Source organism: Rhea pennata, chromosome 2 (assembly GCF_028389875.1).
Source record: "Rhea pennata isolate bPtePen1 chromosome 2, bPtePen1.pri, whole genome shotgun sequence".
NCBI classification, from domain to species: Eukaryota; Metazoa; Chordata; class Aves; order Rheiformes; family Rheidae; genus Rhea; species Rhea pennata.
Genome location: NC_084664.1, coordinates 104,651,477 through 104,723,565, shown reverse-complemented (window position 1 = coordinate 104,723,565; position 72,089 = coordinate 104,651,477). Strand labels below are relative to the sequence as shown.

General features: G+C 36.4%; 1 protein-coding gene across 4 annotated transcripts; it reads left to right on the top strand.

Annotated features, from left to right (window-relative positions):
- Positions 1-26,455: 26,455 nt before the first annotated feature.
- Positions 26,456-52,687, top strand: SOCS6 (suppressor of cytokine signaling 6). Of its 4 annotated transcripts, XM_062568099.1 has the most exons (4): positions 42,114-42,161; positions 43,563-43,725; positions 46,214-46,314; positions 48,567-52,687. In XM_062568099.1, exon 4 carries the CDS (start codon positions 48,692-48,694, stop codon positions 50,294-50,296), a length of 1,605 nt encoding a protein of 534 aa, XP_062424083.1. In that variant the 5' UTR covers positions 42,114-42,161; positions 43,563-43,725; positions 46,214-46,314; positions 48,567-48,691; the 3' UTR covers positions 50,297-52,687. The 4 variants fall into 4 exon arrangements, with proteins under 4 accessions (XP_062424082.1, XP_062424085.1, XP_062424084.1 ...); XM_062568098.1 differs by lacking the exons at positions 42,114-42,161; positions 43,563-43,725; positions 46,214-46,314 and adding an exon at positions 26,456-26,555; XM_062568101.1 differs by lacking the exons at positions 42,114-42,161; positions 43,563-43,725; positions 46,214-46,314 and adding an exon at positions 27,376-27,423.
- The last annotated feature ends 19,402 nt before the right edge of the window (positions 52,688-72,089 follow it).

Here is a 72,089-nt window from a genome sequence, read left to right as displayed (position 1 = left end):
TTTACAATATTTTCTGATCATAATTTGGTTAGCATACTAAATATAAAACACAGAAGCTTCAGTCACACTCAGTGAAGAAGAGGGTATGTGTTAAAATACTGAAACTGTCAGCACTACTGATGTCAGCACTGCTTTAAAAAAAAAAACAAACCAAAACAAAAACGTGTGTTTTACCAGCACTGTGGGTTTATATATATGTGTAAGTAACACAAGGACAAGATTACCACAAAGCCTGTCTTCACCAGTCTCTGATTTCCACCTACTTTTGCCAGGGTTGCCTAAAGGTGTGAATTATCTGGTGACATGCGTTATCTGTTACTTTATTTTCAAATGTGGGCACTTTTAAGGGATATGAATACCCTGAGGTATGGATAAGCCTGGAAATATGGTAAGCGTTGTGTTGTTATTGATGAGTCTGTTTTGATTGGTTGATTTTCAAAGTATAAATGACATCAAAATTTTGTCATCATCGAAAATTCTGGCAATGTCCTTTTCTAGTTTCATATAGGAAAGCTTTACTGATAATGTCCTAAAGATACCAGATATATGACACATTTTATGCCAAAAATATTTTATTTTATTCATTACTGAATTCTTTAAGAACTTGGTTCCCACATTCCTCTTAATCTACCTACTAGCAAATTTTTTCTTACAGAATATGCATATATGGATTAAACTGTGATATAATTAGAAGATACTTTAATCTTCTTTTTATCATAGAAAACTCATTCTCTTTACAGACAATATTTGAACCCTATACTTAGCGAAGAAAAATACACTGTTTATTCTATGAATGATGTAATGGTGGCTGTTAGGAGAACTGCCACTGTTCTGTTGGACAACGCTGCTATTCTTCTGTTTTCAGGACAGAAATCTATGTTTCCTAACATAATGATACTTCTTTTTCTTTCTTCTTCTTTTTTTTTTTTTTTTTTTTTAAGTTGAGTACTTTTCAATTTAAACTCTGTGTATTGGATGTAGGTCATAGGAAAAGAGCGCCAGCTAACCATGTATACCTTCCAATTCTTAATATTTAGGGCAGAGGAAAGAGTACTTCACTATCTGTCTATTGCTGTGTTCACTGCCTGAAGGTAGCAGATTTATACTTATCTATAAGAAAGCAATTGATTATGGAAATACTCCGTAAAATTTGTCTCAGTTTGCACTAAGGAAATTTTCAGAACTCATATTGAAGGAAACTTGGATTAGACAGCTATAGCAGAGGTCCTGCCAACCTAAAGTAGTTAAACAGCTCTTTCAGCTAGTAAGAAAGCTCTAGCTAAAGGACATAAAGGTCCTCTCCAGTGCCTGCAGGTTTCTTGTTACAATTTTATTTGCCTCACAATTATAAAATAACTAATTTCATTAACAGTCCATTTGAGCTGTGTGACCCTTCAAAGAGCAGGATGTAAATTCTTTGTTTCTAATACTACACAATCATTTGTTTGATATGCAGCACAAATCACTTCATTAGATCTAAATCTTTTCATTTGCTCAACTCAGAGGTCTGTTACTGACTCACAGTTTAGTAAAAAGATGACTGAGGGCTCATATCACTTCACTGTGTATGGATTAAGGAGCATTTAGCTGGTGATGTTTCAAAATGAGACATTCAGTCCTAGACTGTGCCTGCCTAGATCTCTCTTTTAGCTCCAAGCCACCCATTTAACCATCAGACAGCTCTATCACTACATAGACATCTCAGTGAAATGACAAGCTGTTGGATAGCATTTTTCCTTAAGTGCATGCGTGAGAATGAGGATAAAGATCCTATCTTTCTGTTTCCTTAGACTGTTTCTTTATTTTGCTCTTTTCAGAAATTAATATATTTCATCAGGACCAGACTAAAGTGATTACCGAAACCTCATTAGCAGTAGGCAGTAGCTTTGATGCAATGATGCACAGACACGCAGATACCAGCAGAGCTGAACTGGCACAGGAGCGGGTGTACCCAGCCCTCTGCAGAGGGAGCAGCAGCAGCTGTCGTGTAAACCTTCCCAGCACAACAGGGAGCATCTCTGGGAACTGTTATTAGAGTACAGCTCATCTTCCTTGCTGCTCGTGTGGGCTTAGAACTACAATCCATCCCCAAATTACTGCATGATAGTTTGTACACTGTAAAATGGCACGATCCCGCTCTGCTTCAACTGCAATATATTCCTGTCGGAAGAAGACCAGCTGCAGCCTCGCTGCTCTGTGTTTACAGACACCCACTACATGACATGCTGTTCATAGTGCATGAGAATTAATGAAAAGGGGGTTAATTAAATCTTTTGAACTTTTTTTTTTGTCCTTTTGAACCTTTTTTTTTTTTGTGTCTCTTCTGTTTTTACAGGAAGTATTTTAAAAATGGCAGAGAAGTAGGCCACCCTCTGGGCAACTTGAACCACTATAGATGGGACCAGTGATGAAGATTTTTTTTTCTTTGCCCCAAGGACTGAAGTACAACAGAAGCAGAACCTAGGAAAATGGAAAACTGAGATATACAGTAGATAGAAGCAGGATTTAGCAGTGACCCTAGGAGACATTCAGAAGCAGAAGAATCTCCCACCACAGTCAGGTCTGGCAAGGTCTGTTATTACAACATAGTGCTTTCAATCAGGAGCAAAAGAATGCTGGTCATTATCCTTTAAAGACGCAACCTTTCCAAATAGCATTTCAGATTTTTTTCAATGAATATTCTGGAGCTTGCTAGGTTTCTTCTCTTCTTTCTATATCAAGCTGTTGCTGGTTCAGATAGGAAAGTCTGGGACACTTGGTAAAAAGCAGAATAGAATTCACTCACAGTCTGTAGGCAGTCAGAAGGAAAGCTGATTTCTTGCACGTCCTCTTGAGCAATATTAAGGGCAGATTTAATGAGGTAAATGACTGCATTGGTATAGTAGCTATTTCAAGACAAAATGCTAAAGAAAACAATTTGTGAACCTGTATCATTAACAAAAGAGAGGATAGAACTTTAGCTCCTCAAAAGCAGTAGATTATTTACAAAATATCTTTTCAAACACAAAATGGATTAGATCTATTTTTCTTAAGCAGCTGAGCTATCTAGATATCCCAGTCTTATTAACAGTCATGGAAACTGAGCTAGGCAGCTCTGCAACATCCACATCTAGAAATTATAAATGAAAAAAGTCTAGTAAGGCTTCCTGTTCATTTTTTGCACTATATTCAGTTTAATATTTATGAAGGCACTATTCAGCCTATTTTGACTATGTCTAATGATTTATTTCTTTTGACCTGTGTAATTATTCTGAACTCCTTTTCTTTTGTTTTACTTTATATATTTTTGAGTAAGGATTAATCTTGTTTTTCTGTATTTGATTTTGCATGTTTACATTTTCATTCCTGACAGACAAATAGACTATTTCTTTCCCTCTTTGATTCTAACATCCTTTATACATTCATATATTGGTAGCATGTCATTTATCTTAAAGTTTCTTTCCCATGCAATTTCTATACATACTTATTTTTTATTAATCTTTCTTAATATATAATTTCTTTAAGCTATTCCTTCTTTGAACAGATTCAGTATTTATCAGTGTAATTTAAAAACAGCAATACATAAAAATGCAGTGCCACTGACACCATTGCTAATTGCGTACAGAGGTTGAAACCTTGGTCCATTTAAGTCACTGGACAGTTTTGCTGACTTAGTATTTAATCAGGTCAGAGGGTTAATTTAGATTGTTGACATATCACCAGCCTAAAGTGTATATGTTGGTTATGTTTCACAGAGAACTTAGGCCCTTTACTCTTAAGAATTTAGGTTCTCTCTTGAGCATTTTCCTAGGAAAGAAGAATTGTCAAATCCTAATACCAAAACGTTAGGACTCAAGACAGAAGGAGAAACATGTTTAATATTGTTTATTATTTCCATTTCATATTTTATTCAGAGCAAGCTAGGGATGATTTAAATAATACTTTACAGTTGATTTTTAAAGTGTTTTCCAGATCTGAGGCCGTACTGCTGCTTCTTAGATAAAATTATATATTGCAGTAAAATATACAGTTACACTTGAAATTCTTTCTGAGAAAATGAGCTGTAATTCACAACTAAAGGAATTCCACTGATATCATAAGCTGTGAAAGTGTGAATATTGTCTGAAAGATTGCCAATGGAAATCCAAGAAGACTCTGCTACTTAAATATTTCATCAGAAGTTACGTGTTATTAATGTGATCTTTTTCATACTTAGCATAGCAAAAGTATGAAAAGAGCAAGTATCTCATCCAACAGCAATAAAATGTCCTTTTCTAGAAGAAAAATGTCCTTCTCTCCTCATCTATGAAGGATATTTCAGCAAAGCATCCAAGCATGAGGGTACATGAGCATATCAAATCAAAGGCATTTTGAATAGCAACTCTACCCTCATCCTCCAGTCTTAAGTCAGGATTGTCTTTACACTGTCTCTATTATTCAGCCTTTTTAAGCAATTATTTTTATAGTACTCATTGGTTTAAGTGAATTGAGAAGAGTCAAATACAGCTGTAGACTGTATTCGACGTGGAGGAAGTAGGGGAGGATGCCGGGGAGCCAGTCGCCACATGCTGATTATGGTCTCATGCAGAGTCCTGTGAATTAAAGGAGCCTGCTAAGTTCTCAACTGTATTATATAATTATCGTGGTATTTGAGGAATAAGGAGACTTCTTTACATGAAACATCCCACACTGGGCAAAGCTTTAAATAGATTACCCTGTTTAGATAGGATGTTAATTAAGATGTTGATCAGGTATTATAAATTCTGTGTTTGTATTTTTCGATGACATGAGTAAAGATAATGTGTCTGACATTTTTTCTCTGCTTTGTTTAAACTGAGATGTTAACATTGCAAAATTTTGACTTTGAAAGATTTTTAACAGTTTTGAAGTTTCAGGCTCCAGTTGTAAAGTACAGTTTTCTAAAGACACTCATTCTTTTGATAACAGATGAGTCAGAGAAAAAATGTAGACACAGACTTCTTGCCTGTAACTTGTATTAATAGAACTTCCTTGCTTGAGAAAATTCAAAAAGAGATACTGGCCCAGTTAAAGTAAACACTCTTAAGTGCCAGGATATGACTAGGTTTGAAAAGAAGTATTGATCTTAGAGATAATTTTGTTCAGCGATGTATTAGAAGAGCTGCAATGAACAGTGCAGCATTTCAAGATGTTGAAATGCACTTTAGTGCTTATTCCTGGCAAATGACATGGAAACATTTTTTGCAAAAAGTGGAAAGATACAGTAAGGTACTTTGGATTGCCAGATAAATGATCTTCATGGACTGTAACTTTTAGTTTGACTAGAACATTATGACAATTAAACAAAAATAATACACTGTCTTAAGAAATAATGAGCTATCTAATCATAACTAAAACAGATGGAAAATCTTAAGTTCTTTATTCATATGCAAAGGAACAAGTTAAGTTTTAAAAGATCTGACCCTTCTCTGGGGTAAATTTCTTCACTGAAGGCAAAAGCACTTTTATGGATTTATATCTCACTAATGCACTGAAATAGCTTTGTAATTGCATGGAGGTATTTATCCCTATCCATCACTGAAGTCGATGGACCATGATTTATAGCAGGTGAAGAAGGGCTAGCCCTTTATGTTGCCCCATGGACACCACCTGTTAGAAGAAGCAGGCAAATGAGGTCAGTTGTACTTAGAATTATACACTTTCTTATATTATTATGTGTATAACATTCAAAATTGAGCACCCCAGTACTAGTGCTTCCTTTCCATTTCTTTTCCTTTTTTTTTTTTTTTTTTTTTTTTGAAATGAATTATTACTCTCTTCTTTAGCATTCTACAGGATTTCATGGCTGGTAAAATCTCTGTTGGAAATCCTAAACATATGGAAAGGTTCTAAATAGAAAGTCCTAATGACTATATTTGACTACATTTATATAACTGATACAAGAAAATGTTCCTACTGGTTTTCAAACCAAATTTTTCAAGCCAAGGAAAAAACAAGCAAAAAACAGTGTTACATAGGAAGCTAGGTATACATCTTTCAGTAGAAACTTTTTGCCTGTAATTCCCCCAAACATATAGTGAAAATACAGTAAAATACAAGAATGGGAAGAGCTATCTTCATTCATTATCTTACAGATTATGCAACTCATTTGTTGTGCCCAAGTTCAACATGTTCCACATCAATTTACCATAAAATTTTGGAAATATTTTCATTATTAACAACACACAACAAACTATTCTTTTATGTAAAGGACATGTCCTTAATAGAAAGTCAAATTCCAGGGGATGATCGCTACAAAGAAGTTCAGCTGATTATTTGAAAGGACTGCAGAAACTATGTTCCTAACATCATGTTTGTATAAGGCAAACCTATTCTGTGAACAACTGCTGAGTCACATAAAATTATGTAAATTACAGACAGAATGAATTTATAAGATCAAACAGCCCATCTCTTGGCTGTTACAGGATTGTTTTTTGTACTCTCCAGTATAGTCCACTTCATTATCATCAAAAAGAGAGATTAATGTATTCTGAATTCCCAGTACTAGAGATTTTGCATTTAAATGGATCTAACTGGCATGCCTAAATATTTTACTATTTTTGGTCAATTCCAAAGTGACTAGTGCCCTCCTCCCTGCTCCCTTCCAATTTAATATAGCTTAAAGAGGACAATCTCGTTGGGGGGTGGGGGGAGATAACACATACACTTTCTCAGAATTTTGACATTTGTTTGCAGCTCTCTGCACCTAAAATATTCTGTAGAATATACCACACTGAAATCAATAAATGCTTTTAGTGCAATTGTATTTAATGCCCTTTAAATATGCCTTGTGAGAAAACAAAACATGAAAGATGCATCTAAGAAAATCTACAGATTGAAATGAACTTGCTTTCAATGTAAAACTCAAAATGACTGTTTTTTTTTTTCTTGGATTTTGTAATTGTGAACCTTCTAATAAATTGGATTTGCACCTTTGCTTCCTTTTTCTTTCTAGGCATCTCTCTATTGTTTCTTGCGTGTGTGACCCACATTCCTCCACTAAGGGTTGGAGGCTAAAGAAGGCTTTTTTTTTTTTTTTTTTTTTAAAGATACTCTTGTTATTAAAGCCAACGGATGTGGACGAGTGGGGAAAATTAATGTTCCCTTCTTGTTTCGGTCTTTACATCGCAGTCAAATGAGTATTTGCAGGCATTGTCATGTCGCTTGCCTTGCCACGACGGCCGTCCTGAGCAGCACATCGCGCCGATTTGCATGAGCCGCACCGACAAGCAGCAGCGAGGGCTCGCAACTGGGTTTGTTTGCTAATTCGCAGTGAGGAGGTCGGATATGAAGGAATCTGACCTCTGAGGGTAAGAGGAATTGCCCATATGCTGTTCCCAGATCCAGAAACAAAGGCTCTACACACAGAGTGAAACTATTGTTAAACTGCTGTTTCGTGGAGAACACTTGATTCTTTATTGCTTTGTTTATTCTGTAAGCCATTTTCTCAAAACTTGGTTACGCTGGTGCAAATTGTAAGATCTGCTCTAATTTAGCAAACTCTGTCCCAGTCGAGATAAAAGAAAAAAATGACAAATTTGTTACAGGAAATTTTGATTATTTTTTCAGAAGCTAAAAGTCAGCAATGCAAAAAGTAATTTATCCAAGAAAAAATAAAAGTACTAACAAGGTATTAATGTTTTATTTGTTTTCCTCATGGAATGTAGCTTAGTACTGATTTACTAGACAAGTACACTTTTATTGGAAAAAATTTATTATCGGAGAAAAGGTAAGATTGCCCATTAAAAGAAGTAATAAATTAGATAACAGTACAGCTGCATAGCTTTCCACAGACAGGTTTTATGAAAATATTTTTTTAGTTTGAGATCATATCAAGTTTGCAGTTCCAGAAATTTGGCTTTCAACCCTGAAGCTCAAAACAGATTATATCCAGCCAGTAGCAGTTTATAGAGTTGTGGATTTGAACAACAGAGAATATTATGGTCAGTGAAATAATTATACTCATCAAACTCTGTCAGTACTGAGGAAAAGACTTTCAAATGTTTTATAAGGCTAACTATAACTTTTTCAGTTATCACCAAACTTGACTGATACTTAAAATTCACTTAAAATTAAGGACAAACCTAATAAAGACTTGAGTTGCAAAATATTTGTCAGCTTATTAGTAAAGTACACATAAGTTATAAGTCTTGATTTTGTGGAGCAGCTAAGCAGTTGCTTAATTTTATTTGTTACTTTGCCTTTCAGTTATCCTGAATTAGGTCAAAATTGCTGTTTTCAAATATCACAGTTGAATACGTCTAAACGTTAGACAGGCTATTATTTTGGTTGTTAGGAAGGAATCACTGGTTATAAAAACTGGATTTTGAATGTGAAGACTTATAAAACCATGTATTTTAACATGGTTGATTTAGTATTTTTTCTTATTTTTTTTCTGAATAAGTGAAACCATTTAGATTATTACCTGTCTTATTAAATAGATTAGATGTTGTTTATAGTTTAATAAATTCAGACCTGTCTGTGGCATATGATTAGTGTTGAACTTTATTTTGTACATTACTAATACAGAGATTTTCCCATGATCTTTGTCTTACATTTTCATATTATGCATATTGGGGTATGTAGGTGTTCCTTTCCAGTATAGATGGCTATACTGCAACAATTGCATTAGTATATTTTCTGCAGGGAATACAGTTTGGACAAATTTAGAGAAAACTGTCGTTTCTGTCCAGAATTTGAATTCTTTAAAATGAGAACTCTTTTTTCCAAGAAGCTTTTATATTTACTTTACATCAGTGGAGGATAATAATAAGGAAGTCCTACCCTAGACTAATGTGCTAAATTTGACAAGTAGGCAATCACAAGCCTACTTGGTACTGACATAAAATAAATCAGTGTTTGATAATGGAAATAATACTTGGACCGTAGATAATGATTCTCTTGGAGAAAGTTCCTTACAGATGCCAGACCAGTTGGATAATAGTCAATGAAATTACACACAGGATGAATTTTCTGCCATTTCTAATTAAGTTTCACAACAGTCCTGAGAGGTAGGTAAGGAATATGAATTATTTTATGTATGTGGAATGGCAAGCAGACTGGTTAAAGGCGAAGGCAGATTAGGACTCAGCCTGAAAGAGGAGGATAGCACAGTCTCCTGGCTGCTTCTCTGCAACATCAAGTGGGCATGCATTCAGCATGGCAGATGGGAACATTAGAGCTACAGCCTCCCTTGTGTTGCTCTTTTGTACCTCTCTAAACACAACATTTTAAAGAGTACCTTCAAAAGAGTATTCATGTGATAATCCTTGCTTTTCCCAGGTCTGGTTTTCAGATGTTGAATATCTGTCATGCTCTTAAACTATTTACCTGTGTGCATTTTAATGAACCAAGAATTCCTTTTGCATCAGGTCCCAGCTAATGCTCAGCTTCATTCATGATAATGGACCTCTGATACAGTAAAAGAAGGCTGTGTCAAGAGGAGCTCATTTGATTAACTTCTATTTAAGAATATTTCTTGCAGGAGTGCTGGTTTTGCCATTGCAGGTTTCTTCCGGAAACGCCCCAGTGATCAGGAAGATCTTATATAATCAGCTCCCACAGATACATGAACAGATTACGATTTCTGGACATAAGGTACCTTCTGCACTACTCCCAGGAAATTTGCAATTTTATAGCTGCATATATTTCTTTTTTTCTTTTTTAAGAATTCCATGAAATTTGTGTTTATTTACAAAATATGAACTTTATTTCAATGATTTGCTACATTCATAATGTTTTAGAATGTCTTAATATAATCCTAAGATGCCAGCTAAAATAGCAAGCAGAGCTCAGCTTGTATTTCAGATATCTAAAAATTCAGAAAACTCTTTTGACTGACTTTCAAACAATACCATTATCACAAGAGTGGTTGAATGTAATTATAGGCTTTCTGAATGTGGAGTGTGGCAAATACTCTTTTGTTAAAGAGCTATCTTCCATGCATACATGAGCTTAAAAAAACAAGTGAATCACTATATTTAGTTGGGTTTTGCTTCATTGTTTATTCTCACCCCACTTAGATAAAGAGAATCAGGGCTGAAGGACATTTAACCTATCAGCTTGTGGCAGTAATTGTCAGTAAAATGCATGATAATCTGAGTAGAATCTTTAAACATTTGGATAGTATCTCTGATAAAGGATAAACATAGATAAATAAGGTCAATACCAATCTTTAGAGGAAAAGAAACATGGTATTGTATTCCAAATACTGTTCAGAGCTACAGGATTTCTCTTGATGGCTTTACGGCTCTTCTGTTAGGATCGCTCCAAAACTGTATCCTCAGTTTTTGTCTCAGGCACCTCATCAGTGTGGTAAACAAGTACTTAAGAAAGCTTTTGGAAGCCAAATATCCTGACAGAGATAATTTTTCAAGTGTTTTCCAAAGACAGAGCAGAAAAAATAGATACCTAACTGTCTGAAGCTTCCACTTTCTGGTAGCAATCAGCCCTCAAAACCTCCAGATCTGGTGGCCAAACATCAGACTGTACCAAATGATTGTTCAATACCCTACTAAATATTATGCTTTCGCAAGATAAGGCTAGTAGAAGATGTGATAGCTGTTTACTCATGACTGGAATTCACCAGAGTGATGACATGTAGTTTTGTTTTGCAAGATCTTATTCATCTTCTTATATCACATTAGGTGATATGGCCAGAATTGACTTTGAAAACACAGAGGCAAATGTTTCTGCCATTTTCTATATCTAGCAAAAGCTTTTAGATATCCAATTAAAGATCTAATTCTTTAAATATTGACTGCCAGATAATATGTCAGTTCAACAGAACAACTTTGTCTGGTAATTTGAAGAAGCCTTTGGTTAAGAAAAAAAAAAAAGCTAAGATATGTTCTGCTGCTGAGAAGAGACGGCAGCCAGTACCTGAGTAACTGAAAATTTTCAGGTCACATAGGATTTCCTTCCTGTCCTTTGATATTGCCAATTTTATCTGAATGCCTAATATTGTTTCTAGCGTTCCTCCTGACTTTTCTCTTTATAGTGATGTCCTTACTCCAAATACCACTCCTCACAGTGTTTAATGCAAAGGGATCATTTCTGAAGTGAAAGGTTTTGTGGTGATCATTGCCATGCAATGACAAGATCCTGTTACAAACTCCACAGAGAGTGAACAGAGCAACTTACTCTATAACATTGTGTCATCTAACTGGAAGTGACCTCTGGCAGAAAGCAGGTTGAGGATGTTGGTTTCTCTTCGTATTCTGACTACCTTGACAGCAAGTGGAAGAGAGGATATGTATGATTTGAACTAAAAATATGATTGTGAACCAAAGGCCTACACAGATAACAAAGCACTTATTTCCTAATATTAACAGTTTAGCAATGCAGTTAGCATACTTTTCAAATGGAGAGCATACTGCACAATTTTGCGAAAAGTTTTCTGCCTAAAAAATTTTGCAATAATATTCTTCACAATTTTGCACAATCTGCTTTCTTTTGTTGTAAATTTCCTCAGGATGGATGATATAAATTAATTGGGAACACGAAGTAGACCTAGTGTAAGCTATAAGACCTCCTTGCCTCCCCAAAACCCAGCTGCTTACTTTCTCCACCTGCCTTAGAGCTAACTGCAACTCTTGAAAAAATCTGTTGTGCGGAAGGCAGATTTAGCTATTTAGAGACTAAAAAGCTGAGTAGCTTGTATCTATATTTGATTCTGTGCTTCTAGACAGTTAAAAAAATCCAAACCTGATGCTTACACTGTTAAAATTTCCCACAGCTTTACAAGAATTGACAAGGTCACAGCCTGAGGTAGTATGGTTGCCAGATGTCACACCATTACTTACAGTCTTAGACAGAACAGGATAAGGTGTAAGTAGGGAGAAGCAAGACTTAAAATAACTGTTCATGTAACACTTTTCCTGCTAATGTTCTAGCAATGTAAATACTGTTTCTTATTTCATAGTAATATTAGGAGGAACTTACTGACACTATTATTTAGCTCAAATTAAAATTAAGTAGAAATAGTTGTACCTATTTCTCCTGTACACATTATGTTTTTAATTATCAAGCTTTTCATAGGAAAAATATCCTTGGAAACATCAGATCCTGTCAGTAACCTGTGATTCCTTTGAACTGAACATTTGCGCAATCAGATATATTTGTTACCCATTTCACCTTAATATACTGTGTTCAACAGGAAGCATGTTGGTTTTATTTTCAAGCAGAGGCAGTATTTTTTCAAAACACCTCTCTTAGCTTTGAAAGTCACTTTCTCATCCTAGGATGCACATAAATAAATCATTGCCTCACTTCATTGGCTTTTGATGCTAGTTTTCTGCACTCCATTCTTCACTGAATGAAAGCAATATATCTTTAGTAGCTAGCTTGGTAATGTCAAGCTGATGGTCATTAGTTGTTCTCAAACTTCCAGACAGAAGCTGGAAAATTCCAAGTCATTTTCTCTACTTTTGCTTTTGTCCAGCCTGGACTGTGTATTCTTATTTCTCAAGTAAGATTTAGTATGGAGAACTATGTTACCTGATGAAGATTTTCTAGAAGTTCCACTTATCATAAAACAAAATTTTACTTGTTAAAACAAGTAGCTTAGATTTTCTTACTTCTATAAGAAAATTAGTGACTTAGAAAGAATAACTGATTAGAAGTTATAAAAAGAAAAGAATATACATGGAAAATATTCTATTTGCAAAAGTGCTTGTCTTCATAGCATTGTAGGCCCCTGAATGGATGTGTAAAGGGATAAAAAACATTTAATAATATCCTACCATGCAGCTACGATTTCCGTCTATTTTGCAGCAGAATGGTAGAGGCCACAGCCTGACACATTTCACAACATGGCTTGTGTTGTTATGCCAATAGGCTCTGGAAGGAATATTCTGCATGGTATGGAATCAGACACAGCTGAAAATGCAAGACTGGAAAGTAAGTCTACCTGTCATTGAATCCATTCTCCAAATTATCCAAACATATGATAGATGTTTAATCTAACGAGAGTCTATAAGAATATGCATTCCCCTTCCAACGTGCTCTCCAAATCATACCTAAGCAGTCAAAAGAAACTTCAAGCATAGGGAACAATAAAAATTGTGTTACTGTTGAACAATAAATCTGAACTTTGAAATGAGGAAATGAGAAAGACTGATTTAGTAATATTTAAACCTATTAAATATTATTGTTCTTTGATGTGTTTAAGTCTGGTAAACTGTATATAACAATATTTTTCACCCTCACACAGAGCACCATTGTTAAAACTTCAGTTCAAAATAATATATAAATTATCTCATTGCATAAATAAATAAATAAATAGGAACATCCTGTAAATAGATTGGCCAATGTTACATCATCGGCATGTGTTTGTTGGTATGGCAAAAGAAGTGGCTCATATATGAGGATCTAGTAGATCACTACATGTGAGTAAATAGTTGTTCTATGGCTATTTTCATATGGTGTTCATTAGAAACAAAAGAAGTGCTGCTGGCAGTTTTTCCTTAGAAGCAGACAATGCAGCTTTTGTCTTTTGAATCTGTATAAGAGAATCACAGGCTGGAGTATAAGTTTCCCATGAGATTTAATCATATCTAAAAATAACATGAGTGAAATATGTTTTGATTATCAGATGAATGTTAAAGTGTAAGTATTGCTCTGTTAAATTTCATTCTTAGAGAAAAATGACCCTTCAGATGCATTGCCTATTTGCTTAGGGCAATCTTGCAAAGACATGTAACAGTAAATTATCATATACAAATTAAGCTTTGATATGAAGGGATCCTTAGAGAGCTGGAGAGAACTACTTGCATATAAATAGTCACAATATGGTGTGATGAAGCTAGTGACTTAGAGGGCAGTGATAGGGAAAACAATATAAATAACTATAAAGAAACAAAGTCACCATAGTGATTATCGTACGTGCTAGCAACCTGAAAGTTTTCACTGCACAGCTCACATTCACTTTCTACTGCACCAACGAATGATTGGCTAAAACAGACTTGCCTGTAGTCTTCCCCTAGGATCTTTGTAGTAAAACCAGGATTTTTCTATAAGTGCTTTTATTTATATTGATCATTTCATGCTGTACTCCTAAGTCTTGGGCCTTATACCTGTTAAGAAAGATAGATTCATAAACCAGAAGAGCAATATCCAGATGAAAATAAAAAAATACTATGGAAGGCTCTGTGCTTCTTATTGTTAAGAATTGTTCTTATTGTGGTTTAACCTTGGTCAAAATACATCATTTCCCACACATCCTTTAGCTGCCTTACTATTCATAGTGTAAAGTCTTTAAATCAGAGCCTGTCTCTTCCTATGTGTGAGACCCAAGAGGGTGAGATCTTAATCGCTGGTAGAGCCCCTAGAAGCTAATTGCAGCACAGGAATGGCAGCACAGGTACAAGGGCAGAAATGCTCCAAACTGGTGGAGTCACTCCCTTGACTCACCCTCTGCAGGCAGGAGGTCCCTATGACTCACTCACTCTGACCGTAACAATCCTCCAGAACCGATGTCTAGAAAAAACAGCACTACGCACCCGGCTTACTCCAGTGCTAACTGTAGACAAACTATGGTGAGTTTATGGGTTGGTCAAAAATATGTTCCTGTTTTATGAAGGATCTAGCAAAAATAAGGGTGTTTAGGTTCCATCAACGTGCTTCATTAAAAGTATATTTTTGCATTTTTGTGGGTGTGCTTTGGCAAAGGAAATTCCACTTCAAAGACTTAGAGAACAAGTAGGATCTTCTTCCCACTTTATAAAGTGATATTTTACTAAGCAATTTATAAAGTGATTTTAAAGTGCCAACATTTACTTATTCTTCTGTAAAAATCATTTAAAATGAAAAAATTATTTGCTCTCAAAAACCCCATTTTTTAAGATGTGTTTTATCAGCTCTAGTTTTGATGGCAGAAAAATCCCACAACGGTGTTCCTAGACAATATGGTGCAGTCCACAGCTCATGACCTGGATTTCATCATTTGATTCAGCAGCTGCCCTTCCTTCTGCCTCTTCTCCACAGCAGCAGCAGGTAAGAGCAGCAATAGCCTGGCTCTCTGTCCATCCTGCCTTGGCTTTGCCAGTCCCCATCCTGTTCTTCTTCCTCTGTAGCTGGGATATGGCTTTCTGGGACAGGCTTGGAAGAATGAATCTGATAATGCTTCCTGGAGTAACCAGGAGAGGACAAGTAGGAAAGACAGAAGTTTGCACATAAAACTGGGTAAGTTGCAGCCCCTGTGAAAAGACGGAGAAGGGCAAAGTAATGGGAAACAGCTCCCCAGTTGAGGAGGACTTTTACTGCTGGAGTAGGTGGGAAAAGGAAGGGAGTGGAAGACAGATTCCTAGAGGGAAGGTGGTAAGGGGAAGTGGCTGTTTCCAAAGGACATCAGGCTGAGAAGTCTCCAACCTCTAGTTTTTATTCTTGTAGAGGTAGGACCACCCACAATACATGTAGGACTGTTGGTTTAAGGAGCAACCTCTTCTCTAGCTTGTCCCCTGTGCCATTGCCTATGCTGTGAGCAGTACAGCTGCACTGGGAACCAGGCTGAGAGAGTGATCCAGAGGGGAAAGGATTTCTGCAAAAAAATAAAATGTTTCTTAATCTCATTTTTTTCACCTGGAGCCTGGTTCCCTGCACAGCCATATAAACCCATCTCCTGGCACAGATTAGAAGTTGTGCAAAAGTGGGAACAGTAGCCAGAAGAGGAGATGTGAGGTTGCTCAGGTAGCACAGCCTCACAGTTGCTCACTGTGAAACCACAGCCAAAGGATGCGGTTTCAGGTTACACCTAATCTGGTCTAACTGTGGGCTGCTGATAAAAGGACAATTCTCCTTTCCCTCCCTGACCTTGTATAAGATCTAGCAATCACATAACAATTTGAGTTGAATCAGCTTGTTGATCTGTCAGAAACCCACTACCCTCCCTGGAAGACCCTGGATTTAGTTCAGGGATTCAGTTGACTCTCACCTGCACCTGCACAATCTCTAGACTCAATTCAAGAATTCAAGGGAAGCATCAGGGACATTTTGCTAGGAGTGGAGAAGGAAATATTTTTTTTTTTTTTGATGAAATCTGTAGATTGGACCAGCTTAACTATATATGGCATATCAGATCACTCACAGTATTGTAACTGGTTTCAAAATCTCCATCCTGCTTATTGCTTATTGGTGTTTGTTTTGTATTACACAGAATTCAGATTGGGCAGAAGGTTAATCAACCACATCTCCTGAAAGGTGCAGTCCTCCCAGGCTCACATTCACTAAGAATGGTGTAATAATCAGTAGTAATAAAATATATCTCAAAAAATTTTACAGAACTAAATAGAGCATTTTTAAGAGAGCAGTGGCCTCCTCTAAAGCAATTAAAAATGCTTCTGTTTACATTAATTCTGCTTTAGATGTTCCATTTAGATAATTTTGATGTTTTTAATAAAAAGGAGTTCAATTTCCTATGAATATGAAACAGGAAGATTTAAAAATGATGTTCTATTAGTTTTGCCTTTTGATTATTACTGTAAGTGTTTAATACTCAGAAGTATACATAAGACTGCACACTCCAGTTAATATGTAGGTAACGATGAGGAAATCATAGTCCTCCTGAAGTGAGTATCTATTAATTTTGCCAATGATTTAAATGGAATTAAGACTCTTTCTAACCAACTATAGAACACTGCATGCTGATTGATACTTAAACATCTACCTTAAGCATCCAAGTGTAAAAATTGCTCCCAGAAGGTATATATTTATGTATTACAAGCTTTTTTTTCCTTTTTATCCAACATGGCTATCATTATGAAAAAAGTAGAGTTTTATTTTTGTTAATGTGTTCCATCACTTCTTAAAATTAGTGTTGTATAATATACTTCTGAATAATTTTGTTTCATTATCTTTTTGTCTCATATGAGACAAACAGAGATTTTATTCTTTTCATGCATGATAAAATAACCTCTTTAGTCTAATCATAGTCAGAGTGCATAGCATTTTTTTGTAGCTGTTGAATACTATTTAAATCAATTTTTCTCAATTCATTCTGTTCACTTCTGCAAAGTATCCTTCAACTTTAGAGTGATGAATGTTTTCCACATTGCTTATCCCTGTATTTTTAAAACCAAGACAATGTTTTATTTACAGGAAAGTGTTGATAGCGATGAGTCATAAAGGAAAAGAAATTTTGAGTTCAGAAAACCCTAACACATAAACGAAGAATATTTTTTCAAAGATGTGAAGATCCACGAGGCACCTAACTGACATCTTTGAAAATCTGCCCTGAATGCATGCTACTTAGTAGACTGACATTGCTTCCATTAAAAGAAGCATTTTCTTTTCTGAAATTTTAAATACAGTTAAAGTTTGATTTTTTACCCACAAAAAAATACCATGGTTATGTACTGACTTTGTGAGCACATTTTGCAAACATATCAACTCCTTTTTTTCTTTCTGAAAAAAAGCCTTCTCTATCAAGTTTAGGTGAAAGCCTTTAGTCCTAGAGGTTGACATTACATCATCTTTATGTTGCCTTTATAGATGGAGATGTTAGTGTCCTGAGCAGCAGAGTCAAATCCACTGTATTTACAGTGGGAAGAATATGCTGCAGTGTTATTTTGCATCAGTAATAATTTACAGCTTTGGAACAACACATTACATCTTCTGTTCTGCCCTTTTTTTGACAAAGTTCCTTGATGAGATCAATGAGAGCAGGGATACAATCTTCAGTCTGTCCAGGTTGCATCCATTAAAACTATTTTTCCTCCAAAAAAGGCCATCAGTCACTTGCATCTTTCCATTCCAGAGCTACCTAGAATTATAAAAGGGCTCTAATACTCTGAAACCACAATGAAAAAAAAAATCACCATTTCATAAATATAAAACTGAAAAATTTTTTAGAGATCTTTCTGCTTCTGAAAAAGAAGTGGGCTTGTACAAAAGATCATTCATTTACTACTAGAATTCTGTCTTTGGTCACTGAATAGCAGCCAGGGAAGCTGGTAGAGTATTTCCTGGCTGTTTTGCATGTTAAGAGCATCATAATAAACTAGTCATAATCTGGAATTTTTCATTTTTTTTGCATCTAAAGCTGCAAAACTTCATCTTCCCTTATTAAAAAGAATCAAGATAGTTTTTGTGATAATTTTAACCAACAGTATTAATTCTGAAGAACAACTCAAATTTCATGAACTAATTGTACAAAATCTCCTCACATATGTGAATGTAAATGTGACTGTCTGTCTATACTCACGCAGATTTCTTCATAAATGTCATCAAGGTGTTTTTGAAAATAATATGCAGAGGCACAGTAGAATATTTTCTAATTAATTTAAAGCCTCTTAAGGATCTTACAGTGATTTGACTTGAGACCAAGGCCTATAAAAAAGTGTAGTGTGAGCAACAGAAGCTTTTCCACTCTGCCTTACCAGTTGGCTTCACCTTTAGTAAGAAATCAATATACATGAGAGGAACTGTAACTGAAAGCTGCAATTGCAACAAAAAAGATAGGTTTCAGGTACAAAAAACCTTTTAGGATTAATATTGTATTACTTGTTATGACAACATTACTAAACAGTGTTTTGGAAAATTGCAGAAGTCTGTAATGTTAACTTTTTTTTGAGATGTTTTGTTTTTGAGAAGAACCGTATTCAAGCATGCATATTAAGAGCACATTTAGATTCCTTCCTGCTGAAAAAAGTCTACCAGTTAGAACTGCTGCACTTTCCACTTTAGAAAAGGAGAGCATCGACTCATTTTATATTGGCTATGTAACAGATGCCAGGTATTGATAGTTTTAATTTGCAGCTAATGAAGACTATGTTTGGATTCATGACTTAAAGCTGAAAAGTTCCATATCTAACCTGTGTGAGCCACCTAGGTTTAAATACTATTTCTTCAATGACATGGAATTTTATTTCAGAAGTCTGTGAAGCATAATGCTTGACTGATGTAGCCCAAAGTAATTCTGATTAGTTTTTGAATTTGAGCTTTATAAGCATGATAAATACGAGTTAAAATTATTTACAAACTATGTTCAATTAAAACTAGCAGCTGCATGTACATTCGGTAATGATAAGCTCTTGAGAAACAAGAGCCAACTCTTGATTTAGCTGAAAGTATATTATGTAACAATAAGCCCATGAGAAATGAGAATATTGGAGAAACTCTTCATTTAATTGAATTCAGTGAGAGTTCTGAAATCAAGAGAAATTGCTTGTGGCATCGGAGGCACAATCCTACACTGTTAAAAGTAAATGTGGGTCTTTTCTATGAACTGAAAGAAAAAGGATGATCAAGGCCGATCCAAATCGCTCAGCTGCAGATTTTCTGCAACCATAAATGTATTTTAGGGTGCAAAGGCTTTTTGCTTGTTTTTATTATACTATTGCTCATGAACTGAGCAATTTCTACAGTTTGAAGAATTTTTAAAAACGTATACTTCAGAAGACGACTAAGAAGAACTCATCTGACCTTTTTCATAACTAGGGAAACAGTTGCAACACTTAAAACTATGAAGAACAGTTGGCTATTATACAGAAAGTAGAAGAACATTAATTTCTAAGCACACCTGCTACTACTGTTTTACAGACTTTTAAATTTCATATGCTCCTTTGTTGTGAACATTCTGATTTGATATTTACACTTTACGTTGCTCTCTTTTATGTAGTCTAGTGAACTGGGTATGATTTTTGATGTCTAATCAACTTTTACTTTTAGTTAGTTTAATAAAAAGATTCTAGCTACAGCTGTGTGCTTAGTCCTTACAAAGTCAGAACAAGACCTGTCTCAAGAAAAAATGCAAAACCAATATTGCCTCTTAAGTTTTCAGAAAAAATTTTCCCCTTGAAAAAAGGAAGAGTAAATCATTTTTGTATCACCTTTACGCTTTTTTGTTCTGTCCTCTGTTTCCCCTCAAAGATGAGAAAATAAACTACTGCTTCTTTTCCTTTTAAAAAATCTATTTAAGAACAATAAGCTTCTGTAAAAAAAAGAAGAGAGTATTATTTATTTTTAAATAACTGTTTTCATATTTTAAAAGTCTTGGGCGCACATTTTTGATGAGCTCTACCCTGCAGAAACAGTTAAGACTGCAACATTTTCTTGATTGGTTTCACCCTCCAGCCATGGAAACTTGGAAATAGAGACATTAAGAAACACATTCCCTTGTCACAATCTCAGTCAAATCATATAAATTTCATTTGATGCTCCAAACATATGACAATCAGTTAACAAAAAGTTCAGAATATGTAAGCATTACAAAGTGGCATCTGGAGCTGTTTTGTTTTAGTATTGACACTTGTTCTCAAAAATTACTGTCTCATAGTTAGCTCTATAATCCTCAGGCCAGTTAGTCCACTCTGAATACTTATGCAAAGGCTATGACTCTAAGCCCATGAACTACACTGTAAAGAAGGGTAAAGAATTTAAATAGAATGAATTTGCCTACAGAGATAAAAATGTTATATTTTAAAATGTAACATTAGGAGGATCTGACTGGTACCCATAAAAATTCTGAACAAATATATTCTTTCACCTTTTAAAGAAGTAAGCTTTACAAGTTGAGGAGGTTATGAGGTTTTTTTTCTTCTTCTATGATATAGAAAAATATGCTACAGTAGCCCTCTGTATAGTATTTTGATGGGGAAATGGATGAGACAAGTGTGTACGTACTGCAGTGCAGTAGCTTTGAGTGTACAGGCTTCACATATACCATCTTTGTTAGCCGTCTCCTGATCCAGGTTAGAATTCACTGTGCCAAGAAATTGGTTAGGTTGTGTCAACAGTGCTTCTACAGATGAGCTGGGGCCAGTTCTCCACCTTGGCCACTTTTCTGCATCCAGACATCTGCACGACTCACTGCAGACCTGAGCTAGTCCACCAGCAAACATACAGGCAATACGGGCAATTCCAGAATAAGACCTAGAGGCTACCCTAACAGTGCAGAGCTGCTCACAGTGAATTTCCATGTTGCTTATCCAACAGGCTGTAGCAATTATTCTCATAATTTATTGTGTGTCTTTGAAGAAGAGAAAAGCAACATATTATTTGCCTGACTTTAAAAGACACCCATTTGTGAGGCCTGAATTTATTCAGCTTTTGGTCCATAGACAGAAGCAACTCCTCCTTTCTCCTCTACTCAGCAGAGCAGACGTTAGTGCAGTTATCAAAAATGTCATTGTGCTGTTTTAACTCTGCTGATTGCCGTAATAAAATTGTTAGAGAACTTTGATCTTCAAAAATATTGAGCTGTGCTCATGCTAGAAACAAACACCACTATCATCAACAGAAAATTTCGTAATGGATTTAAGTATCTTAATTTCAGAAAAGCTCATCAATCATTTTAAAGTACATTTCCTCTTCAAATGAAATAAACAGATGAGAGTGGCACTCAAAAATAGGTGAAAATTAGAAACAGGAATCTGTTTTGAAGGAGGTTATTTTAAATTTTCTGTAAACAATCTTAATGGAAGCTTTTCCCCAAGTTTCCTTAATTTCCCCTGAGATATGAGAAATAATTTTTCAAAATGGAGGCATTTTCTCAAGAATTACTTTACAGAATAGCATCAGGCAAACCATCTGCTTTTCTCTTTTATTAACATTTGTCTACTATTTAATGCATTAGCAAATAAATTGATTTAGATGGATTGGCCATTGGTGACCAAACTATATGTGTGTGTGTGTGTGTGTGTGTGTGTGTGTGTGTGTGTGTGTGTGTATAATCAAAAAAATTTTCTTGTTGAGTTTGCATACCCAGTGAATAGTACAGTAGAAAATCTTTATCATAGATACTGCGAGTAAATAAGAACCTTACTAATGCAATTCTTTTTAAAAAATGCAAGACAATTAAAAAAAAACATTGCTTTTTCTTAGACATATGCATAACAAATAAAGATACGGAATATCGCAACATAATCAAAGAATGAAGTAGAAGCAGTAGCACTTCTCTGATCAAATATGGCACCTGATATATATGTATGGTATGGATAGTTTATCTTCAGTAGTTATAATGAGATCTTAGCTCCATTTATACCTTCAATTGATTTCAGCAGTGCCAGTAACCACTGCAAATTTAACTCTAATATGAGACAAAATGGGAAAGAACTTCCTGTATACTTCATATTTTTTGTTGTTTTTTATTTTTTTTTCTTCAGTAGATTAAGCTGGGGTAGTGGGAGGTGCTTCCAAAACAGGAGAAAATAATACTTTGAAAAAACTTACATACCTTAACTACTATAATGGAAATGGAATTTATTTACAGAAAATCTACAGGAATAAATGAGAAAATAAAGTAGAACATTCACCCTACTGTGAAACCCATAAAATATATGTGATGCTGTTATATATAAACATTCTTAATAAATATTATAATGTAGGAATATAAATAAATGATATTATATAGAAATAAAAACAATGATATATAAAGTATTTATAATAAAAGAATACAAGAACTAGAAAACCAGAAAATTTGGGCCACAGTTATCAAAACAACTAACAATCTACAGTGATTTTGTGCATATTGCTTTCTTTGAAAGGCTATTATTTTCCCAAACTGCTTGAATATTTATCATCTAAAAATTAGGTTCCTGTAAACAGTTACAATAAATTGCAGATTACAATAAGATGATGACAAATGCATTTTCTGAATTATACTTAATGGAAGTGGAAAAGAAGGCATTTAGTACATTGGCTATTAAGTAAATGATCTTCCTTATATTTTTAATTTTCCCTTTTCCCTTGAATAATCATCTTAAATTGACATGAAACTAAAGTTATTGTCGAAGCTGTTAATTTTAAAAATACTTTAAAGATACTGGGAAAAAAACACAACAGCCAGTCCAAAGGCAGAAGCATTGCACAACAGTGTATTCCCTTAAAATGCAATCATATACAATCACATGCCTGTAAAGAGCAATAAAAAGGCAGGCATTAATGTCCAACCGCCATTCAGGCCAATGAGCTAAAAGGAGAACAGTTGTCAGAAAACCATAGTAACCTATGTCAGGCAGGTATATAGCAATAAGAAGATAAAACATGGATACAGTGGTTATAAAATTGGTTTTATTGTCAATGAACATTCATAATTTGGTCTCTGATTTGTGTGCCTGAGCAACAGGGACACAAACCAAACTGGACTCAAAGTTATGAAATCATGTGTAATCATACTTTTCAGTATAAGAAAGGGGGAAAAATATATCAAAATAAAGAACTGACCAGCAGGTAGACCTTAGTCAAAGTCATTAGAACTAGAGTTCCAGATTTTAGGATTTTATGGATATCAGAACACAATTGGGAAGATTTGTATTATTAAAACCAAATGTCTAGTCCTCATTATTTTGATGCTAGCAACTGTGATGCAAATGTAATAAAGTGATGTAAGTACAGAACATTACAAGATGGTCTAAATATATGAACTGTCCAGATTATTTCAGTATATGGTTTTAAGTCACGAACCAATTTATTTGAGCAAACCTGCTAATTTCCTCCTATGCTGTCACCTACATTGCAAGACTGTAGCACACCTAAATGAGCTCAACCTTGGCAATAAACTGTTGCTCTTATTGGGATATCATTGAATGGTAAAGGTTGGAAGGGACCTCTGGAGGTCATCTAGGCCAACCCTCAGTGCAGCCCCGTATGGGGATTGAACCTGCGACCTTGGCGTTAGCAGCACCATGCTCTAATCAACTGAGCTAAACTTGCCCCTGTTTGCTGACATCTTTGGACAAAAAAAAAAGTCTGCTCCAAGCACAAATTTTAAGCTATGCCAGAACTATAACAACATACTGGTACCATATAGAGAAGATCGCAGTCTCTAATCCTCCTCCCTCTTTCTCTCTACCACTGCTCCAAATGCATACACGACCTCTTTTATTTTTGCAAGTTGCAATACCCATCTAGTCACATGTTGACTACATCAGCCTATTAATCTGTTGAAAAGTACTGTTTCTTTTTGCTCTTTTAATTTGGGTGTCTCCCCTGCCTTGAAAGATCCTGATTTTTCATGAACTGCTTAATGCAGTTCTCCACCTGAAAACGTAGTTCCTGTACAATGTTACAGCGACAGATGATAAAATAGTTCCTAATTACATGAGAGGAAAAGAAAGCACCCGTTCTAACTTGAAGTAACATGATTTATTGTCAGGCCTTCAAGAGGTTTAGCTAACTGAGCTTGCCTGGAGAGGTTCAATGAGCACTGGAGGCACCATAAAGAAAACAAAAGGAGTGCAAAGGCAAGAGGAAGGAGGGAGATGGGAGACAGAAAGAAAATGAGGAAGGTCCCTTTTGGTAGCTATACTAATTTAAGCCATATTTAGCTTCATCCCTAATGAAGAGAAAGCTAAGGTATGGGAATAAACTGTGGGAAAGCAGCTTCAAAGTTTTTTGGATTACTTTCTTTCAGCACTGTAAGGTTATTAGTGCCATTTCTACAAAAAAGCTAAAGCCTTTAGATTCACAAAGGAGCACAAAGAGACAGACATGTGAAAGCCTCCAGTTGACACACAAATTGGATAACTTTACTATCCTGAATCAACTTTTTTTTTAGTCAGATGTCTACAACTCTATTTTAAATAGTGTAGGAGGCTGTAGAACAACATTTCTAAGACCAAATTTTTATTTTGTTTCACGTGCAAGATATTCTACTGCAGATGTTACCTAAGGCAAGATAGCTGAAAGCAGAAAAACGTTTTTAGCCCAACTGGTTTCTTCAGTTATGGCAAGAACTTTGAACATCTTGCTTTCCATTCCTGCTGCTATTGGCCTGCAGCTGAAGACACTGGTTATATTAACACCATGTACATATACCAGCTGGATCCTAAAAATAATTGCTCATTTAAATGATTGTGTCCAAAATAAAGGGGGGCATGAATTGAATATAAGAAAAAAAAAATGAGAAACTACAGAACTATCTTACAATTAAATTGAATCTTTACTAGTCAAAGCCCTCCTTTCTTACATGGGTCTCTTCCTCTTTTTATCCCCTTTTGGATTAGTCATCAAACTCCCAAGAGTCCAAAGAAGGAATCTACTATGTTGATAAAAAGTCTTTATTATTTATTGTATTTTTTTTCTTTGAATACCACTGCCAACCTAGAAAGTTACTCATATTATTCAAACTGGAAGTACTGGTTTTACAAACACCAGCTACACTTCATAAGCTTTCCCAAATGATCCACTTAGAGCTATTCTTCCTAGTTTAACTCTGCCTTTGAACAAAATACTCAGCCTAATGCTGTTTTTAAAATATTTATCAGCGACCGAAGATTTGAATTATTTGAATACAAGCTCTTAGGTTTGTTATATTACTGATAACATTTAATCATGATTATAAAGCTTTTTTTATACCAAACATGTATCAAAAATCATTTTAGGTACTTTATATCTGAAAAAAAAATCAACAAGTTTCACCTTGAAAAAAATCATTTCCTTTTGCAACTCTAATATAGAGTCGCAGTTTCCTGAAAAGGACTTGGCCTGCTAGCACTGAGCTGGACCAGCTGCACAAAGAAGCACAGGGCCCTTGGATAAAACTCAAGAAAAACCTTTAATTTGCAATAAATGGCTAGGTTATAAAAACGTAAAACTATTAAGACACATTCTGACCTCAAATTATGTAGTCAATTAAACATTTCACAGATTTCAGTACTCAGGCAAGAATGTGCTTGAATATTCTCACAGCCTCGTGAGTTTTAGTGATTTCTTTTTAACCTTGAAATCAGTTAAGCATGCGCGCAACTAGTCATATGAGTAATCGCACCGACCCTTAGGCGATTGCTTAGGTAAGCAAAATTATGTGGATTTTTGTAAAACCGGGTTCTTGATTTGCATCAGTTACATACTGCAGGCAGGAAACGAAGGATGCAGTAGCTTCAGAAGGAAATCATTTCACCAGCTCAACATCACTCAGCCAGAACGACTTTCTGAAAGTTTTTAAAACCGTATTTGCCCACGGGTTTGAATTCCACCTCCCCCCCCCCCCCGCCCCGGTCACCTCCGTCACTCTCGCACATCCTAGACCAGGGGCCGCTTTGTCGCTCTTGGTTGAACGCCCCGTTTTCACACACACACACGCACGGGGGAGGGCCAAGCCCGCGGGCCGCGGGCAGCGCGCGCGGCCCACGGGAACGGCCCGGCGTGAAAGCGCCTTGCGGCGGGCTCCGAGCCCGGGCGGCGGCGGCGGCGGCGGCGGCGGGCAGCGGGCTTCTGCCGCGCGCGCGCCGCCGCCCCCCGCGCAGGCCCCGCGGCCCCCGGGCAGCGCGGCGGGAGGGGCCCGGCCGCGGGCAGCGAGGGAGGCGGCGGCGGCGGCGGCAGGGGGCGGGGAGGGAGGGAAGGAGGGAAGGAGGGAGGGCGGCCGGGCCCCGCCGCCCGGCTGTACGGGCGCCGCGGCGGAGCCGTCCCTGCGGCAGGCGGCGGCCATCGCGGGCTCGCCGCCCCCTTGCGCCCCTCCGAGGACGGCGGGGTGGGGGCAGAGGAGGCGGAGGAAGCGGCGGCGGCGCCAGGAACAGGGAGGCGGCGGCGGCACGGCGAGGGAGAGAGGGAGGGAGGGAGCGAGCCGGAGCCGGGCCGGGCCCCGCAGGAGCGCCAGCAGCGCCAGCTCCTCCTCCTGCTCGGTGAGTCCCGCTCGGCGGCCCAGCGGCGGCTGCTCGCCGCCCGGCCCGCAGGCCGCACCGAGGCGCCCGGGGAGGGGCCCGCGCCGCGGCCTCCGGGGGGGGAGCGCCCGCGGGCGGCGGCGGGAGCGGCGCCGTCGCGGCGTTGGGGAGAACCGGCGAGGGGGCCGCCGGCCTCGCCGCGGGCCGCGGCCCTGCTCCGGGCCTCGCCGCCTTTGTCTGCGCGGCGCCCCGGGCCGGCGGCGGCGGCGCCAGGCCCTGCGGAGGCACCGCGGTGCGGCGCGGCCTGCATGGCGGTGGCGGCGGGCCCGCGCCGTGACAGGAGGCAGCGGCGGCCGGCGGCGGCCTCTGCTGCCTCCCGGCCCCCGCCCGCCGCAGGGGCCCCCGCGCCGCTGCCCAAATTAACCGCGTTCGTGCCGAAGGCGGTGAAGTTGCGCCCCTCCCTCGCCCCCATTTTATGTGTCCGGGGTGCGCGGGCAGGCAGCGAGCGGCGGCGCACCGGCGGCCGGGCTGCTGCTGCCTGCCGGGCAGGGTGGAGAGCCGGGGGTCGCGGTGGTGGTAGGGGAGCCGCTGCGCCCCTGTAATCCCGCGGGTGGCTTTCTGTCAGAGCGGGCACCTAAAAACTTGGCTTAAAAGCAAGAAAAAAACTTTTTTAAAATACTGCTTTTCATTGACCTCCCGGCTGCTGTTCTCTCTCTGTCTCTCTCTCTCTTTCTCTCTCTCTTTTTTTTTTTTTTTTTTTTTTTGTGTGTGTGTGTGTGTGTTCTTTTTCCCTAACGGTGCCATTTCCAGCAGAAACAACTGGTCCTGGCCTTCAACTTAAGAAAAAATCCCTTCCAAAACGTTGATGGAGAGAGTGTTTGTCAGTGAGGTGCTGTGACTGTGTTTTTCATTTATTATCTGGGCTTTTCTCCCCGTATTTCTCAAAATCATGTTAATTCTGAGCACAGCTCTCTGCAGAGAAGGTTACACTGTCAAGGAGCAGACTCTGGTAGCAGCATACCTTTCAGTCAGGGAAAGCTTCTCTTCCAGTTACCAAGTTCTGTGTCCTTTCACAAATGTGTCTCAACCCCTCTTTCCTGATTGCCAAAAGTATTTACACTAAGTCCAATCTCTTAATAGACCTTCGTTATTATTATTATTATTATTATTATTATTAAAAAAGCCTACTTCAGGCCTTGTTTCTTAGAGAAAGCTGCTGTCTACAGAAGTGCTTGAGGGATAATGTTTCTAGATTGCTGCTGTTGGTGGAAAAAACAGTACTGTTTTTGTTTCATGTTAATAAACCCATTCTCAATTTGTTGAAAATGTGGAAGTTTCAGTGTAGTTATGAAATAAATTATTTTGCTTGGCTGGAGGACTTAAACCAGTGGAGAATGTTTAAGCATTTTTGGAGTCTTGTACAGTAAGACAGTAATTGTAGCTCACAGTTTTCTGTGTAACTTTTCATAGGCAAATTTCTGCTTTTTTCAAAATACTTTAATGAAGTGTTCATTAAAGTATTTAACGTGTTCTTCGTTTCCTAGTCTAAATTTCATGCAGTTGTGGCATTGCACTATGCTTAGAACTGAGTTTTTACCTAAAGCTGGTTAACCTGCTGTGTATGCTTCATCAAGTACTTCCTATATACTGAGTTTTCTGAGATCTAGGTAGAGGTTTTTTTACAGATAAAATTCAATGAAATTAAGCCTCAGTACTTGAAGTATGAGTTGTCACAGCATAGTGGTATGATAGAGATATCTGCATTTGCTAACTTCCTGGGAAGTTTCAAGGCTATGGAAAGCTAAGGAAGCAGCCCTGTATTGTTTCCAGAGCTTTTGTGAGTGTCTCTTCATGTCACTGCATGATGCTTCTGATGCAGCATCAGAAGTGTTCTTGCAATTTCAGAAAAATAACATGTGATCCTCAAACTTTCCCAAAAGTTGTCCCATTGAAATCTGCAAAGATGTATATTAATTTAGACCATGTTGTTAATTTCTTTGATCATAGGCTGTGAACTAAGTCAGGTAAACAGCTTGGATTTCTCTTCAAAACATTTTGATGAAAGGATAGCTTGGTCCATGTCCTTCTGCAAGTACTTTATACATCCTAATTCTGCTCAGCACAGTGAAGCAGTGGAATGAGAGAGTGAACTCATTAAAAGTTCTTTTTGGTGAAGTAAGTTAATTCTGTCTGCCACTTCTTATGGAAAAGTTTTGTAGTCATACAGTAACTTGAACATCAATGTTAGAAAGATTTCTTGTAGTATTGTTACCTTGAGCTGACTGCATATTTGTTGCATTATTGCTGGCAGAACTGAGGCCACAGTTCAGGGTAATTCCTTACTCAAGTGCCTTATTTACTGTAGCCTTACTTCCTTCCTGGGCCTACACAGTGCTATTTTGGTAGTGTTTGAGTAGTCCTAAGTGTTGTAGGGAGGTAAGTGATGGCATAAGATAGCTAGAAAGCCAGTCATTATTGGTGTGTAGGTCAGCTTTTCGTTGGTTGTGCTTTACTGTGTGGTAGCAACAGTACCAAGGAGGGTAGCTCAAGCAGTTGTGGTGCTCCAAGAGAGAAGAATAAGTAGTATAAAAGTAAATACAGTCTGACTTGAGACTGTTAATACTAAAATGCATTGAGGATAAGTTGGATAGGATTGGGACTGAAAGATTGAAAGGCTGAGTAGAGATTTTTTTGCCAACTTAATAAATGTGTGTTTATGTAATATAAAGTGTTAAACTGAGAATAAATACATAACTTTGAGTTTCTTCCTTTTTTTTGTCTTGGTAGTGTTCCTTATCCTTATGTTTGTGCCAAAACTTAAATTTTCATTCTGTTTTAATGTACACTTATTTTTCTGGGAATACGTATCAGGTTCAAAAGACAATAAATGTATTTGACACAGAGCTCCTAGATTTTATCAGCCTCTGTCCTTGTGCCTCGCAATAAATTTGTAGTAACAATAGGCAAGTAAATATCCCTCTGCAAACCTGTCCTGAAAATTTTCCTTGACAATTTTAGGTGGCAAGATACATGCAGCAGTATGCTTTTTAGAAGATAATAAAATTATGAATGCTTGTAATGGAATATCCACGTTTAAAAAGCAGCTTCATACCACTCAAATACATATGCTTTTGATAAAACAGCAGGTAAAGGTTATTGATACAAAATACATTCTATTATTGTTTTTGCAATTTCCTCTAGAAGTAATTGAATTGAATTCTTTATTGTGTAAGTTGAATGAACTTCTACATTAGTTATTTTAGATTAATTTTGAAACATCCAGAAGCTCATTATGACTCTTGGGTTTTGCTTGTTTTGTTTTGTTTCTCCCACCCCCCCTGTAGCTTAATAACTTCTATGTATTAAAATAAAAACATGTCACCCACTTTGGCATTTAAAACCAAAACCTCAACAAAATGTTTTTGCCTTATGGCCCCAGATGAAAATGGAAAACCGACTGCATGTGAAATGTTGTTTAATGTATCAAATATATAAAGAAGATTGCACAAATGTTTTGCAGAGTTTACGCAGACTGATTCTGAAAAGGCAACATGATGCAGAATATGACTTAGTCTGCTTGTTGTGAGACATAAAACTTTGAGATCAAAGTGTTAGAAAGTAAGACTTCTTAAACTCTCCGAAGTAAAAGTTTCTCCAGTTTTTATTTCTACTCTGTTTTCATGGTCTTCAACCCATACCTGTCATGTGCAGGCTTGCAAACAATAAGCATCTGCAGCTCAAGATAATTTCAGCAAGCTTTGAGGTGTATGGCTTTGCAAATCTGACCAGTCTTTTTTAGAGGCTGTAATGCATATTTAAAGACCCAGATATACAGTTAAAGTTTTTACACGCACACACGCGTGTATATGTCATGAAACTTTATTCTGGAAAATATTAAGATAAAATACTGTGGAAATTACTGGCTCTTTTCCCTGTCCTTAATCATTCACATAACACTTTGGACTCTCAGGAACTTAGTTGGCTTCATTTATGACAAGGATGTAAGCCACATGTTACCTAAGAAATTGTTTCTTGGTTGCTGTATTGTAAAGAAAACTATACAAGTCAAACCCAAGTCTTTTATTTGTTTAACAAGGAGGCTGATAAATTAGCTGACTGTCTCCCTCTGGCTTCAAAACTGCACTGAACATCATCTTGCTTGCAGGAAATCCCAACCTGAGGATGCCATATAGAGGCATTTCTATCCGTGTGATTCTCTCCAAGCATTGCTTCCTATAGTGTGTAGATAGGCTGCATATAACAGATGCAGCTTCCTGTCTTTTGATGAAGTATTCTGTTCTTTTTTAATCTGCCAAATGTAGTAGGTTGGCAGTTATAGAAAATTTTAGGTTTGTAAAGTATATAGATTTTTTGTTGTAAGAAACAAATAATTCTGCTGTAAACTGCTGTGAAATAATTTTGATGGAGAGCCATTTTCTCTGTCAGTGAAGGCGTAAATGGTAGATTTTACAGTATTTTTACAGAGCTTGTTAAGTGGTCTCAAGTTAAACAACAGCAACAACATAAAGACCCCTAATATTGTTAGGTAAACCATACTGATCTGTGGTATTTTTGTTTGCTTCCCAAAGCAGTATATAATAAGCAGTTGTATTTGCATTAACTTGCGTGCTACAAGATACCAATCTGTAAGAAGACTTGTATAAGGTTTCGATGGTCTCAAGTTAATGTGAATTCAACTCAGATAAATTGATTTTATGATTTGAGACTGCAACGTTAACACCTTTGTTATTGTACCTCTAGTATATTCTGTATTTAAAATAGTACATCAGTTGCTGCTCTTGATGCCAACATTGTTGGAAATGGAGCTCTAATCAAGTGTTTTTACAACATATGATCTCTGTTTTATTCTTGATTAATCTAGACATTGTGTGGTAAATGTGTTGAAACAACAATTTGTTGGTGTCTGAGTAAGGGTCCAGTCCCCCCTAAAATCCCTACTCTGAAGCAGTCTGCATTCCTCAAATAGGTTGAGCAGGAATTAGTGGGCTATTCCAAGCAATCCCTAAGCAAGTTTGTTTGATCCCAAGATCTTTCTGAAGAAGTGGTTGAGCTTGCTATGTTTTTTGTTATTTCTAATTTAGAGAATCCTAGCTCACCAGACTTTGTCTTGGTAAGTGCTGCAAGTAAGTACTGGGCAGTAAAAATCTGTAATATTAACTGAGTTTCTGGCTTTAGTACCCTTTAGAATCCCTTATATACTCTTTTGATCAGTAGTCAAATATCAGCATAGGAGGTTTAATAAATGAAGTAAAGAAACAGAGACCAGTAGTATCATGGTGAAGTTCTGAACTACAGAAAGAGAAAAACTGTTGAAGTTTGCCTTGCAGGATGTGATTTGTGAAAGTTGTACTCCCAAAACAGGGTAGGATTCTTACTGGGGGTGAAGCTCTTCTTGCTAGAGCTAGTGAGAAGTTGCTGACTGCAGAATTCTCACTGGGTATGCTGAACAGAAGCTGCTTGTGCAGTCACCCTGGTTTGATGAAACTTGTGCTGGGAAAAATTTTCCAGGTTGGAATTTTGGTCAGCTCGGAGAGAGACAGATTCCAGAATAGTTGGTTTGTGCATTCAGACATGCAAGTCTCTTGGTTATGTGCAAGTTCTTAAGTCTGGATCTTCGCAAGGTAGATGTATGTTTTTTCTGGAGTTTTCTTCCCCCCCTTACTCTAGTGGAAAACAGAGGCAAAAACCATGCTGATCCAAAATTCTGTGAAACTTAGCTTTTCATCTTGGCTTTTGGAAGGAAGGAAGCTGTTGATTAGCAGTAAGCATGTCTAAGAAAGCACTTTCTCCCCTTCCCAGAATTCTGTTGAAGAAAGATTACAAGAATCTGTAGGTATTCTTCAATAGCATGCTGCAGAGATTCTCAAGAAGATTAGCACAGGCTATCAGAGCTTATGTCAGTATTTCTCTGATTGTATTAATAAAGCTTTTGTAGGCTCTCACTTGAGGCACATACACTGCCCTGGGACTAGTCATAGACCTTTAGGATGATCTTTTTGCAAAAAAACTGGTTATTTGGGAAAACAGAAGTATGAATAGCTACTTCAGTATCTTACTTAATGGGTGGAAGGGTATCTATACTGACCAGTACAGTAGTCCTGTTTGTAATCTATCTGGTGTTGGCCAAAAAAAACGCAGGAGGGGGCTGTTACATCAGTACTGACTGATATCTCGTGTGTTACAAAAATAAGTGCTTTTTGAAATCTGCAGTAATTTAAGTGGTGTCTAACATGGAAAAACAGGGATACAGATTCTCTGTATGAGCATTGAAAAGTATGTGTCTATTTTCTCTTTTTTAATTGGGTTAACACAGGTTTTTTCATTTTACTTATGGTGTGTGTGAATTTAAATGTATGTCAGAGAGAACAAGAGAAAAAACAGAATAGTCTGCGTGGATGTATATAAATTTTTACATTCTGGAACCTTAGAGCTCTGCTAGTTTTCACAGCAGAGCTTCTATACTGTTGGCTATACGGACATTTGACCTGCTTCTGGAGATGGTTCCTGTAAGGGTTTTGAATTTTTTGTCAATCTCGTGCAGTATATTACTTTGCATAGATAGTGAAAACTTATTTTCTTATCCTGCATATGAGAATTTATACACCAGTGTGAAGTTGCTCAATGTAAGGCCTCAATTCTTAATGGGCAAGCTAAATATAACGTACATTGAGCAATCCTATTACTTTAAATGTCTGCTTTATGTTAAATTCATTTTACAGTGTGCATCAGGACAAAATGATGTCTGTCTGAAAACTTAAACTGCAGTGTTATCTCTCTAGCAGATGGGCCAGCCAGGGTAGCTGGATGTTTCTGTCTCCAGGTGATTGGAGTGCAGGTGTAGGAGAAAAAGTAGAAGTCCCTGATCTTAATCATGAATAATTAAGAGCCTCTGTAATTTTGATGCAAAATTAGAAAATTTGCATGTAGGCTAAGCCCTGCCAGAATGGGTACCGTCCTGAAAAAGGTTTGATAAATCAGGACTTCATAAAAAAAATTCCTATGCGGTTTTGCAAATGCAGTCAAAATTCTGTTCCCACTAGTTCCAACTAGTGCATGTCAGGGCACTAGTTGTGCAGATTAATGCATGTACTTTTTTTTTAAAAAAAGCATCCTCCAGACTTAAAAGGGCTGCAAATTTAGGAACCAATGTAAAATTTCACCTTCTCTTGTAAAGGAAACAAAATAGCAAAGTAATTTTATGAGAGTAGATGGAGATAATAGTTTCTGTATAGGTGTGTTTATCATGTATATTTGACAGTAGTTTGAGCACAACCCTGTCTACTGTTTCCCATATATGTTTGGGCTCTAAACCAGAAGGAATATAATTAGTTTACTCTTTGTTCTTACTAAGCCTTCTGCCAATGAAAATGGGAAGGAAAATATTTTAAATAAATTGTTTTACATTCTCATTTTCCCAAACATAAGACTTCAGTTAATATCTGTAATAGAGCACAGTAGTCACAAAAACTTGGAAAAGCAGTCAGTTCTTAAGCATGAGAGGCCAATGCACACCAATTGGGTATGATTTCCAGTTGACAGATAAAGGTTCTGCTGCAAGAAGTGTTCCAAGAGCAGCTGGTCACAAGAGGCACTCGGTGAGGAAGAAGCCTTTTCCTGGTAGGCCCCAAACTGACTGAAGGTCCCTCATCTTTAAACAGAAGGAAGAAGTGGTTTATTTTTTTCTGGTTCTGTTCTGGTGATTTGTCTGTAAAATAAAATCTGCTTTATGGAGGTCTGTATCACTGACAGTAAGGACTGATTTTCATTATCTGACATTGTTGAACGTTCTTGGTATAAAACTGGTTGGATTTCAGATTGGTTTCAGATTGGCAGTGAGCCTAACCTAATTTTCCTGTATGTATTTTAATACAGATACTGATTTTTTTCTTTTTTAAATGAGCAATATGCACTTAATAAATCATAACAGTTTAGAAGGATCACTTTCAAATGTTTCATTTTTAAGGATTTTTCCTCATACAAAGGTTTAAAAATGTCTTAGGCTGTCAACTGCCAGGCAAAGTTAACTTATGACTCATGCAGCATCCAAGATGGGAAATAAAATGCTGGAGATTCTGGGATGAGCAGATAATTTTGAATCTTAATAGTGCAGAAGAGAACTATATTACGAGTGGTCTTCAGTCTTGTTTTTGCATATTATACCCTAAAAACCTGATAGTACATAAGCCTTCCCTGGTCGTCTTGTATGAAATTTATTTCGATACTGAAACATTAAATATTAGGCTTACTTTTATTACTTGGGTATTGGTTCATCAAAGGACAAAATGAAGAAACTGAATAGCTCTTAAAATATTATTAATCTCATGGTGCTTTGAATTTTGGAAGAGTGAAACACTTTTCTCTTCTCCCCACCTCCAATTTGATTGTATTAAATGGAGCTTAAAAATAATATTTGGGTACTTACAAGTATGCAAAGGGGAATTTGTGTACTTACCAAATATTATTAGAGCTGGTAGTTTTAAGATAAGCATTTATGTTATGTAAGTGCAAATAATGGAGGATGTCCTTTCATGCAAAAGAAATACTTTCAGATCAACAATTGAAAGGTAATTAACTTTGTCCTGTTCATCCCCCTGAAGTGATTTTTTGGATTGGATTAAAATGAAAATTGTTTTCAACATGGTGGATTAAGTTGCTTCTCTATCATACTAACTTGTGACTAACACTGTAAGTCAGTTTCAGTGTTTACTTCTTTCTTTACCTCTTTAAAAAGGAATAGTTTTATTTAATAGTAATGGGAAATGAAAGCTATCTTGATCTGTATGAGGTATTAAGTCACTTGAATTTCTGATGACAGCAAATGAGCACTTTTATTTCAGTGAAAAATATTTGAACTTTGGTTTAAAAAGACTTAAGACTTAAAGAAGAGTATCACTCAAACCTTCTTTCATAATATTAACTGATAATGTTATGCTTTGTATGTAATTGGTGAGATTGTCTAAGATCCTTATACAGTATTGAACATGGTTTTTTTTGGTGTTCATATTGGTTCTCTGTGCCTTAACCTGTAGGTGCTTAAAGGCGCAATGAAGAAGGATTTAAGAAACAGTGTGGTAACTATTACATATAGATAAAGTGTTCCTAATAATAGAACTGAAATCATTTGGAGAGGAGTTATTAATAACACTTTTTTTCGGTAATGTTGCTCACTCAAAGATTTTGTCTTGCATTAAGTTTTCCTTTCGTAGGGTACAATGAAAACCTAGACTGAACCGATATTAATCTTTGCTGAATTACATGTTGTTAAATAGCATAGGTATTCCAGAATAAAAATATAGCTGTGTGCAAGAGTGGGTTCTTTACACTTGATGTATTAACTTCTTTGCCTTTAATATGGAATCCCAAGTGTATGAATGAAGTATATTGTTGTTACTGTTCTCTCGTGGGGAGCCACATAATAGGCAGACGTTCAGCTTAGGGCCCACATGACAAAATTCATCTGCAATGCGATATAAAACTAAACATAAAAATATATAGCTAAAAATCCCTTTTGTGGTTTGCACATGCAGGTTTTGCAAACTGCAAGCGCTATCTACCTCATTTACCAGTGATTTAAAGTACAGGCTATGATAGCCTGGTGGCTAAAGCCCTCATTCAGAACATGATAGTCAAGTTAATTCTCTCCTTTACCCTTTGTCTCTGCAGAGTGCCTGTCAGCTGCTCTGAAGTAGGGAATACTTTCTATTCCTTTTTAAAGCTATTCTGTCCTGCAGAAGATTAATGGAGTCAAAAAGGAAAGAGCTAAAGATGGTATGTTTTCTCAGCCCAGAGGATTAAGTAGCTGCCTTGGAGGGGGAAAACCTGGGACCTTCTTCCTGGCCCAATTCATCTTACCTCTTGAACTATCTCTGCACAGTGGAATATTTTAATCAAGAAGTGAGAGTTTCCCTTCCACAATGGACCGCTGTACAGGTTGCTCAAATCTGTGGTTTGAATTCCCTCAGGTAGTGCAAGGTCCTTATGTGTTGCAGAGGGGTAAAATGATCATTCATCCATGACTCATGATGTAGTTGCAAATGTATTTTATTCAGTATGATTCTGTGAGAGGATGATTGGCAGGTTCATATTTCACTTTCAGAACATGCTAAAGGAGATAGGTGAAAGCTTAGCCTTGAGGTAGGCATTGATTCAGTTCTGTTAAGATTAAAGACTTCTACTTGTACATGCAAAAATAAGGCTAAGGGCTACTGAGGAGTTTTTAATAATAATAAAAACAATCCCTCTGGAATTTAGGTACTTCCTAGATTAAGCAGCTCTGTGTATGTGGAGGAGAGGGGTTTTGATTTTGAGGTCCTTATTTTTGTGACTCTTTAGGAGGCTGACTCACCTACTATGTCCTGACTACCTACAGTTTCTGTTGATTTTTGGAGGAGTGTCTTGTGCCTAGGCACTGAAAAAAAAATCTTAGACAAAAATGAGATGTTTTATCTCGAATTTTGATAAGATTGTTTGTGGTTCTGACCTTTACAGTTTGTCAGAATGTACTTTGCTTTGAATTGCATTTTTGGAAAGCAGGCCATCAGCCTCAGATCTGTTGTGTCAGCGGCTGAATATGATAGGAATTGTGAGAATATGCTGTGCTTGGTTGGAGACACCAGCTTAGCAGACTCAGAGTTGATGGCATATGAAACTTAGGCTCTGGAGAGAAGTATTGTTGACTTATTTGTTAGTCTGAATTTAACTTGCTTTGCAGGTTACCTTTTCCCTAGCGATTTGTATAAACTTTGAAGGGTTCTTTGTTTTTTCCTCTATCTTCTGTATCTTCTTCTTGTTTTTCTTTTTAACTCCTTTAGATACATACCATTGATGGAGCTTCTGCTCCTGATAAGGTTACTTGATGCTTCTTTGTGCTATAAGATGAATGGTTAATTTCCTTACTGCTTTGATAAACATTAAGCAGTTGGGCTGAAAAGTCTTTGTAAAATATCTAATGAACTTTAAATTTTTAAAGTTGATTCATCACTGAATAGAGGACAGGTATTATGAAAAGGTTGTTCATCCACAGAATGGTAGTCCCAAGGACCTGTGTGTTCTTATTCCGCGTTATCTGAAAATGCCTGAAAGGGACCACAGGTTTTAACCAATCTGCTAACTGTCCACAGTGGGTGGCAATTGACTCTTAAGTCAGTGTTCATTTGGTTCTGTTGCCTTTTTATGCTTCCATGGAGAGATGGGTATGTTTCGACTGTATTTTTAAGCAGGTAATTATTCAAAAGCTCGAGAAGTCAAAATCTCTCTTTTCTCTCTCTCAATATATATATATAAAACTCTAAATTGTGAAAATTCAGAATTGAATTTTCCAAATTAATGTCCTTGATTTGGTCTGATAGTGCATATGTTACTATGAAGTAAAAAGACAGTTGGTCTTCAGCTTGTAACTCTATTAAAGAAAATGCCGGAAATTGAGCTCTCATGTTCTGGCTCATGAAGTGTTGAGCAGACCACTGAATACATATGTGCTAACATTTCTTTGTAAGATACAGAGACAGCAAAAACTTCCTTAATGAGGCTAATAATTCTGTCTGTAGGCTCTAGAATTTGGAGTTTAATTAGTATCTTATAAATAAATGACAGGGCTACGCATTTTAAATAGTGATGGAGAGTAGAAATAATGTAAATATTTTCATCCCGTGCAGGCAACCTTTGGTCTTTTCTCAACTTTTGAGTTCTTGATCGTTTAACCTTAATGTAATTATATAACACATTTTCTATATGCATAGTCCAGATAAAGTTTATGAAACGATTTTCTCAGTATCTGTTGCTTAAGGGAGAAAACAAAGGATATTACTGACCACCAGAAATTGTTATAGAAGTTATCTTTGATTATTTACCTGATTATATTCAAAATTTTCAGGAAAACTTACTAGTGAAAACTTGCTAGTGAAACTTACTTATTTCAGAAATAAAAACTCTCAGGAAATTTTGAAATAATGTGATATAGAGAACATTTTCAAATTTTAATATTTTTAATAGCAAGTCACTTTTGCTTCTTATGAACATACACAATATATTCATGATTGTAGATAAAAATATTTTTGTGTGCATTACAGTGAAGCAGCTTTGTGAAAACGCGTTGTTCTCTGAGGAATGAAACTGTTAAACCCTAGTTTCCTCCCTGGTTTTGGAGATGTAAGTGAGCTACAGAATAGGTTTTTCCAGTATTTAGAAATGCCCCTGCTTCAGACTCTTTATACACTTAAAAATATATGAATTTTTGCTGTGGCTGTTCCCTCAGTAGAGATACTACCTGTCTGCTTATTTGTAAAACTTTGATTTTATGGCCCTGAAGGGGATGAAATGCACACAGACACAAAAAGCCTTATTTGCTTGAGCTTTGTGCCTATAGGAAATAGGGCTAAAACAAACTATATTCAGTGAATATGAGTTTAATTCTGAATCTTTGAGAAGTGGCTAGAGAACTAAGTTTCTTGAGTAGTAACCTGTAGTTTGTATGAGTTACAGTGGCATATGGAAATGTATTTTATTTAGTTACTATTTCAAGGGTTGGGAAGTCCTTGTTTGACTGAAAGTAATTATTGTTTAACATAGCCAGTGCCTTTCAACGCCAGTTACTCTCTGTATTTGTATTTCACTTAAAATGTATTTAATTTTGAACAGGTGCATATTTTTTATTGTTATACTTCTATTATGTGAATTTCACAAAAAAGAAGATTCCTTTTACTTTGCACCCCCAGGGAATGAATAGAGTATCAGTTGTCATTGTTTATATTCTGCTAGAATTTTCCGCTATTAGGAATTATAGATAACAACTGATTTTTTCATGCACAAAAGAAAGCAAATCTACAGAAGTAGGATTCTTTTTGCGAGTTTGAAACTTCTTAAATATTTGACTTGTATGGAAGCTGAATGCCTTATATATAAGTATTATGCCATATTGGTCTTAAACTTTTTGTACAGTCTGGTGGAAAAGGAGAGGGGGGTCTTTGCGGTGTCATTGTATTCAGCAAGTGTGTTGTCTTTCTATCTTTGATAATTTAGTAAAGAAAATCACAAAACAGAGGTTAATTCCTTCCTCTCTGTGAATTTAAGGAATGTTCTTTATTAACTGCTTCTTCCTCCTCTGCACACTTGGAGATTTCTCGTCTGTGTGAATGTTGTACAGATGGTATTTGAAAGATCTTTCCACTTTTGTTTCTCTTTAATTTAAGTGTGCTCACTTTCTTCTTAGACCATAAAGGGGTCCATTTAATCTTTCCATTTACTTAGGGTTAACTGGATTAAAATAATACAGGGTTGCTGCACCGTAGCTTAAATTGAGAGGATAGAGTGATATCTTCAAATGAAAGGAAGCTTTTATTATTATTGAAAGTGAAATGGTAGAGGTGGTGGGGGCAGCAGCTAGAGAGAACTAAGACTACATGGAATTAAAAGGTAATCCAGCCTGTTGTCAGAAACTTACCCAGCTGAGGTTAATTTGAAGCCACAGGTGCAGCCATAATTAATCACAAGATCCAAGGCAGTGTGGTAGATACAGAAGTTGTACGGAATAGTGTATTACCATGTGTTCATACAGGCCTTCTAGAGAAGACTGAAATAGGAAAATGAATCTTACTTCAAGCATGGATACTCTAGTGGTACAATATGAATGTGCTTGGTATGGTGGAAAAGCAGAGTCCTTTATTTTTTCTTTCTTCGTGCTGAATTTTCCTATTAATTATCACTTGCTTACTTTAAAAGCCTGTTCTTCTTGAGTTTCAACTCTTGCAATGTAAGTATTAGTGAACTTTGTGTGGAATAAATTTCTCTTTTAGACTTCAACAATGTTTCTTTTGTTACAAGTGAGATAGATTTCAGATATCTAAATTTGGATTATGGCTTGAAGATGAGCTTGTTCCTTCCCAGTTTGTTTTAATTAATGAGATCTTGGTATATTCTTACAAAGATGTTTTTTCCCATGACACTTTGCAAGTAATTGCAGAACCTTGCAGGAATTTTTGCAGAATTTTGTTTCTCTTTTTGCAAATCTTTGATCCCAGGTGAATGTTATTTATAGGAGCAAAGGCCAATTTACCTACATGTATTTCAGGTGAGGGTTTCTTATTATCTGTCAGATAACTATAAATGGTGATGAGAAAGTTAGCAGTTTATAACTTGCTGGTCAAGGTACTAGTTTTGCAAATAAGATATGAAGCCATTAGTTGGCTAGTGTGTACCTAATGAAGTGTTAAAATGAAAGCTATTTTTTTTAATGAAAGTGACTTTATAGTTTTCCTGAAGTGTTGCTTAGATTTTTCATCTCTATCCCTTAAGAAGGAAGTATTCCATATTGCACTTTAGGAAAGAATAATTATCGTTATCGGTCATATTTTTTGTTTGATGTTACATTGTGTAAGTGCTATTTAACCCTCCAGTTTTGAAATTGTAATTAATTTTAATTTTCATGTCAAATAAATTAGAAAGCAAACTTTATTACAAATTCACTTTTAACTTAGAACAGCAATATAAAAAGTGTTTATACTAGCAAATAATACAGTGATCTTGTGTAAACCTTTACAATCAGAAATATGGCAAGGGTCTTCTGTTTCTATTACTTTTCCTATTTTTCCCTCCCTCTTCTCAGGTTGTCTTCACTTTTCTAGCACTGTTTCGCTGAGTACAGACTAGCATGTGTATGCGTTAACTGAGGGGTGTGTTTCTGTATTGTCCCTTCAGTACCTGTGCGGTGTGCTGTGGAGTTGACTTGGGGGCGAGGAAAAATTCATGTTATTTAGTTGTTAACATTAAAAGAAAGGTCAGATTAATGCTGACCAGAAAATCACTTTGAGAAAGTGTTCTGGTTTATTACTTTTGTCTTTCTGGAATATGCTTTAAAAATAAGTGGACAGCAAGGGGACGAGGACAAACTCTTTTCAGTTGTCCTGTGTGACAGGACAAGAGGCAATGGGCAGAAATTGAAGCACAGGCAGTTCTGCCTGACCGTGAGGGGGAATTTCTTCCCTGTGAGAGTGACGGAGCACTGGACCAGGTTGCCCAGAGAGGTTGTGGAGTCTCCTTCTCTGGAGATCTTCAAGGCCCGCCTGGATGCAACCCTGTCTAATATGCTGTAGGTGACCCTGCTGAGTGGGGGGGGGGGGGGTTTGGACTAGATGATCTCTGGAGGTCCCTTCCAACCTTACTGATTCTATGATTTTTAAAATTACTTTTGAAATGCATCAGGATTCAGAAACAAGCTCCATCTAGAATTAGTTTGTGCAGCCTGCATCCATAGAATTGACAGGTTATATATTTTTAACACATATGCCAGAATTCACGTGTTCATGCATACTGCTCTATAATAAGAAGCACAGAAATGCAAATTTTTATGGGTTTACTGATTATCTTTCTTTTTTCCTTTCCTTTTCCCTATATACATTTCAAATACTCTGTCATCTTTTCTCAAATAAGTAGGCACAGAATCTGTTCCTTGCCTAAGGCATTTTATTGTTGTAGGAGATTGTATATTGGCTTCTATAGTTAGCTTTATAGCGAAATTGCTTTAAAAATTATTCCTTTTTACAGAACATGATTTTGTTGCTGACTGCTAATGTTGAGAAGTTGTTTTGGAGAGCACTGGAGTCTTGGACTTCTGTAAGCAGTTTCTTTGACCCTTAACATGACTGTATAAAGGCTTAAGAGGATAGCATAACTATAACATGTATATGTATAGCTACATAGATATTCATATCTGGATATACCTATATTTTATATATGTACTTACATAATTGCTATTTATGGGGTTTATATATATACGTGCCTCAGTATAAGATTTATATAAATGTGTGTATGTGTGTGTGTGTGTGTGTGTGTATATATATATATATATATATATATATATATGTATATATGAAAAATTTAGATGGGCCTCCCTGTTATCATGCTGTAGATACCACCATACCTTACAAAAGAGGAAAAATATTTTGGTATATTCATCTTCTGCCAAGATGGAGAAGTGAGCTGAGCCTTACCTGGAAAAGGAATTCTCATTCATCATCTCCCAATAAAACTAATCTTTGCTTGTGAAGCTAAACTTAATTTTTGCTGACAGCCAGCCTGCTGCAAGACAGGCTGCTGCAGTCCTGTAAAATAACAAGAAATAAAGACAGAGCCTGACTGAGTTTTGTTCCCATTCTTAGCCTGCCTCTGCACAGCTGTATGAAAAAGAAAAATAAAAGATTTACTTGTATTCTGTAGAAGTGATTTCCTACAATGAAACACATATAGGATGATTTTTCTTATTTAATTCAGTAAAAGTGTTTCATTTTTTTTCTTTTTTAGTGCTGTGGGATAAATTGGTTTTCTGGAGGTTCTTTTCCTTCTTTTTTTTCTTTTTTTTCCTTATTATTGTCAGTTCATCGGGGTCTTAGCCTATGTGTGGCTTTATTTTACCCTGTACTTTTCTCTCTCTCTCTCTCTCTCTCTCTCTCTTTTTTTTTTTTTTTTTTTTTTTTTTTTTTTTTTTTTGTCCCTATAAAACTTTCATTAGCTATGTACATTGTTACTGGACATTTGCTAAAAAAAAAAAAAAGGTCCTAGTGCTATTAGTAGTGAATGTATAAAAAGTAGAATCTACCTCATCCTTGTTTGCATGTCGATTCCCAGTTGGTGAGAGATTTAACAGGAGCAGCTGAAACAGCGACTGTTGTAGCTGTCATCCACGCACGTCCCCCGGAGGTTCCCGCTCTAACAGCGGTGGTGCTGTGCTGAGAGTGTGTGTCTGCTTGTGCTGATCCAGTTTCAGTCCATTGTGCTTATGTCAGCCAGCCCTGGCTTTGGCTTAACATACCAGGTTCACGTGCCTGCGATACCTCCGGAGCAGACAGGCATCCCAAACAGCCATTTTTGTGTAAAGGGAAGAGAACCTCTGGCGAGGCCAGTTAATGTTAGTTTTTTGCTCTTGTAGTTATGCAATTACTGTAGTCGCAGGACTGAATATACACAGATGAACTGTAATACAAAGATGCTATTTAACACTCCTCACTTACTCCCCAGAGGAAAGCTACCAATCAGCTAGAAATATTTGTCCTGCAACCAAATATGGGAAAGAAGAACAGGACTTGCTGCAGACGGTCATGGATGAAGTAGAAAAGGTCAGGGCAGTCCAGATGTCAAGGGACATCCTTTTTTAAAAGAAGGCCAGAGGCAAGCAATCAAGGTATTCAGACTTTTTAAATAGTTTTGTTACTGGTTTTGCATACGGTTCACATCCACCACGAATGGTGGTGAAGAAAAATCCCTTTGTGTATCAAGTTTTTGTTTTTATTTTACTCTATTATTCTGGTTATTACTAAAGGCATACCTTTCTTTTTCTCTGCTAAAGTTTGTAAATAGTTATTAGGATTACTCTGTAAGTTCTTAGAATATTAGTGCCTATGGACTGTTTTCACTTTAACCTTTGTAAAAAGAAAGAAAAAATAGCAGAGCTCATGTGACTTATTGTTGAGGTTTTTTGTTTGTTTGCTTGAAACTTGGATCTGTATAATGCCTACTAAATTATCGTGGCCTTTAAAGAAAGGAACCATACTTCCCTTAGCTGTTCAAATCTTGGAAGTTTAAATAATCTCTGCTTAGAGTTCAGGTTTTTTAACTTAAAATAGGAGGTTCTAAGTACTCTTGAATACTCTTGAAGGAATACAAAGTATTATCAGATGGGCTTCTGATCTGCCTTTATATACATTTTTTTAAATCTCGTTCCAGTTATGTATGAAATTATGTGAGCTTCTTTATACTTAGTAGCAAAGCAACCATGTAGAAGGGGATGGGATGGGCTTTTATAAAATTTGCACTCTTACTTTATATCAGTGCTCATCCATTACCAAACAAGCCACTACTAAAACTATTAATCTGTTTTGTTGTTTTCAAGGTAGCATGGAGCATCAACATAAGAGTAGGCAGTGAAATTTAAATTGCTTTATTTAAAATCTCTATTAAAGAATAACGTGATGTAGGAATTTACTTGAAATTCAAGGAAGGGAAAAGCAACACATCTTCAATATGTTAGTGGCATGTAGTAAGAAAGCTGAAAGCTGCCATGTAGCTTATATGTTCCATCAGAAACTGCTAGTGTTTGAAATAATAGGTATTTAATCTCTTTTTTATTTAATGAATATTTTATGTATAACTTCTATGCTGATGTGGACTGAAGCTGTAACTAGATGGAAGAATATCTTGAGCCAGCATTTTCTATTGCTGGTTTTGAAAAGGAAAATTTCACTAATATAATAGCTTTAGTAATAAAGTAAAATCAATGGGAATATTTACCTAGAACAGCTTTTTTAACAAGTAACATCAAGGAATTGACAGTAGGATTTCTTGAATAAATTTATAGATTTCAGATTTTCCAGAGTACTTAAGGTGCTGTTGTTGATACACCTTCACAGTAATGGATAGATACATTTTAGTAAGAGTTTAATGGGGAAAAAAAGCCTCATACTTCTGCAAATAATTAAAAAAGAAAAACATATTCCAAGTATTTCTACTTAGATCATTGTCATGTTTTGGGAGTACTATAACATGGTTTAAAGTCTGCTTATATTTGTAAATACCTACCAAAAGATTTTCTAGAGGTATCTGTAGTTAGCCTTTTTAAATTCACTGTACAGCAGATGGCACTGGAATAGCACATCTGTGGGAGACCTCAGTGATACCATAATTCTTACAGAATACTAGCGAAGCTGTTGCAGTGGTGAGAGTTGTGATGAAATTCAGCAGTTAATTTTAATATATTCCAGGAAGGAATGCATGCTTAGCTGTTCTGTTTCAGCTCTTCTAGATATAGACAGTGAATAATTTTACTCCTGCAAGCATATGAATAAATTTTACATTGAGGCTTGTTTTATAAAGGGCTTTTAAAATGCATGAATATGTCATGCAGAATTACTGTTTTTTTGCTTAAAGATATATGAAGAAGGAAACATATCTGAATCAACAATTTGACTTCAGAATATTTTTGCTTTCTCCTGTCTTGGATAACAAAATCCTAAAGGATGTTAAAACATTGAGTAGTTCTTACACGGAGGATTTGGTTACAGTCTTGCTCTAATCAGTCAGTGTCTTCAGTTTACTTCAGTAAGCTTTGGCCAGGACTGTATTCACAAGATGTTACTGTCTTTTCATGGAGAATGAACTGAGCTTCTAGATATATGCAGATTTTTTTCTGTGACAGAGGCAGTTCATTTGAATTTCAAGCCTTTATTCTTTATATGAAACATAATAAAAATACAAATAGTGATTTATGTATTTGGATAGCTTTTTGCTTGATAAAGATATTGGCTACTAAGGTAGGCTGACAAATAAAACACTTGTGCTCAAGCATGCTCAGTGATCGCTCTCAAAGTACCAAATGTCAGCTTTTCCTCTGTGCTACCATAGAGATTTGTCTTCCGAGATTATTTTTAGATACATGATTTTCAATTGTAAAAACAGTTTGATACAGAAAAGCTAGTAGGTGATAAAAATCTGTTCTTTAAAGTGGTTTGCTTAGTTCTTTTAGTTATGGAGAAGCTAAAGAAGTGTAGCTCCCTCAGCCAAATTTTAGCTAATTTTAATTCTTGTTAAGCACACCAATTAAAAAAATTAGTCAATTAGTTTGGGGATCTGTGTACTGAGTTACATGATTGTATTCTCTTTTGATTCTTTCCTAGTTCATAAGGCAGATTTTGCTTCGTTTGGGGTTTGCTTTTATAGGGTTAGGAACTGCAAGCAGTATGATACACATCTTGCAAGGATGAGGAGAACATACTTGGTAAGTCAGAAACAATATCAGCTCATGGATGTTAGTTGAAACCGGTTTGAGAACATTGTGGGTTTCACAAGTGGGGCTAATGTGAGTGTTCTGAGGCGCCTGGTGTTAAATACATGGGCACAGCTAAATTTACCAAATGAGCAAGTGCTCTGATTTACTCTGATGAAGAATCACATAAAATGCTGAAGTTATCTTTTTTACTCCTTTTACATATTTTTTTTTAAACATATGATGAGGGCTGTAAATTGGTAAGTTGTGAAAACCCAAATAATTTAGGAACAGAATGCTGGTGAGGCATTTTGAGTCTACCTCTGATTGACATGTAGCTCTCCCATTTTCTGTATTTGTGGCTTTTTCCTAATTACTGTACTTCATCAATTGTTTTGATACTCTAGACTTCAAGCATATAAACCCCTTGAAATATTTCAACTATTCTACTCATTTTTCGTCATTTCCATAGTTCCTAATTCTTTCAAAATATACAAAGCTCCTATTAAGCATAAGTAATTAAAAAAAAACAAAAACAAAAACAAAAACAAAATTTGATAGTTCTGCATGTATCTACCTTAACAAAAAAGTAGAATCTTGATTTTTGAAAGAACATACCCATATCTCGATATTCACTTCAAATTTTTTTAGGGAAAATGAACATTTCTAACATGTCAGACTTGTTAAAGCTCAGCAATGCCAAAAATAAGTGAGAACGTCTAATAAAATACTTGGGCTGGTATTCAAGGTCCTTGAGGTATTGTGATGTGGGTAGTGTGGGGAATTGGAAGAAAAAAAGAACTAGGAAGCAAATCCATAGAAAAATCAAGCTGTGGGATTCTGCTGCTTATGAGAATAATAATTCCCCTGCTCCCCCAGCAGCAAGGCTTCACTTAAAAGTAGGGTATTTTGCAGTTCAGAATCTTTAGATTTTGAACAGCTCCTTGCACTTTTTTTAGATAGTTTTGTGTGTGATCCTTTAGCCTTGTGTTCTTGAGGGAATTCTCAGTGTTTCTACCATGAAAGTAGGGCTGGATCAAAATAATGATCAATGAACTGCTGTTTGTATATAGTAATGATTATCCGTTCATTCCTTTACACTGATTTTTTGCAGATATTTAAGAAAATTATATTCTTGATGCAGTTAATTTCTGTTCGCTGTCTGTTTTTCTGTTGCAAGTATTGTGATCTAATGGGAGGAAAGTGGAAAGAGCATATGTAAGGGTTCTGCCTCTCCCACAGTCGTCTACACTGAAAAGACTTGAAAGTGTGATCTTAGTCTACTCCAGCTTGCCATATTCATCACGGAGTCTTCCTGTCAGAGTAGCTCATCCTGCTAACACACTATCTAATTGGAAGTACATGGAATGAAGGCTACTGTTGAAGGCAGTCGCTGTTACTTGGCAGCAACAAAACCAGACAAGCAAATATGACTCCCTTTTCTCTTCCAGTTCTTGTTCTTCCTCTCTCAAGTAGAAAAATCAATTTGGGGAAGGGAGAATGGGGAACGTGACTCTGGAGGGTGCCAGGTGGGACCAGTCACCTGGGACTTGAGTAGGCATATTTGGCAGAAGTGTTGGAGGAAGAAAGGCACTAGCACTAGGCAAGGAGTGCCTGTGTTCTGGCCTCCTTCATGCCTAAAACAGAGTTTGGAAATGTTTCATCTCCTTTCATAGAAGTTTGGGAAGGGATGCCTATGATTTGCTCTAAATAAATGCTATTTTGCATGAATTCAACTCAATTTATTGGACAATTAATTTCTCTATAATTGTGCAATTACTGTTCAATTTTCCTGTGCAAACAAAATGTGACATTGTAAGACCATCTTTTTAGGACTAATCAGTTTAACCTGTAATATGAATCCTGTTGGTTGTAATAGCTTCTGTAGTTTTGTCTTCTATAGATATTTTTTTTCTTTTACGAGATGCCTGCTGAAAAAGAGGGATGTTTCTGTATATGAAAACATATACGAATGCATTTTTGTGTGTGTGTATATATGAGTGTGTGTTTATGCATGTGTATATATATATATGTGATATATACTATGTATAAACTTGGATTATAAATACAGAAAAAGACTTGAAGAATTTCAAGACAGATCAGTAGATTTATGGGTTTAAGTTTGATTTTTTTTCAAGTATATTTACTTTTATATGATGCCCATTATTTAAGTACTACAACTTCTGTTTTGTTGGGGAGGGGGAGATTATGGATAACTTTTACTATTTCTTTTGTGAAGTTAATTGTTTTTTGTTTGTTTCCAGGAAATGGCTCTTGGAGTTAAATGAGGCTGGATAAAACACACAAATGAAGCAGAAGCTGCTCTGCATGTGTTAGGACTCTATCCCCAGAAGCACTGCTGATCAGCCAGACTTGGTAACTTGTCATAATGAAGAAAATTAGTCTCAAAACAATTCGCAAGTCCTTTAACTTAAATAAAAGCAAAGATGAAAGTGACTTTGTAGTGGTTCAGCAGCCTTCATTAAGTGATTTTGGAAAAGATGATTCCTTGTTTGGCAGCTGCTATGGTAAAGATTTGGCTAGCTGTGAAGTCAATAGTGAAGATGAAAAAGGAGGCAAAAATAGATCAAAAAGTGAAAGCTTAATGGGTACGTTAAAAAGGAGGCTTTCAGCAAAACAAAAGCAGAAAGGCAAAGGCAGCACGCCATCTGTAAGCTCTGCGGATGATGACACTTTTTCTTCCTCTTCTGCTCCAATAACCTTCAAAGATGTGCGAGCTCAAAGACCTTTAAGATCCACTTCCCTCCGTAATCACCATTATAGTCCAACTCCATGGCCCCTTCGACCTACAAATTCAGAGGAGACTTGTATCAAAATGGAAGTGAAAGTCAAGGCCTTGGTCCACTCCTCTAATCCAAGCCCAGCACTGAATGGTGTTCGAAAGGACTTCCATGACTTGCAGTCCGATAACGTGTTCCAGGAACAAAATAATGCATTAAAAAATACAGAATCTCAGAATGGGGACTTACATCTTCATATTGATGAACATGTGCCTGTAGTTATTGGATTAATGCCTCAGGACTACATTCAGTATACTGTGCCTTTAGATGAGGGAATGTATCCTTTGGAAGGATCGCGTAGTTACTGTCTGGATAGTTCCTCACCCATGGAAGTGTCAACTGTTTCATCTCAAGTGGGTGGAAATGCTTTCCATGAAGAAGAGAGTCAAGTGGATCAGGATGTAGTTGTTGCACCAGATATCTTTGTGGACCAGTCAGTGAATGGCTTGTTGATTGGTACCACAGGAGTCATGTTGCAAAGCCCAAGAGTCAATCACAGTGATGTCCCTCCACTCTCACCTTTGCTACCTCCAATGCAGAATAATCAAATCCAAAGGAACTTTAATGGATTGAATGGCACAGATGGCCACGTGGCTGAAAGTATGCGCTGCCATTTGAATTTTGATCCTAACACTGCCCCTGGAGTTGGAAGAGTTTATGATTCTGTACAGAACAGTGGTCCTATGGTTGTGACAAGTCTCACAGAAGAACTGAAAAAACTTGCAAAACAAGGATGGTACTGGGGCCCCATTACACGTTGGGAGGCAGAGGGAAAATTAGCAAATGTGCCTGATGGCTCGTTTCTTGTTCGAGATAGTTCTGATGATCGTTACCTTTTAAGTTTGAGTTTTCGTTCCCATGGAAAAACGCTTCACACTAGAATTGAACATTCAAATGGTAGATTTAGCTTTTATGAACAACCAGATGTGGAGGGACATACATCTATAGTTGATTTAATTGAACATTCAATCAGGGACTCTGAAAATGGAGCTTTCTGCTATTCGAGATCCCGATTGCCTGGATCTGCAACTTACCCAGTGAGACTGACAAATCCAGTATCCCGATTTATGCAGGTGCGTTCCTTGCAGTACCTGTGTCGTTTCGTAATACGTCAGTATACCAGAATAGACCTGATTCAGAAACTGCCTTTGCCAAACAAAATGAAGGATTATTTACAAGAAAAGCACTACTGAAAGCTTATGGGAATCTTGCATCTTGCACTTTGGGAACAACAACAACAAAAAGAGATTGAATTACAGTTTACAGACTTTCATTATTATCAGAATCTTTTGCTGCCATAACAATATTACATTTTTGTGTGTAAAAGAAGTAATGCATTTGGGTTTTTGTTTTGGGGGTTTTTGTGTATTTTGGGAGGTTTTTTTTTTTTTTTTTTGGAAAGAATGATCTCAAGTTTATTTTTAGAAGTGTGAAATAGCTATCTTTCATCAATGTGCAGATTAATCACAATGTGAATGATCAAATTCTCCTTTAATTTCCCCCAAGTCCTTTGCTGCTATCCACTGTGATTTTTATGCATTGAAAGCACATTTCATGTGTATTCAACCATGAGTAAAAGTCAAATGAAACTTGTTGAATGGATTTTTTCTTTAAAATAGCCTATTGAAAAAGATGATTGTGAACAAAAGCATATTGATATTCTAAATTACAAAACTTACTTGTATGTTAAAATGGTTTCCTAGCATCTGAATTATAAAGTTCTATAGAAATATGCCCTAATGTAGAACTTAGACCTGTGTGATAAGAACATGGTTATGCAGCATATCTTTGGAAAAAACCTTTCTCATAAACCTTGTATTGTCTGTACACTATTTTGTGTTTGAGAAAGTTGGTTTGACTTTCTTCTTGTCTCAGTATTTTGTCCTTCTAAAAATGGCCTTCAAAAAAAATCTTTGAAAGTCCATGCATAGTACCTATATGGAAATCGCAATATTGAGATCTTGAAAATCACTACATTTTAAATTCATGGCATCAGTTAAATAAATGAACACCTACCAAGGTCCTCTCTTTCCTGTCCTTCTGCTTCCTACCTCCCCCAAATAAAAAATTACCTGGATATGTAGGATGACTCTAGGAATCCTTATTATGGAAACACAAGTTGACGAGTGGTTTTAGAGATGTGGTAAAGCTTTGAACAGCTTCCCTTCCTCCAGGATGATTACTACAATAGATATTTAAACTATGTGGAATTTTAATGATTTCCCTTTTTTTTGCGTTTTCACTTCTGCAATTCAGAAGTACAATAATGTCCTATTCAAACTAAATGAAACTAAATGTTTGATTTTTTTTTCTTTTTCTCTCTCTCTTTTTTTTTACTATTCTTTGGGAAGGGAGGAACAGGACTGATGATAATTTGATAGAAGATGTGTAAAATGTATCACTGAAGCTCCATTTTCATAGATTTGAAATTACGGGGGGGAGAGGAGTTTGGGTTTTAATGTATATTGACTACAGAAATGACCACAGAAAATGTTTGAGGTAACTGTCATGGGGTATGTTTTGACATGTGAAATAATGAATCAGTTAAGTAAATGTTTCTGATATCTGTCAAATATTCTGGCATTTGAAAAACTTAAAGTTATTCTGACCTTCTTTAGGGAAAAAATGACTTTCAATTGGGAGTACAGCTTCTACATTGTAGCATTTTCTTCATGCAGGGTTAATCCGTGGCATTTTCCTGTTTCATTTTGTTTTTCCCCATGGTCTATCACTTCTATGAGTTATTCGTTAATGGGGTCATGGCTAACTCTGAAGGGAAGCCTGCTTTATGCCCACCCTACCCCTGCCCTAAAATTTTGCATTTGAGAATGTTACGTTCCCCATCATTGGTAGTAGTTGCTGGTGAGTAAAGATTAGCTGAGAAGGCAGTTGTTAATCTCTGATACAACTTTCTTGTTTAGGTCACTTTCTTCTCTTGTTTAATCTAGCCTTTTGTCCCTTGAAATGAGTCTTTAGTAATGAATACAGTATTGCTGCAAGGTGGTGCAGTAGCACTACATCTTGGGTTGCCTGAATTGATAGACTAAATTTATATTTTTTTAATTTATTTTTTGACCATAATGTTTAACAAAAAAAAGAAAAAAAATCAAAGGTGGATAAAAGCTGCCTTTGCTTTTAAGGGAGGGAGAATAAGGATTTCTTCTTTAGTCTAATAAAGTTTTAAATCTAGAGTAATCTATATGCCTAATTTGTTGGCTCTGCCATCAAGATATATGTATGCAAGTATGAATTCTGTTTCCTTTTTCCCCCTCTACTGACTTTTTTTCCCCACCTCTGAATCGAGATCACTAACTTTATTCAAAAAAAGGCACAATAACCTATTGCATGGTACAGTGTTCTGATTCTGTCTGTTGGGAGTGGGGAAAGAAAATCATTTTTATGAATTTCAGACACATGCATTTTAGAAGGAAAACCTCTGGCATTTTCTTCACTTTAAAAATTCTTTCCCAGTACAAGCCAGAGGGTCTATGCATTCTACAGAATCTTTGAAAGATTATAGTATGTTAAATATTTTCTCTGTCATTTAGTACTACTATTTAATGCATTAAACATATGTTTATATTATGCCACATGCATTAATCTAGCAGTCATTGCATTGAAACTTAAATAATTGAAACTATAATATCCCAGTTTTATTACTGAATTGAAAAGGTGAAAGAAAACACATGCTAAATTTCTTACCCATGCTTTATAAATTTCAGTTTGCTCACTTGTACATGTTGATGCTTTTTAAACTTTGGTTAATCTATCCAATTTTTGAATTTCCTTCCTCACAGTGTTCTTGATTTATGAACTTAATCAGATCAAGTTATTATTATGTTTTTCCCCCCACATAAAGCATCCACAAACAGAACTCTTTCAGTGGTTGAGACCTAGGATATGAGAACTGTATAGCACTTTCTTTCTAAATAAATAGTGGTGATATTTCTACGAAACTCAAAATACTTTAACTCCACTAGTAAGTAAACACAAATACTTTTTACAGATTTCATTATTCAGAATTTCTTTCCTTTTTTTCTTTTTTTTTCTTTTTTTTTTTTTTTTTTTTCCTTCTCCTGAGATAATTCTCCCACCAGGACAAGGAATGCAGAATGACGACTCTGGAAACATTAAAGATACTTACATTTTCGTATAATAAAGATTAATGCAAAAAAAATCACAACATTAAGTTACGAGACAATTTAGAAGTATTCAGAGTAACCACAAAAATTGTGTTGACTTCTGCTTCATAAAAGTTAGAGGAACAAAGTGTCCTTGACGAAGAGAAAGAAAATGATTGAGCATATTTTGCATACCTTTAAAGGCAGATACACTAAGACTAAAAGCTAACTGACTGTGATCCTTACAAAGTAGAAAAATGCCAGTTTATTCAGCACAATAGTCTAATGGTTCAAAAGTTATGCTTTTTATGCAACTGAATTGTGGAAAAATGTTTTGGAATATGAAGCTTTGAAATTAAACTGGTGAGGTGTTTTTGAACTTATCAGTAACTTTAGTCATGTCTTAATACTGGCTATTTCACCAATTACAAGGTGTTGTTTTACTCTTCTATTTAGATACAGAAAAATAAATTTGCACAATTGCTTTTTTTTTTTTTTTTTTTTTTTTTTTTTTTTTTTTTTTTTGGTAAACCAGTGTTATAAACAACTGAAAGTGGTTTGTATTCTTTGATCTGTTTGAAGGATATAGCACTTATCCTGCTGTTGCCACAGTAAATGTCATCTTTTTATCAGAATCTTTTCCTGTCAGAAGGATAAGAAATGGAATTATTATACTCTGTTCTCAAATGAGCTGACTTTACATCTTGTTAAAGCCAGTTTCTTTCTATGAATATTGACTGCTGGGTTAAGTGAAATATGTGCTGTTTTACTTGTGATGCATTTGATCTATGTGAATACCAGAATTATAAATTTAAAACAATATACCAGCAATATATGGGCTATGATTCTAATGAGAAATATTTCTGTTACTGAACTTTCAAATTCTGAGATAAGCTATGGATAAAAGTGATTGCCTGTTTAATTTGTTTTAATCTTTTTATAACTACAAAGAATAAAAAACAGGCATTCTTTATAAATAAAAAAATGGGCTGGGGTAGTTCATAAAATGGGAAATACAGCATTGCATTATTTGGAAAGTGTTCTAAATTCTACACAGAGATAACGGAAAAATTCTTAGAGAATTTTGTATGAATACATGTTGGCTTAAAGAATTTTTATAGTGATGATGGAGTGCCATGAAGTTAATACTTGCAATCCAGATTGCTGTAGTTTACACTTTTCTCTGTTTCAGACCTGGTGTGCACTATTTGTACTAAGCACACCACAGAGTGAATTATCCAAAGTCCATTGATTTTAATGTGTTTTGGTTTGTAAACAAAATTATAGTAATTTCTTGCACATTTTTGAAAAATAATTGTATAAGGATTTATGTATCTGCTTCTGGATACAGTGTGTAAATAAAAATTTCATTCACAAAAAGATTTGTGGAGTGGTCTATATCTTAATGAAGAATGAAAAAACAAAAGGCTTTGTAGGATTTGGGCATTTGACTTGTATATTTATATTTTATTGGATATAATTAGAACTGCGTTATATTTCTTTTTCACCAAGCTATTTGTATATACTGTTTTTTTTTAATTCCTGCTTTTCAAAGCAAGATGAAAAATTGTTAGAACGTAACTGGAATACAATGTTTAGAAGGTCTGTGTACATAATGTAAGTTAACTTTTTGGTAGGTTTCCTTGTATTTTGTTTGCCTTAAAAAATGGAAATTCAGTCTCTTTCCTCCAGATAAACCTCAGTAGTAATATGCGTTCTGGGCTCCAAGTTAGCAAGTAGTTCTTCTCTAGTTCCAAAATAAAAAAGAATATACAATGTTGATCTTCATATATTCACTTGATGCTACCCTAGATTCATTATCAAGAGGAATGACATCTTAAACTCTGGGAATTCCTACAAATAGGCCATCAAGGATAAATGTAGGTTATGAAAGGTACACAACTGTTCATGTGTCTTTATCTACTCTTGACTTGGGAGACTGAGTATTTCAGTTCCGGAGAATATTACTTGCTCCTTAGCTTTTAATTGTAATCGTGTAAAAGAATATCTGCAGTAGTAGCAAGTAATTATTGTCTACAGCTGATACGTACTTTGTTTTATATTTTGTCACTTAAGTCCTAAAACAATAACCAAAAATAATTCATAAGTTTTGACATTTAAGAGAAAACCGGTCTCTTTCTTTCATTATTGGACTGATACTAATTTAAATATGTGCCAATGCAGTTGTAGAGTTAACAACTCCGTATAATCTGGTTGTTACTTCAGTACTTAGCTAAAGCTTGCTGGGATTTTGTGCTGTTAAGTCTGCATTTATGCATTTATGCTCTTCAAGTTCTGTAACTCCCTTGAAATCTAGTGCAAAACAAACCTATCCCCAAAGATTTCATTGATCAATGGTTAAAAGTTGGATGTTACAGCTGCCTAGCTTGATCCAAAAGGATTTGAAAAGTTTGCAGTCAAGATGCCTGTAATCCTAATTACTTCTGCCTAACATTTAATCTGCTTCATAGCTGTGCAAGTAGAAGAGAAAAGCTAAGGTACTGTCACATACCAAAAGCTTGCTATTTATCTGATGTGTAACATTTGTACCAAGATACAAAGGCAGGAGTTATGGGGGTCAGAGGTGGAGAATAAGTCCTGCCAGTAAGACCCAAGACGCTGCAAAGCTGTAAGATCTAGTAGAAATTCTTAATATTTAGGAAACAATGTTCTGTTACTTTACTCCAACACATACACTTTGTTTTTGTAATCTTTGCCTTAAATGTTTTCCTTTTCTCCTTTGCAAAGACTAAGGTTCATCTCTTGCCACATTAATATGCATATCTGTCTTTTTCAGATGCGGAAATTTCTACTGTTTCCTGTCAAAGCCATGTAAAGCAGGAATAGGATATTGTAGCATGGAAAAAATAAAAAATTCTTTTAGTTTTGAAGAATGACATGGAAATAGGAAGCGTTCTGCCCCCGAGCCTATGGTCCATGATTCTCTCAAGACAATTTGCAAAGTGTTGTCACTAAACTCTACTGAATCACAGTGTGAATAGGGACCTATTATTTATTTTCTTTCCAAAACAAGGTCTAAGGGACATAAGGGAAAGGAGGATGGACAGGCTCAAACAAACAAGAGGGAATGGTTCTTCAGAGAGCATGTGGTAAGCTAAGAAGCTCTTTTTCACAAGATGTTTTATATGCTTAGAACGTGTATGGGCAAGAACATGGTAAATTCATGTATTAGAAGTCATTTAGGTGCTGCTAAATACAAGATATCTCCTTTTCCTCCAGATGGCTTGGACAACATTTGAATGAAATACCACATACGCTTTTCCTACTCTCATTCCTAGAATCTAGTTCTAACTGGATTAACACAATTTTGGGCTGTGAGGATCTTTGGTGTGACCCTGTATCTGTTCCTATGATTTTAAATTGGATAAGAGATTGTAAATCTTGAAGTCCTTTCCTATCTAACAGCTGTTGCTACTATATTTCAGAGTTGGTAGAATTTTAAGGATGAGTGTATTCTTCATCACTGTGGAAAGTTACGTTTAATCTTCTTTAAAGAAACATTGAACAGAACAGTAATTAATTTGGCATTTGCAAGGCAAAGGATTGCTCCCAGCTGGAGCATCTAACAGATTTTTCATGAAGCTGTTCTGCACTTTAAGTGCAAAGCCAAAGTTAAAATTAATTCAAGATCTGCTTCAGATTCATTCTAGCACTAAAAGCTTTGAAGAACATCCTATCCAAGAGAAAGATTTGTATTTGAACCAACATAAAATAACTGGTGGAATATAAATATTTCAGCTTGTAAGAAGAGCAAGAGCAAATCTGAACTCTCTTGTGCTTGCTAGAACACTACTTCCATGAGTGTGCTTACCTGCACAGAAAATCATGGAAATCTCTATATACCAGTTTATATCAGAAAAAATCCTACTTATTCATCCTCATGATTAGAAGCATACTGACATACTTACTTCATGTTATATTTCAGGTTCCTTATGTTGCAGAGGTGATGAAATAGCCAGCGGGAAGTGAGGAAAAAAATTCATCCTTCTGTTTTACAGTACATTTGTATAGAAATATGAAAAGAAGAAATACTGTTAGAATGGTTCAAGACATCTTGGATAAAGATGAATACCAACACTATGTTACAGTTTTGGTTTTTCTTTAGTATAGCTGAATTTGTTTCATGACCATACTACCACGTAAATAATATTTAGACTTCATAAACTTATGTCTGTGTATCTATTTTTTCTCTTAAAGGCAGTTTGTAGCTTGCTTCTGGAGATTTTTAAAGGGTTATTGTTTTCAAAGACTATATTATCATAAAACAGCTTTTTTAATTCTTAAAGATTAGATTGCTATAGGAGAAAAATATTGACACCTAATTTTTCTTTCCTGGATAGTCTTAGGAAAGTTAAAATATGCAGCTAATGAATGGATTAGTGCTTTTGCTTATTGCTTTATGAATTCCAGATACTTCCCAATGGAAATTTATAAATAGATTTTGATAATGAACAAAGGCAAGATGTATTTTAGTCCAAAAATACTAATGCTGAAGGGCACATCAAACATTGCAGGTTTCTCTTTAGGAGAGAAACTAAAAAGCACCAAGGAGTTTGACCTTGATGGGAAGTAATTACAAGAAGTAAATGCATAATAAGTCGTTTCCTAACTCTAAAAGGAGATTAGAAGGGTCTAAGTTTATTATATGCAGCATTGAGAAGCAGAAGAAAGTTGGGGGCCTTGCGCAGGTCCTTCAGTGCTTGTGCAATTAGTTGCCCGTTTCCTCTCATGAATGAAGTCGATAGACAATGTTGGATATTTGGAACTGAGCCTGGCGACGGTATTGTAGCAACAAAATCAGGTATCTTTATGTAGTAAATGAAAGTCTTGTTTTTTTAAATCTCAAATTCTAATTTGAGAGGGAGGATATTGTGAGAATGTGGCAATAAACTGAAAATATTCCCTTCCCTAGGGGTCTGTTGAAAAAAAGGTGCTTATTCTTTCGATAGGATGTTACAGTCAGTGTTCTATTTTAAACACACAAATGATTTTGGGAGGGTCTGGGTGGAGATACGGAGGAAAAGGTATGAACTCAGATTTTTTTTTTCCCTCCTCTGCAGACTCTTTACAAAGTTAAAAGCTTAGACATAAAAACATACATACTTTAAATAATGCTTTAAAAAATCTTGATGCAATTGGTGTGCAGCTGGAAGGATGACAAGAACTGAAGATATATTTTGAATGTGAAACATGCATATGCTTTTATATAATACAATACATATAAAATATTGTTATATTATCATATATCTTCAATAGTAAGCCGGTATATTGTTTTATTCTCACATAAAATATATCCTTTGTAATGCATGTTTTATTTTGAGGCTATATGGTAGCAATTTTTGAACTAAAATTAAGCCTTTCTTGATTAAGCCTTTTCTTTGAGTCATGGACCTGCTTGCTTTTTCTTTTTTTTAAAAAGATGTGTATTTTTTTTTCTTGGGCACACAATAATATTAGTGAGGATAATATTTTAGTCCTTCGTAAGATTCTCTTTTTACTCTGTTTCACATTCTGAATTGCCTTAAATGCAGTTATCTGCAGCATGAAAATATGACGCTGTTTAAAAATTGAGACCAAAAATGAGGTAATCCTTTTCCCTCCAACAGACTAACATCCTATTTCTCTCTCACCTTCCAAGACAGAAAACAAGTAACATCTCCCTTGTCTAGCAGAGGGTTTAATGTAGCTACCAGCAGCCTTTTATGCCTTTCCAGGTTTTAAAATCAAGCATTGCTCACTTGTTCCCTCTGTTCCTCAGGGATGATACAAGAGGAGAAAAGCTGCCATGGACCTTGTTTTTCCTGTGTGAAAAGTGTTGAATGGCAAAATCAAAGACCTGCTAGGAGCAAATAAAAGAGAGATATTTCTTGATAGGAAAGAAGTTTACCTCAATGAATCTACAGCATAAAAAAAGTTTTCAAATAATGAGATTTTACTTCCCCCCCCTATTTTCATGCATATATATGCCTGTTTTTAATTCTTGGTGCTAATTTTGGCTGAGCCAAGACTTACTAGGTGAGCTTGCACAAGTTGCTTAATTTCTTTGAGCTTCAATAGACTTGGCAGAAGAACAGGACAAAACGAGAAGATCACTGAATAAAACAGATGGGAAAGCAAAATACATTCAGTGCAAAGCATTATGTTTTGAGGCGAGTAATTTGGTGGGGCAAGCGAGCAAATGATAGACTGGATCAGATTTCAAAATGATAATCTAGCCTCCTTAGGTAGTTAACCTACTCAAAGGAATAGTTATTTATCTGAAGGGTTCTTTATCTGATGTATAATACATCTGTCCGTTTCTGCGCATGTATATATGTGCACATACATATGACTGGGAGAGGAAGGACATTGAAGATGTTGAGACAGTTTAGATGAGCGTTTAAAGCTTTAAAATTGTTTGTGCATTACAGTTATGCTATTACAAATGTGTTTTCTACCTCGCATGTACAAAATCATTTACTTAGCATGAAAGTTCCCATAACCATGTGTGTGTGCGACTAAATAGCTGAAGTTATGCAGTTTTTGAAAGAGCAATATGGAGTGGTAAAATAGAGTGCGTGCAGTGATTTCTACAGTGTGTGTCAAAAAAGAGTTGTTTGGGATTAAATGAATGGATTTTGTTCAATTTTTGTTTTGTTTCAAGCTCCAAAGGATCTTTCTTCTGCCAAGTTGGCTCAGTGCAAGAGACAAGTCTGACATATCTTCTTCTGGCAGTTGAATGTGGAAATCAAACCCAGGTGGTTTACTACTGGAGTTAGATTTTGGCTAAATGATACAGTATGTTTGTGGCTTAAGAGATGAATCCTAGGACTCAGTGAATGGGTGGAACTTTTTAATTTTTTCCTTGTAAACTAATTTAGTCAGTAGTATCTTCTGGGCTTACATTTGGCATTTTGACTTTAATAAAAAATTGCATTCATTAATTCATGGACTGTTACCAAAACATAATCTTAGATTATTTTACATTATATGAATAATACTGAAGTTAATCTGAGCTGTAAGTATAGACAAGTAAATCCACTTGATCTGCCTGGCTAGAAAATTAGAAACAACTCACATCATGACCAATGTGCTTACTAAAAACTACGATATTGCTTTAGGAAGCCAATATAAGCTGCCAAATATTGATGGGGCACTGCACAGTTCAGACTGTTGTTGGTCAAGATTTTGAGGGCAATTCCACTCTTGTAGATATTGATAGGAGCTTATTTGTATATTCCAACCAAGGGAGAAACTTATTCAGAAGTAGACATCAAAACTGTGATGGAAATGTATGTAGCAACTGAATCAAGCCAAATGATTATGGCAACCAAGTGTCCAACACTTTTTCCTGAGTATAGAACAGAAAAATTAAGTAGTAGGCTAAAAACAAGTGAATCTGAGAGAGTCCTGTTCCTTACCAGGCGTTTCAAAGTTTGTCGCAGTACAGATCATATACTGGACTATGATTTAGAAACTGTGGAATAAATGGATTATGTTGTAATTGAATTGATTACTTAAGAGTGTTGTAAGCTTTATGTATGCTTGGAAAGAAATATGGAAAGAGTTCATGTTGGTGTTGTCCTGTTTTCTGCTTGCATTGAAATCTAAAGAATGTTGCCTTTGGAGGTGTTAGGATAGCACCAAGTATTTTTGCAAATTCCACAATGCATTTATTTATTTTTATTATATAATTTAGCAGCTGGGACAGCTCCTGTGACAAAGGAGATAGTAGTATGTGGACAGGAGTTATCAGATCATTATTGATCAGTAGATTTGTTGAATCACTTTTCTAATTTAGGATTGATCGTAATCACATGAAGCTGTTGCCTTCCCAAGGATGTCAGTCATTCATGTGGCTGTGAACTGCTCTGCTTAACCTTTTGTAGTGTACCAAGATACTCTGATCCCTCCTGGTATTTATTTCCAGAAAAGACAGTGTCAGCTGGACATTGTCACAAACTAGATGCCAGCCCTGTCTTCGGTTTCTGTATGAGGCAAGTGTGTGCCAGGATAATGATCGCTTCAGTGTTATCTTTGTATTAAAAAAGTTAAGGCCTGGAAATGTCCCGTTTGTCTAGCACTGATACGCGTGCCAGTGGGCCTCCCTGGGGAAGGTGCCTGGCAGTTAGCCAAATGCTGACTCCACTCCTTAGGAAATTAAAGGCAACTTCTTTAAAAAGCAAAATCCAACCTAAGGAGGAAGGTAGGTACGCATTTAAAATCAAATTTAAAAGTATGTTAATCATTAACAGTTGCCAGCTAAGTAAGACAAACCGGTCATCTAATGCTTGTTCCTGGTGTAGCTAATATCCCAAGGGAATCACTCCAGCCTCCAAAGGAGTCTGACAGAAGCAGGCACCAGTGAAGCAAAGGTGCTTTTGTGGGGTATCCATCGCCGCCTTTGACCTCTGAGACAGTTTGTTGGCCCAAAGCCAACGAGGCACTGGGGCTAATCACTATAAAAAAAGTTACTGTCAGCTGGAGGAATATTTGCATCACCGTGGTTTTACTGTGGTGAGGGATTTACAGGATAATCTTTGGAATTTTAGTAATACTGCTGTAATTGTAACACTTAAAAAAAAATCTTGATTTAATAATCTTTTTCAGAAATGTTTTAGAGTTTGATTGTAATATACAATTACAAGTTAGCAAGAAGAGTAAAGTGAGAGTATCCATTTAAATATCTTAAGGAAAAGAGATTTACTTATTAACATCATCAGATTTTGCTGATATACGCATGGTAGATTGCCGTATGTTATGTTTCCTTCTGCGACTGTGACAGCAATACCTTCCCCCTTTGACTTGCTCATTTGAAAGCTAAAGTGAGTAATGCCAGGCATATTGCTTCTTTACATTAGCTGAGTCTTGAGTTTTCAGAAGGATTAATGTATACTCCTTCAGCTTTCATGCCTTTATGCTATCCTGAGACTCATAAAGAAAGAGGGATTGATAATGTTCAGCATTTTGCTCATGTAACATGGACAAATCATTTAGCAGAGTGATTTATGATGTTTCTGTGAAACAGTTCATAAAGGATAATGTCTTTCTACTTAGAATTTGCGCACTATTACATAGGAAAGGCTTTGGCATTTGAAAGAAAAGTCAACTGTAGTATCATCAATTTATAACAGGGTATTTGAATGAGTGATAGAGGGAAATACCCCATCAAACATTTTATTTCTAGGAGTGTAAGCTTCCCTGACAGTTAAACTTAATTACTCATGAAGGATGCCGTCCGACAATTAGCCATAAATTTGTGATTATGGTGAAGGATGGTTGGAAGAGAAAATGAGAGAGATGTTAACCTATATTGCATTTCTGTATGTATGGTTGAGGTAATTTGTTCAAGGATGAGCTGTTAATTCTCCTGTCTTTGACATATTAAGATGACACAAAATGGCAAGACGAGCTTGCCTCGTTTATTCTCATTCCGATATTCAGCAAAGATTATGAGACTGGAATATATTTTCTTGTTATCAGCTGGCCTGAAATGTTTCAATATAAAATGAAAGCTAGTGGTTCCCACATAGGAGTCTACTGCTGTCCCCCCTTGCTCTTCCACATTTTTTATTACTGACTTTTTAAAATCTTGACTCAGTTCTTCACTATCGGTTTAAAACCCGCTAAACTGGAGCCTCACCATTAGTTTGATTGTTCGATGAGCTAATTGGCCTTTGGCTACTGCTCCTGCCCTGGTGACTGGGAAGCAATCCAGTATCTGCTGACCCACTTATGAGACAAGCAGCGCTCTCTGGGGAAGAGGAAGGTTTTCTTGTCTTTTGAAAGTTCACAATGTATCTTCAAAAAAGTTTGAGATAATACCCTGGCACGGACTATGGAATGGAGATGAGTGTGCCACATATCACAGGGCACAAATCAGCTCAAGTGGCAGATGAGAAGGATTTCTTAAATTATTAATTTAATATATAAATTCTTCATACCCTGTATGCAGAAGTAGAATAATGAGGCTTAGGGGACACCTCCTAAAGCTTTGTGAAGGGTAATTAGCACCAGTCCTGGCGTTAAGTGTCTGAAAAAATGATACCTCACTTGTTAAATTAAGTACAATGAGAAATCTTAATAAAACTTTCTTCATATTAAAGACAAGATTAATTCTGCCTCCTTTAGCCTTCTTAACTTTTACACATTTTCTGGATGCTGGTTGAACAAATTGTGACTTGTATTCTGACTATGTATTTGCATCATATGGAAAAATTTGGCAAACCTTCAATATAAACTTTATTCTTAGACCCTCCCTGTAAAGTTTAGGGGAACAAGGAGTTCCTAATGTGATTGTATGCAAATACTAGAAATCTGTGAGAAACAAACAGAAACAAGGTAAGCTGACCCTAATCTTCATGATAAGAGAATATCATTATAGTTTAGTAAAGTATACAACAAAATGAGAAATTTCAGTAAGATTCACTGCACTAAGATGAGAAAAATAACAAAATTAAGTGGATTATGATTTAGACATATGTAAAAGCCGTCTATAGGAGACAGAGCTCGATCCACAAAGAAAGTTTGATTCCACAGCATTAAACACTGCAATGTCTGCTAACTAGTGGTTAGGGCACTTACTGGTGGTGCATGATTAGACTCAAACGAATTGTGTATATTTCCCTGAGTAGGGAAACAGAAGCCATTGTCCCCTTTTTCCAGCCAGCCAGCCAGATGCCTGAGTTTTAGCTTTCCAGTCATGTCTTGCCTGATGCCTTCATACAAGCAATCAGTTTTGTATTACAGCTCAGTTAAAGAATCAAAGGGTGAAGATTTAGTTTTGTGACAATTTGAGGATTCTGAAGTGCTCGTTCCCATGTTGATCAAATGCAAATAAAATAAATCTGCTGAATGTTTTTAAGGCTGCATGCAAGTGTGTTTTCTCTCCTGACATGTAGAATACTCATTTGATCTGTGTGAGATTTAGATTAAAGTCTCTATTTTCTAGAAAGATTTTTCACTTTCGATTTTTAACCTCAGGAATGTGGAGCCTCATATCTTAGGCCACTCTCCAGTGACCAAGCCCTATAGAAATCAGTCTCTCTTTTTATTTCAGTAAAAATTTTAGATACAATATATATATTTAAAAGGTACAGAGTCCTTTTACAACATGGCATCCCGAGATTTAACAACTTAGTTTTGCTGAAACATCATGATTTGTCAATATTTACATTTCAGACAAAATGTTCTGAAAGCTTTGCTGAGATACTTATTGTTTGGTGAAGGCTGACAGTGTTTCCATGGGTGGATATGTGCCAAAGAGTGTAATGAGCCATGTATAGAAAATAAAATATCTGAGAAAGTTGTCTACTCATTGTACAAAATTATGACAGCTATTTTGAGAACTGCAGGAATTGCATAGACAGCCTTTTGGACAGAAGCCTTTTAAGGAAGGATTTGAAGGTAAGCCTGCAGCTATTTGGCGTGATACAAAGTTAAAATCAGGAAAAGGGCAAGGAAGATTTTGGTAACTACTATACTTGCTCAGTAGAATCATTTCTCACTTCTTTGGGAGAAATGTCTTTTTTGACTGTTTGATGACTTGTCCTAGAATTTTTTCTGATTGGGCCTTTAACTAACCCTAAAGGCATATGGACTGCTCTGTCCCTCTAGAGTCCTTAATTAAAACATTAAATTAAATAGGATCTTAGCAATGACATTGGTATTCTGCTGTATTTGAGTTTATAAAACCTTCAAATCTAGAGCACTTCGTAATGATTCATTATCATTCATAGCTTCATCAAAGACTGTGTTTCTTGGGGGTTTATATAGCTTCTTATTCACGTGGATTACAGAAGGGTAAGATGACAACTGCAAAACAAGGAGTAAAGTAGTTAACTGTGAGATGTTCTACCTGCTACTTTATACCAAGCGAAAAGAATTTCTGAGATGGAAAAGAGTGTTCCAGTTCTCGCTCTTTCAAATATTGCTTCCACAGCTGCAGCTCTTGGGAGATATCTCTTCTCTTTCTTCCCTCTCCCTCTGCTTGCCTGTCACATCAACCAGGATGGTAGGTGTTATCATATATGACTCCTGTGGCATGAGAAGAACAGCAAATATTTTGTGGCAATCTCTGCAATTACAGCAAACCTTGTGCTTTGTTTATATTTATTGCTTATTGTGTGCTTATCTTTGTTTCTGTTGGCATTGTGTTCTGTGTGGTGTGGGCACTAGTGGAATGGAGATGATAGCAAAGTCCTTTTATTTCTCTGACATAGGACTACGGAAGATTTAGTATTAGTAACTGTTGTGGTATTTGATGCTCTGAAAAGTATCTTATTGCTTCTGGTCACTTCCAAAGTTCCCTCAGTGCCTGAGGCAGCTGGATCTTGGGATCATGTAGTCCTTGCTTCTGCCACCAGGCACACGTGGAGCCACAACTGTGTGTTTGCTTAAATGAGAGATGTGAAATGATTTAAGCATGCGAGAATTTGCAACGTTTGAAACCAGATTTGTGAATCACCTTGGGCTGAAAAGTTTAGGTAAATTGATACTTAGTATCATTTCATTCCCCGGGATGAGGGTTATAGCGCTCGGGGAGGTAAAGTCCCTGCGCTACCACTGGTGTGCTTGTAAGTCTGAATAGCAAATCTCCTTTGAGTACCAACTGTTACTAACTCCCAGTTTTCTGGGTAACAGAGGATTTGGGTACCCAAGAGTAAAGAATGGATAATACAAATCTATGTAAACAAAGTTCAAAAAATGTCTGCACCAAGTCCCTGAAGTCCATGGCCATGTGCTGGAATTTCATTACTTTCAGTTCCAGGCTAATTTATGTTGTTTATAACCTGGAATTGCCTACATCCAAGATATAAACATGCACTGCTACAGAGTGAATCTAACCTAACAGATAAATTAAGTTTTTGTTTTTCTCCAAAAATGTGATGTGACAATATTACCGGATGCCAAAAAGTCTTGGAGAAACATCCAGAGCTCTCAAGTTTCATCTAAATAAAGTTTATGGATAGAAAAAGAGGGAATCTGAGGAAATATTCTGAAATGAAAGAGAAAATCGATGAAGTTTCTTTGTATTTATGCCCCCCTAATTGAAGCTAAAATCTTGTCTGGAGGCTTAACAAAAGTTAATTCATTTGAAAACTCTAGTTCCACGTCTGTGAAATGAAAAGTTAAGAGCGAAACTTTTGTATATTAGAATGAGCAAATAAATCCTCAGTAAAATTAAAACAAATCTTCCTGTTTTTTATTCAATAATAATTGATGCTGAACAATGTGATAAATTCAGATGCTGTGCTCTGAGTAAATAATTTATGTGCCTTCTTTTAGATCCTATTGTGTTATGGATGATAGGACCGAGCTTAGATCTAGAACCACAAAATTAATTATTTATTATTTTGTGAACTATTTACACAAAACAGTTCCAGCTGAAATCACATAGCCTTGAAATAAGAGATACTGATGTGTCTCATGATAAACCCTAGAAATAGTAGCTTTCAGCCAATAGTAGGGCTCTTGAAGTCATGAGTGATTGGTAGGAAAAGCTGGAATTTATTTTCGTGATATCCAAGATACAAATTCAGTTAACCTTTTGGTATGAAATTAGTTAAAGGATATCTTACTAAAAATGTAATTCTATCACTCTATTATTTTTTCCCCTGCATTTGTTCTTTAGAAAATGCACTTACATGAGGAAAAATGCAATCCATAACACGATATCCATAACACTTAGAGGAATTTCAAAAAAAAAAAAAAAAAGGCACCTGATTGATATTGCAGTACCATAGCTTTTATATTTATATAGATAGCTCAGATCCAACTTAGTTCTTTTAATCTAAATTATGCACTCATTACTACATCTTACTAGGAACGGTTTCTCTGTAAAACTGACTTTTGCTGTTTTTTCAACCTTTGTCTTGAGAACACAATCTTTGCTGACTTTTTACATAAAAGTCTTCTCATGTGGAGAAGAACATCTTAGAATTACCTAGGATTCATGGGCTCACTTAGGTACACTGTTCACTGCTGTGCCCTTTCTCAGCCATATCTTTCTCTGTAGCACAATAGATTAAGTCACTATCACTAAAAATGCAGTGATAAAGTGAGTAGTAGTGGATCACTAACTCTCCAGTAACTTTTATGCTATTCAGCTGTGTGTAACTAATCAGCGTAGAAAGTAAAGGGTGGAGTAGAGTCTAGCATGTTTTCAGGAAAATACATTTTCGTTTTCAAAGTGAACTTTGGGTGGCTTCACTCTTAGTATTCGTGAGAGGATCCAACTAGTTGATGGGAATGCTATAAGCCCTGCACATCAAGTGAAGAGCTGGGGTGTGGAGGAAATTGGTCTAGAGAGTTCTCAATGCCTGAGTCTGAACACACTCTGAAAGGAGTGACATAGTAGTTGACTAATAATGAAACTTTGCATTTTCCACTGAATATCTCAAAAACCCTGCAAAGATCGTTAGTTAAATTTGTGATTATTAATAGGAACAAATAGCATTTAATAAATGTGGAACCTGCAGTAGAAGAAGTAATCTTGTTTTCTATTATTAGTCTACCCATTGAAATTCTCTGAAAAGTCATGGTACTGTTTTTACATAGATTTTAAAAGAGTATATGGCTCAAAGAGACTTGATTAAGTTTGCATAGGAAGTCTGCCGTAAAACTGTGAACAGAACCCAGGTTTCCTGTTCTGTGGTTCTGCTGTAACAAAACAATCCTCCCTCCTTCATACAATGAATTATTTGGTCTTATAGCTCATCAGTGTTTCATTATTTTAAGCCAGAGTAAGTGTGTTACTTTTACTTTCCTGAAGTAAAGTGCAAGACTACCAGTAATGGAGAACACTCATATGTAGGCACCATCTAGGTCTTCGTTAGTTGGCCTCTGGATAGGTCTTGTAGGAAAAAACGTTTTGTATAAAATATAGTTGCTTAAACTGCCTATACTCCCAAGAGTTTTATGGTCTTGTATCTGAGTTACTAATGTATCTTTTTTTCTGTAGTCAGCTTTGCCTTACTGATACTTGCCCCAAATCCCACTGGCATGACAATGTTTCTAGCACATTGTTTTGGCCAGAAGCAAAGACCCTTTTCATTACCAGGGCTGTACTATACAGTGCATCTCAAAAGTGGGTCTCAGATAGGAGATGATAATAGCTCACAAAATTTTCACTGCTTCACTGTGGCTAATCCTGTTGAATTAATGGTAGGTTCCAGGAAAATTACTAGCATGGGTCTCTTGACGCTCTTGGCTGGTTCCTTTTCTCCCACAGTTGGTGACTTGCATTGCACAGCAGCTCCTGCCCTGGGACAGTCTGCTGCTGTCAATGTTACGGACTGTCGACGTAATCATATGCTCTCAAAAGTCACAGGCAGTTTGAGAGCCACTTGTCCACTTTTGCATTTGAGCATATTATTCTGGTCTCAAAGGAATCAGTAGTTAAAAGTCCAGCTGGTGGCTGGTTACTAGTGGAGATCAATTCTAGGGCTAATTCTATGTTACATTATTAATGACCTAGATAATGGGGGCAGAAATCAGACCTCTGCTGCACTCGCAGCAGATAATAGAGGGCAAGGCTGCTACCGAGAAGGATTTTAGTAGGCTGTTGAGAAAAGGACTCGCAGATACATCATGAAGCTGAACAAAGTCAAGTGCAGAGTCATGCATGTGGGATGAAATAACTCTATGCACCAGTACAGGCTGGGGGCTGATCTGCTGGGAAGCAGCTTCCTACAAAAAGGGATCTGGGGTCCCAGTGAACAAGAAGTTAAACGTGAACCAGCAGTGCACTCTTGCTTCAAAGAAAACTGACTTCATCCTGGGCTGTCTTAGCCTACAGGTCAAAGGATGTGATTCTTTCATTCTATTGGGCACTTGTGAGAGACCATATCTGGAGTCCTGCATCCAACTTTGGGCTCCACTCTAAGATGTTTAGATGTACGTGGTGTACAAGGAGAAGCAGAGACAACTGGTTTTTTTCAGCTTTGAGATGAGAATGTTGAGGGGACATCTTATTGCTGTCCAGACCTACCTAATGAAAGGGTGCAGATAAAATGGAGCCAAATCCTTCTTGGAGGTAAGAGTGACAGGATGAGAGACATAAATTAGTACATGAGAAATTTCTTGTAAATATAAAGATTTTTTAAATTTTATTTTTATTTTATTTTTTATCCTGAGGGTTGTCAAACACCGGAAGAGAGTCTCTGGAACCTCCATCCTTGGTTCCTTGGTTAACAACTCAACTAGACAAGGTTGTGAGCAACTTGCTGTAATCAGACCTACTTTGAGCATGGGTTGAACTAGATAGCTTCCAGAAGTTCCTTTTGACCTAAATAATTCTGTGAATCCTCCTTGTTTTGTTTACTCTGACAAACATGACAAAAAAATCACACCTTTAAGCAGTGGAACTGGGTGCTAGAAGCAGTTAATCTCAGATTTTTTTGATATAGAACTTCAAAAAATGAGGATAACTGTGGAGTTGTGACTACTGAGCATGGCATTCTCTCTAAGCATCTCACTTCTTCTATGACTGTTTTAAAACACTGCCCATGCCAAAAAAATAATGAAATACAAATTACTGATTCCGTTGTCAAGCTGACTGATGGTAGCAGGTTTGTAGTCACTCCAGATGACACCAGTCTCCAGTTTGTTTTCCTTCCTCTCTGACGTAATTCAAGAAATAGGAGATCCTATTTTTACTTTTTTTTTAACTCTCATTTACGTCAATAAATTTTCTTCCTGTCTCCACCCATTCACGCTTTTTGCCTCGGTCTTCTAAAAGACTCGCTCTACAGCACTTACTCTAGGATGCTGGAGGTTCCCGGATTCATCTGACTTTTTTGTTCAATATACATAAAGCAGAGGACACTTCAAATCTTCCACTTGAACAGTTGTACCTGTCACTTCCTAATATTCTGATTATGAATTACATATGTGGAAAATAAATCATTTAAGTTTCTTCATTGTTTCAAAAATGTTTGATCTGTGTTATCACCAGCAAACAGCTCTGCCTTTACAAGACAGGAAGCAAGAAACATTAAACAAATAAGAGGGATAAAAGTATTAGCTCCATTGAGGTAGCATTACATTTCACAGCTGAAACTGCAAACAAGGGGGCTAACAGGCTCAGTATATGGATGAAATAGCTTATAGTCTTATCTTGAAGAGAACCACTTTTAATCTGTAGCCCAGTTCCCCAGAGCCTGACAAAGAGAAGCATCTGTGATGACTACTGCAGTACGTTCACAGATATCCGAATCCAGACAGAAAACCGTCTGTGAAGAAATGTTCTCACTAGTTTGTCTCATGCTGGAGGGAATGAAAGACTGAAAGCAAGCAGTGGACTCTAATACCCTTGGAGGGAAAAGTAAAGCGATGAAAGTAAAATGTTTCACAATTTGTTTCCCGTTTCCTCATACCTGCTAAATTCAGCTATGTTTAACGTTGTCACAGTAAAATAAACTCAGATCGAGCTTTAGATAGATGTTGGACTGGTGTTGTGGGCTTATCTAGGCTGGGAGAATGATGTTTTGCAGTATGTTTGTTAATACGTGTCAGTAAATACCATGTAGTACAAAATCTACTTAAAAACGTGCTAGCTTGGGGGTAGATAATGCAAGGATCAGCTAGAACAAGATAGCACTGAAGCAGGAATCCTGCTTAAAATGTGGTAGCGCTTTTTTTTTTTTTTTTTTTTTTTTTTTTTTTTTTTTTTTTAAACACAACCTACTTTGGTGTCCGATGAGAGGTGAAAATGAAAGTATGAAAACTTTCATTGAATGTAAAAATGCCGCCGTGCCCCAGAACCATGTATAGGCTTCGGAGGAGGGAGTGTCCCCTCTTTGTTCTATTATGCAAACCAAACAATACGTTCAGTGATTCAATCTAATCAGACGTTCACAATCAGGTACTGGCGTAGAACTATAGCAAATATTTCCTGAATGCTTAGCCAGCCGCATTCATAGCAATTGGGGGAAAATATGGCATGGTAACCCCTTCATTCCTGGCATAAGAAACAGCATTCCTACAGATGCTTTGCCGAGACATTTTGGTCTGGAAGGCCATCACGACTTCTCATGGAAGAAGAAAAATTACCACCTGTATTTTTACTTCTCTGTTAGGAGTTGTGCCTCAGGCTCTCAGTAGGAGCTCTCCTCATGCATAAGGCAGGCCGTAGCTTGGTGAGGTGACCATCCCAGGTCACCGTTTGTTGGTGCCCTGCAAATGTTCCCTCTTGAGGTTGGTTGATCTTCTCCTGAAAACCATATTGATATTTATTAGATGTTTATTGGCACCTTCTCTGTCCTATTGTCAGCTGCAATTCAGTCCTCTACATTACAAATAAATTAAGCATTTTGAAAGTATATTTAAAAATGATTTGAGGATTCACATGAGATTTCTGACAACTGCTGGTAATACCAGGCAACTAAGGCAACATTGCAGCTTTCCAAAGCAGGCTGTTAAAATGTCATGCTATGGACAGAGTCAGACTATTTAATTAATCAACATGACTATTCACGTTGCAGAAAGTTCTAAGAAATAATGCCAAAATATCTGAAAATTTATATACATACTTCAAAGGAGGTTAGCAGTGACTGGCTCACATTTTTGAGAGACTAAATATGACATTCAGGAACATAAAGAAAATTCAGTCCTTAGTGAAAGACAGATTTTACAGTATCTGTACAGGAAATGATCAGAATAGTGAAACAATTCCTGTGCCAGAGTCTAAATAGTGAAGGTCAAATGTGCTGTGCAATCTTACAGTTGTGTACTCACAAGAAGTGTTCATGAGCATGATAAGAAAAAAAAATCAATTTCAGAAATCAAATTCTGGATCCAGCTATGTATGCATGAAAATGTAAAGTTGATTCAGCTTCCTAGGAAGGTCTTTACTACTCCCAGC

What these genes read in the sequence shown, in the direction of transcription:
- SOCS6 (XM_062568098.1), top strand. Translation starts at nt 48,692, where the DNA reads ATGAAGAAAATTAGTCTCAAAACAATTCGCAAGTCCTTTAACTTAAAT.